Source organism: Coregonus lavaretus, assembly GCF_964263955.1.
Source record: "Coregonus lavaretus genome assembly, chromosome: 31".
In the NCBI taxonomy this organism is placed as follows: domain Eukaryota; kingdom Metazoa; phylum Chordata; class Actinopteri; order Salmoniformes; family Salmonidae; genus Coregonus; species Coregonus lavaretus.
In genome coordinates, this window is record NC_140018.1 from 31,027,774 (window position 1) to 31,099,862 (window position 72,089).

At 43.8% G+C, this 72,089-nt stretch overlaps 2 protein-coding genes across 2 annotated transcripts; both read right to left on the reverse strand.

Annotated features, from left to right (window-relative positions):
• Positions 1-7,133: 7,133 nt before the first annotated feature.
• LOC311107155 (grainyhead-like protein 1 homolog) lies at positions 7,134-24,300 on the reverse strand (the record flags this gene model as incomplete). Its single annotated transcript, XM_084149651.1, has 15 exons — positions 7,134-8,355; positions 8,892-8,956; positions 9,569-9,654; positions 10,969-11,054; positions 11,242-11,270; positions 15,573-15,697; positions 18,917-19,154; positions 19,794-19,888; positions 20,421-20,532; positions 21,021-21,177; positions 21,338-21,420; positions 21,812-22,151; positions 22,296-22,369; positions 22,499-22,691; positions 24,281-24,300. The coding sequence occupies 15 exons, from the start codon at positions 24,298-24,300 to the stop codon at positions 8,241-8,243; spliced, it is 1,818 nt and encodes a 605-aa protein (XP_084005777.1). The 3' UTR covers positions 7,134-8,240.
• A 410-nt stretch (positions 24,301-24,710) lies between these two features.
• Positions 24,711-43,199, reverse strand: taf1b (TATA box binding protein (Tbp)-associated factor, RNA polymerase I, B). Its single transcript, XM_084148815.1, has 15 exons — positions 43,103-43,199; positions 39,724-39,822; positions 39,440-39,530; positions 37,599-37,696; positions 37,294-37,386; positions 36,925-37,048; positions 36,557-36,731; positions 36,211-36,310; positions 35,085-35,232; positions 32,288-32,459; positions 31,023-31,066; positions 27,655-27,745; positions 27,343-27,413; positions 26,800-27,034; positions 24,711-25,220 (listed from the first exon to the last, which is right to left on the reverse strand). Exons 1-15 carry the CDS (start codon positions 43,118-43,120, stop codon positions 24,977-24,979), a joined length of 1,803 nt encoding a protein of 600 aa, XP_084004941.1. The 5' UTR covers positions 43,121-43,199; the 3' UTR covers positions 24,711-24,976.
• Between the last annotated feature and the right edge of the window lie 28,890 nt (positions 43,200-72,089).

Sequence of the window (72,089 nt, forward strand, 5' to 3'; positions counted from 1 at the left end):
GAAGGCCTGATTCACACAGTCCCCTCTGAACAGTTGATGTTGAGATGTGTCTGTGACTTGAACCCTGTGAAGCATTTATTTAAGCTGCAATTTCTGAGGCTGGTAACTCTAATGAACTTATCCTCTGCAGCAGAGGTAACTCTGGGTCTTCCGTTCCTGTGGTGGTCCTCATGAGAGCCAGTTTCATCATAGCGCTTGATGGTTTTTGCGACTGCACTTGAAGAAACTTTCAAAGTTCTTGAAATGTTCCGTATTGACTGACCTTCATGTCTTAAAGTAATGATGGACTATCGTTTTTCATTGCTTATTTGAGCTGTTCTTGCCATAATATGGGCTTGGTATTTTACCAAATAGGGCTATCTTCTGTCTACCCCCCCTACCTTGTCACAACACAACTGATTGGCTGAAATGCATTAAGAAGGAAAGAAATTCCACAAATTAACTTTTAACAAGGCACACCTGTTAAGTGAAATGCATTCCAGGTGACTACCTCATTAAGCTGGTTGAGAGAATGCCAAGAGTGTGCAAAGCTGTCATCAAGGCAAAGGGTGGCTGTTTGAAGAATCTCAAATATAAAATATATTTAGATTTGTTTAACACTTTTTTGGTTATTACATGATTCCATATGTGTTATTTCATAGTTTTGATGTCTTCACCATTATTCTACATTGTAAAATTTTTTACATATAAAGAAACACCCTTGAATTAGAAGGTGTGTCCAAACTTTTGACTGGTAGTGTACATATTGAATTTGAATATTAAATTAAATTAAATTTGAATTTGAAAACTGAATACAATATTAATTCAATTCATTTTCAAATCATGAATACACGTTCAATTTATTAATTCAATGATTCCATTTCCGCATTACAAATTTTAAAAGGTTTAATTCAAATTAAATTAAAAAATATTGAATTTCAATAGTTTCTGTTGGCACTGAATCGTACATTTCTAAACATTTCAACTATATTCAATTATTTTAAAAATTAAATTCCACAAAGTGAACACTCATCATAATAAAGTTATCTTTCTTGTGATGTATGTGTCGAGACAGTGCGTTAAATCCCTGACGAAGCTTTAGCGTTCTTATTGATTCAACAGAAAGACAATGTATTGCATTTAGCCCATTACAGCCGTTACCGGGGTGTGTTTGACAGGTCATTACAAACATTTCCGCGGTCGTAACGTTAACGGGGAAAAATTACAGGCACAAGGAAGCAAGAGTATGAAAGAGTCGCAGGAGTCAAATGAAAGCAATCAATCCAGCAAGATTTAAGTGACAAGTGGATTTTGCACCCCTCTAACACAGGAAATAGATGGCTGAAAAAGACAGATTCTCAAGTGGGCGGGGCATGCGAAGATGTATCTGCAGGGTTTGGACTATGTAGTGCTAAAAAACACACACACACATCTTTCTCTCATTGTACAACTTTCTTCTCACTGTGTTCCAGATGAGGCCAGATCAATCCAGTCTCACCTTGTTCACACAGTGAGTTTGTTCTCCTCGTTCTATAGATTGTGTTGTTTTAAGGCAACGCATAGCACCTGTTGAGGCTGTGGGTGTAGGCATCGTAATGCTGTGTGTAGGACAGGGAGCAGGGAGGCTGTTTGGCTGGGAGTTGCAGGGTGACGCCACACTGCATGCCAAGGGTAGCCCTGGGCCGCTATGCAGGCAGCTGAGAGCCAAGAAACCCAGAGAGAGGGTTGGTGGGAGGGGAGGTAAACTGAATGAACTTCAATACCATTACACACACGGACTCACACACTCACGCACACACCCTCATGCACACACACACAACGCCTTCAGACTCCAGTAGAGGGGCGGTAGTGTAGTGCTAGTGCACATATATAACCTCTTTAGCTGACAGCTGCTCCCTGCTAAAATACACTGAAGGAAAACAGATCTGGCTCCCCAACTACCCTGCTGACCCGGCATATATACACTTCTGGTATTTTCTAACCACAGAATGTTTAAAGCATTGCCTTGCTTTAAAAAAAACTCATTTGGACCTCAATAGGGTCACATGAAATGTAACATTTTCCAAGACATCCTTTGGGGGTCAGGGGACAAAGGTCATGTAATTTCTTACGAACAAAGAAGTCATTGTACAACACAGCCAAATATCAACCCCAGTTTCTGAGTGTGAGCGACCTACATTTAAAATGTTTTACCTTGTATAGTCATGCTTTTACTACAGTGGGGAGAACAAGTATTTGATACACTGCCGATTTTGCAGGTTTTCCTACTTACAAAGCATGTAGAGGTCTGTCATTTTTAACATAGGTACACTTCAACTGTGAGAGACGGAATCTAAAACAAAAATCCAGAAAATCACATTGTATGATTTTTAAGTAATTAATGTGCATTTTATTGCATGACATAAGTATTTGATACATCAGAAAAGCAGAACTTAATATTTGGTACAGAAACATTTGTTTGCAATTACAGAGATCATACGTTTCCTGTAGGTCTTGACCAGGTTTGCACACACTGCAGCAGGGATTTTGGCCCACTCCTCCACACAGACCTTCTCCAGATCCTTCAGGTTTCGGGGCTGTCGCTGGGCAAAACAGACTTTCAGCTCCCTCCAAAGATTTTCTATTGGGTTCAGGTCTGGAGACTGGCTAGGCCACTCCAGGACCTTGAGATGCTTCTTACGGAGCCACTCCTTAGTTGCCCTGGCTGTGTGTTTCGGGTCGTTGTCATGCTGGAAGACCCAGCCATGACCCATCTTCAATGCTCTTACTGAGGGAAGGAGGTTGTTGGCCAAGATCTCGCGATACATGGCCCCATCCATCCTCCCCTCAATACGGTGCAGTCGTCCTGTCCCCTTTGCAGAAAAGCATCCCCAAAGAATGATGTTTCTACCTCCATGCTTCACGGTTGGGATGGTGTTCTTGGGGTTGTACTCATCCTTCTTCTTCCTCCAAACACGGCGAGTGGAGTTTAGACCAAAAAGTTCTATTTTTGTCTCATCAGACCACATGACCTTCTCCCATTCCTCCTCTGGATCATCCAGATGGTCATTGGCAAACTTCAGATGGGCCTGGACATGCGCTGGCTTGAGCAGGGGGACCTTGCGTGCGCTGCAGGATTTTAATCCATGACGGCATAGTGTGTTACTAATGGTTTTCTTTGAGACTGTGGTCCCAGCTCTCTTCAGGTCATTGACCAGGTCCTGCCGTGTAGTTCTGGGCTGATCCCTCACCTTCCTCATGATCATTGATGCCCCACGAGGTGAGATCTTGCATGGAGCCCCAGACCGAGGGTGATTGACCGTCATCTTGAACTTCTTCCATTTTCTAATAATTGCGCCAACAGTTGTTGCCTTCTCACCAAGCTGCTTGCCTATTGTCCTGTAGCCCATCCCAGCCTTGTGCAGGTCTACAATTTTATCCCTGATGTCCTTACACAGCTCTCTGGTCTTGGCCATTGTGGAGAGGTTGGAGTCTGTTTGATTGAGTGTGTGGACAGGTGTCTTTTATACAGGTAACGAGTTCAAACAGGTGCAATTAATACAGGTAATGAGTGGAGAACAGGAGGGCTTCTTAAAGAAAAACTAACAGGTCTGTGAGAGCCGGAATTCTTACTGGTTGGTAGGTGATCAAATACTTATGTCATGCAATAAAATGCAAATTAATTACTTAAAAATCATACAATGTGATTTTCTGGATTTTTGTTTTAGATTCCGTCTCTCACAGTTGAAGTGTACCTATGATAAAAATTACAGACCTCTACATGCTTTGTAAGTAGGAAAACCTGCAAAATCGGCAGTGTATCAAATACTTGTTCTCCCCACTGTATATACGGGTGTGTCATGCTAAGTGGATGGCCTTTTCTGTGAATCAAATGAGAATTCTAGAGCATGGGGAGATATATGAACCAAAATCCCACTATGACATCAACACATGGCTAGGCTACAGGAGATGCTAATTGGGTGGCTGTTGTCTTGGAAATGCTGGAACATGGAGCAAACCAACACTTGCCAAGGCTTGGCTTGCTAGACTCCGCCTAGACTCAATGGAGAGACTGGATCGGTGTTTTGGCATGTGATGGAATAGTAACTTATTATTATGGTGATAAAAACTAAAGGAAGAGGCAAGGGATGGGCTCACCAGCTGCTGTCCACATCAAGGTTGGTTTACTATCTATAATAGACCATTTGCATTAGGTGTTGAGCTGACTTGTTGGGTTACATGCAAATTAGGACTTTAGTGCGTGGAATGCTCGAGGGGTGCCTAAGGTCACGTCCTGTTGTCCTAGCAGTGGTGCACATTACCCAGAGGTCAGAGGTCGCGCTTCATTGAGGTTCTCAGAAAAGGCTCCCCCCGACCCCACATCTGTGCCCTTTAGAGCTTCTAAAGCCCAGGAACTCAGACATTCAATATCCTTCAACGTTGGTACGGTAATGCTACAGTATATGCACTATATTTTCACAGGTGTGGATCCTCATCCTACTGATCACAAAGGCTTGCATCCCAAATGGCACCCTCTTCCCTATATAGTGCATTACTTTTGACCAGAGCCCTACTGATCCCCAAATGATTAAGAGACTCCAGAAAAATAAACTTTTAAGGTTTTCAATAATTTGGTCAGCAGTGATACCTGAAGCCACGCAGGGTGGGTGGGTGTGAGAAGAGAGAAGCTGCTGAGAGCTCTGGGCAACAGTGGTGGGCTCACCAACCAAGGAGGAACTCACACACACACACAAACACACACACACAGGAAAATGAGCACCACTTCAGCGTACCTAACTAACAGAGGGGAGTGTGTTGTGGTCGGTGGGGTTCTGGAATGTTGGCCACCAAAAAAAGGGAGGGCTTGAATCAAGCACTGAGATGTAACATGCTTGCTGTATTGCGTACTGTCCACAGTCCCTCTCACCCCAAACTCCCTTAGTTAGTGGAAGTGTATGTGGGAGAAAAGAATGCTTCTCTGTTGACCCCTGAGGCTAAATATCTCTTTGGTTCAGAGTTTAACCACACCAAACAATTACTCAGCACTCCAAGCATCCCACTGGGCACAGACGTCATTTCAACATCAAGTTTTGATTTACATTTGGTTGAGTTGTCAACTAATGCAAATTCAACAAAAAAATTCACAATTTCATTGGATTTAGGTTCAATGTAAAATACTAGATTTACTTACGTTGATGACTTTTTTTAAATCCAATCAGTTTCCACAGTGATTCAATCATCACATTGATTATTTTCAACCAGTTCTTGCCCAGTGGGATGTCTCTCACACCCTCACATGCTCTTTCGCGTTAGCTGAGGCATGCAGGCAGGCAGCACTCTGACTGCCAGTTAGACCATGCAGCTAACAAGCCACACAGTCAGGAGAGTTGGGCCCGAGCAGAGACCTACAAGGCCTTGCTAAAACACACTGGGATGAATGTAGCCCACGGCCCTGGGGTGGGGTGAAGAGAGGGCAGAGACTGGCTCAGACTACACAAGGAGAAGGGATGTGTCCCATTTGGCACATTATTGCCTATGGACCCTGGTCAAAAGTAGGTACCAGACAAGGCTACCTCGCTCACCTGTAGTTTACCACTCTCAGCACATAGCCTAGGCCTACAGTACATCCTGGTCCTCAGGCTCATCATATGGCGAGCTGTACAATGTACTTCACACAATGGTTGTGACTGATACAACTGATATTTCTGTGATACAATAAACCAGGGGTACTCAACTACTATTTGAGAAGGTCCGGATGGATATTGTTATTTATTGGCGTATTAACAAACCCCCACCTCGCAACGCAGGTAAGCCCAAACTGTTAACACCCCTCTTGTAGGCGGAGAGAAAGTTTTGCAGTTTTAAAGAGTCTTTCCTGCAATTCTACACATTTTGGCATGGGGTGGAGAGAAAATGTTGCAGTTTTAAAGCTAATTTCCTACAATTCTACACATTTTGCCATGTCAACCTTCTCAGTAACAGTTACAGAAACGTTTTACTTACTGTAACTGTGATATGTTGTTGTTTATCTACCTTAGTTGAATGCACTGACTGTAAGTCACTCTGGATAAGAGTGTCTGCTAAATGACGAAAACGTAAATACGAAAATGAACATACCAAAATGAACTGCAAAGCACACTGGGTATTATTATTGGCCTTATGTCAGGCGGAGCTCATTAGAATAATACTCAGCATGCTTTGCAATTGTCAATTTTTACATGTACAATTATATTTCATTAATTTATAAGATGCTCTTATCACACCATAGTGCCATCAGACTTCTGATACCAATGCAGGGTGAGAGGGGGCCACAAAATTGTGAACCGCTATAAAAAATGGTATTGAAAATACAAATTACAGCTCTCGGAAGTATCTTGTTACAAAATACATTGGAGTGTAGTTCAACCCAGTGTAATACAAATTACAGAATACTCAGAAGTAATTGCAATACATATTTCAAATACATGTAACAGAAATACTGCCCATCTCTGCTGACAGGTTATACAAAGCTCTCTAAGAGGAAAACTGCCTTCTACTATTACAACTCTCAACAGCAGTAAGTTAAAAGCAAGACTGATTTCCCAAAAAATATAACAAAAATAAAGTCGGGACCCGTGGTCCATATTGACACTGTTCTGGGTCCGGATCCGGACCGCGGTCCGCCTGTTGAGTATGGTTGCAATAGACTTTGTTTGCGCAAAAATTATTACACAACCATTCCACTGTGCCTCTACAGCACTTTTGTAATTATTTTTATAACAAATATCTCTCCGTTGTATCACAACCGTTGTGCCAAAAGTGTACAACTTAATGTGTACGGGCCTAGGTGTTTCTGAAATAAGTAGCATGGGACAGCCTGACTGGATGATGTTCAGGACAGGACTAAAAGAGCTGTGAGAAAGATGGTTCTCAGACTCTATATTATTTTTCTAACTCAACCTAAAGGGCTATAAAACACACTCTCTGATGTGGTTCTATTTACATAAAACTCAACTTGGCAGAGGGACACTACGGTTGCATCCCAAATGGTACCCTATTTCCTATATAGTGCACTACTTTTGACCAGAGCCTAATCACCAAATCTGCACATTCTCTGCTTCATGCCTCATTGATGCAGTTGAGCTAAGTTCCCCTACAAAAACACAATGTGCAAAGAAATGCTTAGTCTGAAGAATGACTTTAACAAATTTAATAACCACTGTAGGTAAGCATCTGTTTACAGGACTGATTTCAGTTCTTGCATGAAAGACAAGGTTTTGAAACACTAACACACACTTCCTGACCCCCACCCCAATTTCCTGTTGCAAAGAAATATTCACATTCTGTCATCACAAAATATGGTGCTGACGCCTATATATCTAGATTCAGATACACACACCATACTTGGCACAAAATGTAAATATAAATACATATATTATTGAATTCATTATTATATAACTTTTTTCATGATGTAAACATAAAAAATAAAAAAAACATATCACCTCCAAGAATTCTGAAAAAGAATGATAAAAGTAAGTACTCAGACAGAAATAGCCCTAACCGCTCACCGCATCATGTTTTACAAGTCAATTTCTTAAACTGACCACTGCATATCTTAGAAAAGAATACATAATATGAACTTATATGAACACTGACATTCTAAACAACATCTCGTCTGGAAAATCATTCGTTCACAGATACATATACTGTAAAGTAGTAGTACAAAAAGTCTAATTTTAAGGAAGGAAAATATCATTGGCCATTACACAATATTGTTTCCAAATGTTCCTCAACATAATTTCAACTTTTAACATAGATACAGTGAATCAATCAGTCACATTTTACGTGAAAATACAACAACAAAAATCTTGCCAGCCAGCGAGCGAGGTAGCAATGTTGCGCAACCAACCACACCAGAAAATGGCCTCGTAGGCACTGGTGCAGCAGAAAGGCAGAACTCATGAAAATATCTACTTTTACTTGTAGAAATATCTACTTTTACTTGTAGAAGTATGTTACAGTTGTGTAAACAGGTGACTAATCCTACTGTTCTGGGCCCCTCCTCATACCCCTCCAAGTGTTCCACCTCCAAGGGCCTCACCCAGGAGGCCCCTAACAACAAACTCCACTCCCCCTGACCAGGGTCGTATTCATATTCACTAGGCACCAAACAGAAGAAAAAATACTAAAACAGGGAGGTCCAATAACCTGGACTGGTCCAATAAGAAATTCTAATTTTCCGTTGCGAAACGTTTTGAAACGTTGCGTGCCCTAATGTATACACCCCTGTCCAGGCTCGGAGCTCAGATCTCGGTCAGTGTCAGCAGGACCTTCCCCCCCACCTCCTCCATGCGGATGTGGAAGGCATCCTCGTTGGAGTAATGCTTGATGATGTTGTCGTCCATATGAACTAGGATCCTACAGATAAGACAGTAGAAGTGATTTACTTCTTTCAAAGTGGAGTTTACTCTATATTTTTTACATTTTACATTTTAGTCATTTAGCAGACGCTCTTATCCAGAGCGACTTACAGTTAGTGCATACATATATATATATATATTTTTTTTTTTCATACCCCCTGTGGGAAACGAACCCACAACCCAGGCGTTGCAAACGCCATGCTCTATCTACTGAGCTACATCCCTGCCGGCCATTCCCTCCCCTACCCTGGACGAGCCTGGATTCGAACCAGGATCTCTAGTGGCACAGCTAGCACTGCGATGCAGTGCCTTAGACCACTGCGCCACTCGGGAGACAATAACATCTATAAACATGTTATAGATTATCTACTTTTATGCGTCCCAAATGGCACCATATTTCCTATATAGTGCACTACTTCTGACAGAGCCTTATGGCGCTGGTCAAAAGTAGTGCACTATATAGGGAATAGGGTGCCATTTGGGACAAAATTTATTTGCAGTGACCTAGATCATGAGCAGTGACACCGGTCTTACCCTTTTTTGCACCTCTTGTAGACTTTCCCCATTTTTCCAAGTGGCAGCTCATATTTATCACTTACCTAGAGATGTGACGAAAAACATGGGAAACACCCTATGAGAACTGGGTGCAAACAGTCGTTAGACAATACAATACATTCCATTGAATGCCTGTGTGCCTTCTCTGACGAGTGACTGCTTCCTGACAGACACAAACAGGAAACAAACCTATCTGACTGTGTCACTGTGGCTTGCGTCCCAAATGGCACCTTATACACTATATAGTGCACTACTTTTGACCAGAACACTATGGACCCTGGTTAAAAGTAGTTAATTATAAAGGGAATAGGGTGTCATTTAGGACGCATCCAGGGTGGCACACTTTACACAAATAGCTATGTCTGCGCTTGCTATGTATTTAAACCCATGGGGGAAAAATCAAGGTCATTCATTTGGCACACACTCAAAACATACAACACTTATCAGACAAGTATTCACAAGTATTAAAGTCCCACTCCAGCTATTTTTTAACTTTGCCTGTTGAGAAATTATATCCCTAGTATAAATACAGTAATGTCAAAGAAGACATTCTGAGCTAAATATATTTATTTTAGACTCATCTTCGAAAGTCGAGGAGTTCTGAAAATACTTTTGCAAAAACAAAGGTTCTTTGGAACCCAACAACATCTGCTCACAGCCTCCAGTAGTCCTGCCATAGTGGGCGTCCTCAGCATCAGAGCATCAAACACCTCCTCTGTCTCCTTACGGACGTAGAGCAGCACTAGAGGAACACAGAGAGAGACGAAACCAACAGTCAGATACCACACCAAAAGATTGCCTACCACACCAACCCCCATAGTGGGGGGGAGAGGTACAGTCAGATACCACACCAACCCCCACAGTCAGATACCACACCAAAAGATTGCCTACCACACCAACCCCCATAGTGGGGGGGAGAGGTACAGTCAGATACCACACCAACCCCCACAGTCAGATACCACACCAAAAGATTGCCTACCACACCAACCCCCATAGTGCGGGGGAGAGGTACAGTCAGATACCACACCAACCCCCACAGTGTGACGGAGAGGTACATTCAAATTCCACACCAACCCAGTGAGATACTACCACACCAACCCCCAGTGTGAGGGAGAGGTACAGTCAGATACCACACCAACCCCCAGTGTGAGGGAGAGTTGCCATAAGCAAATAGAGGTGGGATTACACACAAGGTATTTTTTTTGACATGGGTGTGAGACAGTTTCACACACAAAAATACTGTGTGGGTTTCTCTCTCAGTCAAGTCACTGAGGTAACTACTACAGTATTGCCCTAATATCCTGCTGGGTGACGTTTCCATGGTTGTGGTGTGTTTTCATGCTGAAACAACTGCCACTCTCACCCCCCATAAAGATAGTGAAACTCAGTTAACATGGACTGTCTCTGAAATGGCACCCTATTCCCTATATAGTGCACTACTTTTGACCATAGCCCAGGATAGGGAGGCATTTTGGACACTCCTTTGTTATACTGAGAGCAGGCTGGACCATTGACTGACTGTAATTGCTCTTTGCTCCTTTCACGCTGGCGTCTTGGGAATTGACTATGAGCCTGGTCAGCAATAGACTAGTCTGAGAGAGACCACACCAAACATCAAACAGACCCTAATCATTCTTAGAACCTTTCCGCCCCACACACGTGACTGGGGAAAAAAACAATCCCGTTTGGTCTACATGTCAGGGAAATGATCACGTTCCACACCGGTTGAGTGTGTTTGTGTGTTGTGTTTTGTGCATCTAGAGTGGGAGGGGGGCTTTGGAAGCCACGTGGCCTGTGTTTACATAAATTCAGTCAGCTGAACTAGGTGGGAGCAGCCTGAACAACAGCAGCCAGAGCAACAAACACAACTACAGTGCAGAAAGCATTTCTCCCTCTCTCTCATGCTATTTTGAATTCTCTCTCCCTCACTCATTCTCTCTCTTTTGCTCCCTCGTTCTATAATTCTCTCTCCGGTTTATGCCTTCTCTTCACTAAACCGTCTCTTTTTCACTCTGTCTGTCTGTCTGTCTGCATATGTCTCTACTATTTGATGTACCTTTCTCTGGCTCCTCCCTCCTGGCTCTCTTGTGAGGGGCTGAGTCAAAGTCCTCATCATAGTCGAGCAGTCTCTTCTGCCCCAAGCTGCAGCAAAACAAACACAACATGTATGACTATCATGAGTCTGGACGAGTATGGAAAATGCAGTTAATCACTTATTATGGGTATACACCATTTTCAATTATTTCATTATTACGTTTATAGCCATTTGTAGCATCTATACATGTTACCAGATTTTACAATTCTTGTCTAAAAGAGGAATTGTACACACCCATCCTCACCGTCATCTGATAGGCATGCCTGATAAAGGACAAAGAGCAAGATTAGATACCCGATATCCATATCTTATACTGACATCTATGCAAATAACGACTGCTAATAAGCAGTGGTGGAAAAAGTACCCAACTGTCATACAAAAAAAATACTTTTTATAGAAAATGACTCAAGTAAAAGTGAAAGTCATCCAGTAAAATACTACTTGAGTAAAAGTCTAAAAGTATTTGGTTTTAAATGTACTTAAGTATCAAAAGTAAATGTAATTGCTAAAATATACTTAGGTATCAAATGTACAAGTAAAAGTATAAATAATTTACAATCCCTAATATTAAGCAAACCAGACAGCACCATTTTCTTGTTTTTTAAATTTATGGATAGCCAGGGGCACACTCCAACACTTAGACATAATTTACAAAAGAAGCATGTGTGTTTAGTGAGTCCGCCAGATCAGAGGCAGTCGGAATGACCAGGGATGTTCTCTTGATAAGTGCGAGAATTGCACCATTTTCCTTTCCTGCTATGCATTCAAAATGTAACGAGTACTTTTGGGTGTCAGGGAAAATGTATGGAGTAAAAAGTACATTATTTTCTTTAGGAATGTAATGAAGTAAAAGTACAAATTTTAATAGTAAAGTAAAGTACAGATACACCCAAAAAACTACTTACAGTGGGGGAAAAAGTATTTAGTCAGCCACCAATTGTGCAAGTTCTACCACTTAAAAAGATGAGAGAGGCCTGTAATTTTCATCATAGGTACACGTCAACTATGACAGACAAAATGAGAAAAAAAAATCCAGAAAATCACATTGTAGGATTTTTTATGAATTTATTTGCAGATTATGGTGGAAAATAAGTATTTGGTCAATAACAAAAGTTTCTCAATACTTTGTTATATTTACATACCCTTTGTTGGCAATGACACAGGTCAAACGTTTTCTGTAAGTCTTCACAAGGTTTTCACACACTGTTGCTGGTATTTTGGCCCATTCCTCCATGCAGATCTCCTCTAGAGCAGTGATGTTTTGGGGCTGTCGCTGGGCAACACGGACTTTCAACTCCATCCAAAGATTTTCTATGGGGTTGAGATCTGGAGACTGGCTAGGCCACTCCAGGACCTTGAAATGCTTCTTACGAAGCCACTCCTTCGTTGCCCGGGCGGTGTGTTTGGGATCATTGTCATGCTGAAAGACCCAGCCACGTTTCATCTTCAATGCCCTTGCTGATGGAAGGAGGTTTTCACTCAAAATCTCACGATACATGGCCCCATTCATTCTTTCCTATACACGGATCAGTCGTCCTGGTCCCTTTGCAGAAAAACAGCCCCAAAGCATGATGTTTCCACCCCCATGCTTCACAGTAGGTATGGTGTTCTTTGGATGCAACTCAGCATTCTTTGTCCTCCAAACACGACGAGTTGAGTTTTGACCAAAAAGTTCTATTTTGGTTTCATCTGACCATATGACATTCTCCCAATCCTCTTCTGGATCATCCAAATGCACTCTAGCAAACTTCAGATGGGCCTGGACATGTACTGGCTTAAGCAGGGGGACACGTCTGGCACTGCAGGATTTGAGTCCCTGGCGGCGTAGTGTGTTACTGATGGTAGGCTTTGTTACTTTGGTCCCAGCTCTCTGCAGGTCATTCACTAGGCCCCCCCGTGTGGTTCTGGGATTTTTGCTCACCGTTCTTGTGATCATTTTGACCCCACGGGGTGAGATCTTGCGTGGAGCCCCAGATCGAGGGAGATTATCAGTGGTCTTGTATGTCTTCCATTTCCTAATAATTGCTCCCACAGTTGATTTCTTCAAACCAAGCTGCTTACCTATTGCAGATTCAGTCTTCCCAGCCTGGTGCAGGTCTACAATTTTGTTTCTGGTGTCGTTTGACAGCTCTTTGGTCTTGGCCATAGTGGAGTTTGGAGTGTGACTGTTTGAGGTTGTGGACAGGTGTATTTTATACTGATAACAAGTTCAAACAGGTGCCATTAATACAGGTAACGAGTGGAGGACAGAGGAGCCTCTTAAAGAAGAAGTTACAGGTCTGTGAGAGCCAGAAATCTTGCTTGTTTGTAGGTGACCAAATACTTATTTTCCACCATAATTTGCAAATAAATTCATTAAAAATCCTACAATGTGATTTTCTGGATTTTTTTCCCTCAATTTGTCTGTCATTGTTGACGTGTAGCTATGATGAAAATTACAGGCCTCTCTCATCTTTTTAAGTGGGAGAACTTGCACAATTGGTGGCTGACTAAATACTTTTTCCCCCCACTGTAAGTTCTTTACCTGGGCTATTTGTTCAGCTACTACTGTCTCAAACCAACTCCACTGAAACTCTCCAGTCAGTGTAGCACAAGCACCCCTATTTGAGGACTGCTGTCTCTTAGTTTGTATACTCCTTTGTGTTCTTTATGTTGCACAACATGTCTCATGAAATTTTCTGAAAATATGTCTCAAAAATGACATTTCCCCCCCTCATGTATTTACATGTGATCTCACACAAATGTAAGTAAGTCTTGTTATAAATGATGAGCTTTACTCCTGTATTTCAGCAGATTTTTGTATTTAAATGAATCAGCAGTATTGTCATGGGTGCCCATGTATGCAACCAGGTGTCTATTTTTTTTAAAACTAATTTGTATTACAAATTATCCATGAAAATGTTGCTCGGTCCTAGCAAAGGCTAAAAACAAAACGTCCCTAGAGACTATGGTCAGTTTGACGATATGTTGCAGTGTAACATGGGCAGTTCCCAGGTTTTTCCAGAAATCCCAGTTAGAGGATTCCCAGTTGGAGGATTCCCTCCCTGCGTATTCCCTCTTGATTCCAGGAATCCTCCAACTGGTATTTCTAAAAAGTCCGGGAACTTTGGAAAAGTTACTAGAATTTTGCAACCCTAAATATGGGTAAGGTAGAATTATTTTATATATTTTTGGGGGTGGGGTAGATCAGCTTTAATATTTCAGATAGATTGTCGGTTCTATTAATTTAATTGTTTGCATAATTTCTAATCCCCTTTATTTATCCCCTCAATACTTCTACTGCTACTTACAGCTATTTCGCTCTCATCTACGGTACCTGTAGTTAAATATATTATAAATATATTCCTAATCTCCTCTTTCTTCAAGTGCTGGATTTTCACCCACAGCGGCCAATCCACCATTCATTCTGATCTTAATGCCAACCCTCCGATGTCCACAGATTAACCCATCTTTCCCAGTATAATGCCATTTAGCTATTTCCTTTTGCAATACATTCCTCCATTTTACTATGATGACTTATGAGGGTCCTGAACCTCCCTATTTATAACATGTCTAAAAATAAATACTTTACCCAAGAGTATAATTATATTTCTCATTGACTGATTGTGGTTTTTCAGATCCCCTAACAATACAGTTTGCAGGTCCATCTGAACCCTGATATTATGACATAACAACCATTCCTGGACCTGACTCCAAAAGCGAGCCACCGATGGACAGTACAAGAAAATATGTTCTATTGATTCTGTTTCCTCGTGGCAGTCTGCACAAGGCTGACTATTCAATGCCCCATATATTGAGCATTCTTTTTGTAGCAAGTATTTTATATAATAGTTTAAACAAACGGATTGAGGTGTCAATTGTTGTTTTATATGTCAGTTCATAGACCCGATGCCAAGGAATTGGGACATCAAAACGCTGTTCCCAACGGACTTGAAATGTATACAGTATTGCTGTCAAACCTTTTGACTTTAAGTGAAATTGATCAAAAAAATGATTTATACTAAGCATTTTAAGCCATTTATGATTTTTAATAGGTGGCAGGTAGACTAATTCTTTAATATCTTCTTTAAGTAATTGTCTCTTCCAATTTTGTGGCAGAGTCGTGATGAGTTGGTTATAATTTTGTATTGAGCATACACCTCCATACACACTTATTAGTTGCTTGTGTGACATAATTTTACAATTTTTGTTTACAATGTCCTTCATAAATATTATACCCTTCTAGTAACTCCCCCCCCCCCCATGTGTTTTTCTTCTCAATCAATATATTGCAGTTTAGCCATATTATTTTCTGTAATATTAGATCTACCTTTTCTGGAGGATGAAATTGAAATTGTTGCCAACTCTGTATGACTTTATTTAAAAATAAGGATACTTTAAAACAGGGATACATTGTCAATCCACTGAAAATGTAAGGTTTTAAACATAGGATGGGCCTCTCTTAGTAGCTTTCTAGAAAACCTATTTGGATTTAGATACAATATCGGTACAATGGAGGCCTTAAGAGAGAGGTTTAATGCCTTATATTTTAATTGTTTTATCCTTCCATGTAATGTAGGTCTTACGTGGTGGCGCTGGGTGCTGGGGAAGTGGACCTCAGGGATAAAGAGGACCGGCTGGGAGTCCATATCACTCATGGCTTTGAACAATGTTATGTCCACATGCTTCAGCTTCAGAGGGTCTTCCACATCTGTGACAGGACAGCAGGGAGAGGTAGAGGGGTTAACATGGGAGCAGGATGGGACACTAGTCTCGCTCACTAGAATAGGGGCCCTCCACTCTGGGCACTCCACCATCGGTTGTGAGAAGAGACAAATGGGACTGTTGCTGTTGCAAAGAACAAGTGCTTTTCCTTTTCTTCAAGGTGTTTTTATTTTATTGAGACATGTCTACTATTGTATATCAACTCTAGAGACTGAGTTTTTTACCCTTGACATGCTGTTTCCCTAGCTTGCTTTTTAGGGGTTAGTTGAGTACAGGATTTTGTGAATCACACAAAGAAAAATATATTTGTTAAAAGCACTATATATTAATCTCAGTTAACACAGAACTAAAGTCTTGCGTAATTGGTCAGATGTTGGATTAAGTTCTGGGTCCATACGTGTTAAGAGAACAGGACTGAAGAACTCCACCCTCTCTCTTTGCAAGTTACAGGCAAGTCTATAGGCCAAATGTCCCCTACCCTTCCGAAAGCCAAAATAAGCTAACACCAGCGAAATCGTGATTTGTCCAAAGCACCGGAACTAAGAGCAGGGACACACACAGGATTGTCTACCGTTCGCCAGCTGAAAGTAATTACACCTCTGAACAGTGTCGGGAGTCAATCTCTTTTGTGTTCACACAGCAAAGACATTGAAGTCGTCAGCCACAAAGCCTTGTTAAAATACTCCAAACCAAAAGGTGGCAGTAGCCTTGTTTGGCAATGCATGTCTGCGTGTGTTGCTTAGGTTATGGTCTAGATGCCAATGTTAGCAAGCTAGCTAGCTGAGCTAATGTTGCTATTTTGTAGAAAGCCCTTGATGATACTAGCCAGATGACAAACAAACAATTTAATTCACTCTCCATAATCCCATACTGCCAGTGCCAGCCCATAGCCAAATGTATAGCTAGCTAACTAACATTAGCATATTCGTTAGCTAGCACAACATAGCTAGCTATCTAAGGACACTGCACTAACTCGGCAGCTAACACAGGCAGCTGTTTCATGGAAACTAATCCATTATGACTTAATTATAATGTCAATAGTAGCTACAGTGGTTAGCAAGCTTGGAGGAAGTATTTAGTGTTGTGTGCATTGCATCTGTGCACTTAGCTAGCTACCATCCCATAGCCTACACTGCATATAAAGTGTGACTGGCTCATGACATTTAACCGTGGATATAAGGAGAAAATGCCCTCTTTTTGCCTTTTTGTTGTCACTTCTGTTGGCTCCCCCACGTGGGGGCTCATGCTTTCGGATTGGCTCAAAGTCAAGTTGTTGGCCACTGACGATAATTGTGATTCTTCAAGTAGATATGGCAGGTTTGTCGCTATACGGGTTGGCACGCAGCAGGTACCGAGCGAGAGAAGGAACGGCCTCGCACTGTTTACCTATCGGCAGTGAGATTCTCGATGTGTTTCATTCTTAATGCTGCTCGTTATCTCACATGTATCATAACAGATCTACAGTACAATTTATGTTTACGTTGTCTGTCCACGAGAGATTAAACTATATATATATATATATATATATATACAGTGCCTTCGGAAAGTATTCAGACCCCTTAACTTTTTCCAAATTTTGTTAAGTTACAGCCTTATTCTAAAATGGATTAAATAAATAAAAATCTCAGCAATCTACACACAATACCCCATAATGACAAAGCGAAAACAGGTTTTTAGAAATCTTTGCTAATTTATAAAATTTTTATAACTGAAATACCTTATTTACATAAGTATTCAGACCCTTTGCTATGAGACTCAAAATTGAGCTCAGGTGCATGCTGTTTCCATTGATCCTCCTTGAGATGTTTCTACAACTTGATTGGAGTACACCTGTGGTAAATTCAATTGATTGGACATGATTTGGAAAGGCACACACCTGTCTATATCAGGTCCCACAGTTGACAGTGCATGTCAGAGCAAAAACCAAGCCATGAGGTCGGAGGAATTGTCCGTAGAGCTCCGAGACAGGATTGTGTCGAGGCACAGATCTGGGGAGGGGTACCATTTATTTATTTTCAGCATTGAAGGTCCCCAAGAAAACAGTGGCCTCCATCATCCTTAAATGGAAGAAGTTTGGAACCAATAAGACTCTTCCTAGAGATGGCCGCCCAGCCAAACTGAGCAATCAGGGGAGAAGGGCCTTGGTCAGGGAGGTGACCAAGATCCCAATGGTCACTCTGACAGAGCTCCAGAGGTCCTCTGTGGAGATGGCAGAACCTTCCAGAAGGACAACCATCTCTGCAGCACTCCACCAATCAGGCCTTCATGGTAGAGTGGCCAGAGGGAAGCCACTCCTCACAAAAGATACCTAAAGCACTCTCAGACCATGAGAAACAAGATTCTCTGGTCTGATGAAACCAAGATTGAACTCTTTGGCCTGAATGCCAAGCGTCACGTCTGGAGGAAACCTGGCACCATCCCTACGGTGAAGCATGGTGGTGGCAGCATCATGCTGTGGGGATGTTTTTCAGCGGCAGGGACTGGGAGACTATTCAGGATCGAGGGAAAGATGAACGGAGCAACGTACTGAGAGATCCTTGATGAAAACCTGCTCCAGCCAGAGCCCAGACTTGAACCCGATCTCTGGAGAGACCTGAAAATAGCTGTGCAGCGACGCTCCCCATCCAACCTGACAGAGCTTGAGAGGATATGCAGAGAAGAATGGGAGAAACTCCCCAAATACAGGTGTGCCAAGCTTGTAGCGTCATACCCAAGAAGTCTCGAGGCTGTAATCGCTGCCAAAGGTGCTTCAACAAAGTACTGAGAAAAGGGTCTGAATACTTATGTAAATATGATATTTCAGTTTTGGATTTTTTATAAATTAGCAAAATAATCTACAAACCTCTTTTTGCTTTGTCATTATGGGGTATTGTGTGTACATTGATGAGGGGGGAAAACGATTTAGTCAATTTTAGAATAAGGCTGTAACGTAACAAAATGTGGAAAAAGTCAAGGGGTCTGAATACTTTCCGAATGCACTGTATGTGTATGTATGTATGTATGTATGTATGTATGTATGTATGTATGTATGTATGTATGTATGTATGTATGTATGTATGTATGTATCTATCTATCTATCTATCTATCTATCTATCTATCTATCTATCTATCTATCTATCTATCTATCTATCTATCTATCTATCTATCTATCTATCTATCTATCTATATGTATGTGTCTGACTTAAATCAGGTGTACTGTACTCACAGGCTGCAGTTGTCTCCTGTCCCCTTCCCTTCCTTTGAGTCTGCTTCCTCTCCTCGTCTCGGATCTTCCTCTCGGCACCTTTGTCACAGAACACCTTGATCTGGCAGTAGGCTCTGTGCACTAGCTTTTCACCATGGTTACCACAGCTGTAGGTGTCAATCTGGAGGTTGAGAGGAAGGCCCCTCACTCCTTTTTGAGGGGAGAAGTCTGTACTCAGACAGTTCACTGACACAAACACCTGAGGGGGCAAAGATCAAGGCACGTGAGGATTCAAATTCTAAACATTTTATTGTTCATCCAATTTACATTGGACAGAAAAGCATGAGGCTCACATGCAACACATTAAAAACATTGCATAAAAGCACCAATAATGACATGAAAACATACCAAAAAATAGCAGGGTAGAGTAGTAATAGACAGAATGTTTTACATTTGAATGAATTAGATAAATATTTTTGAATGAACAGTTCTGATGCACATTTATGGGTTTATTTCCATTGAGTATGACATTTCTTTCATGCAGGTAGAAAACCAAGGTAGAAAATTGTAGTCTCTAGTAACTATAGTCCTGGGTTGTTTCAAAGTGTTGTGTATGATTGATTTACTTGTGTATGTCTCCCCCTGCTGGAGATTGTTTGTAACTACTTTCTTTTTCTGACAAAACATAGACATACATTTTGCTCCTAAATCTGGTGTAGAGTGAAGCTGCCTCTAGACGCTGATCTTGGGTCAGTTTGGCATTTTTTACACCATTGGTTAAGGTTAAGATTGGGGAGGGCAAGCTGATCCTAGATCTGTACCCAGGGGAAACTTCACCCCAGAGCCCAAAATCTTCACACAAAGATTTCTGCTGCCACATGATATTGGCCTCTTTTACCCGTGGCTTGTCCTTAGTGTCCCATGTGAAAGAGATGGCATTGTAGGCGATCTCCTCAATACTGGCGATCGTATTGAAGCTCTCTTTGTAGTCAGCTGGGATGAACAAACAGGGAAGAGATACAACAGGATGTTTTACACACAAACAATAATGTTTACATACTGATTCTGAGAACATAGTGTGACTGTTTTGGTTGTGTGTGTGTGTGTGTGTGTGTGTATTTGTGTGTGGGTAAAGCAGCATCGTTATTGTTTGGAACAATCGGTTGACTGCATTTGACCTAACACAACAGCATGCAAACTTATAGTGAATCTAACAGCGAGGAAGAGGAACTGCACTGCTTGAGTGACAGGGCTCGGGTTGATGTGTGCAGAAAGAGGCCACAAGAGGAGAAAAACGTAGTCAATTATAAAAAGGGACGTTGCACACGGCTGAAATGCCTTTCAAAATATTGCGTGCGATATGGATTTCTTGCGATATGAATATTGCACGTCAATATTTCGATTTCGATGTGAATTCGATTAATTGTGCAGCCCTAGTGTGAGAGAGAGTGTGTGCATGCACACGGTTGTGTGTGCGTATGCGTGCAGTGTGTGTATGCATGAATGTGTGTGTGTAACCCCTCACCAATATCAATGCAGCGCTGCTTGGCTGTGTGCTGTCTGCTGTGCCAGTATCTCCAGTGTTTGAGCTGGTCATCTGTGAACTTTTCCTCTCCAAACACCAGCATCACCACACTCTGAAATATTCCATCAGTAAGTAATTCCCAAAACATTTCCCAAACCTAGAGACACACTAGATACTTGTAGAATAGAAATAGATAAGAAGTCAGGAAAGAGAGATGAAAGAAAGAGAGGGGGGAGAGAAAGAGAGAGAGGGGAGAGAAAGAGAGAGAGGGGAGAGAAAGAGAGAGAGAGAGAGAGAGAGAGAGAGAAAGAGAGAGGGGGGGAGAAAGAGAGAGAGGGGTGAGAATGACAGAGAGAGAGGGGGGAGAGAAAGAGAGAGAGGGGAGAGAAAGAGAGAGAGAGGGGGGGGAGAAAGAGAGAGAGGGGCGAGAAAGACAGAGAGAGGGGGGAGAGAAAGAGAGAGAGGGGCGAGAAAGACAGAGAGAGAGGGGGGAGAGAAAGAGAGAGAGGGGAGAGAAAGAGAGAGAGAGAGGGGGGAGAGAAAGAGAGAGAGCGAGCGATAAGAATAGAAATAGAAGAGATACAATAGAGAAGCTCATACCCGGAATTCTCCATTGAGGTGGGGTGGGACCGGGGGGCCCCCTAGCTCTCTCAGGGTGATAGGGTAGAACTGGCCCTTGTTCAGGTAACTCATCTGGCCACTGCCGCTCTTGGGCCGGATAGACTGGGGAGCCTCCAGCATGTACTCAAAGTGTTGACTGAGATAGAGAGAGAATTCTTCGTCATCATACATCCTGATGTCTGGTGACTATGAAAGCATTTTTGAAAACACACTAAGTTCAGTTCATTTATTTGGCCTTTTACAGGAATTTGTCTCTCAGTGACTGTCTCTATCCCATGTTTGACTGAGTATGTTACCTTGCTGTCGAGCTGTAGTAAGGGTATCCACCGGGAGGAATGGAGGCCATGCGTTGTTGGAGCTCCTCCGACAGAGGGAAGACCTGTGGGTCACAACAAAACATTCCAGGGGAACATTAGCACCATAGACATAGGATGTGACCCAAATGGCACCCTATTCACTTGGCTTTATAGTGCACTATAGGGAATATGGTGCCATTTGGGAGGCACCCATAATAATCTGTATAGGTGACCATTACATATTACACTACAACCCCATAGATCAATGAAAATATGGATGATGCCTCCTTGGCTCCATAAAAGTGAATAGGCTGATTCTCACAAGCCTGCTACTTTTACAGAGCGTGAGACGCTTTCATTCATTTCAATGAAACCTAGGTGTAAGCAGTACAGCTCCAGGAGAGGCTTGCACTGCTCAGTGTAAAATTATGCTCTGGTTCAATCTGGTTCTGGAGTAACAGTTAGAGGACCTACCTCATTGGAGCTGTCCTTGTAGGGCTCTGTGTAGGTGGAATTGGGGGTGAGGCTCTTAGCTCTGGGGCTGTACTGGCTGTGGTTGAGCTGGCGACTGAAGGCCATTCCGTCGGACTGGGAACTGTGGGGTCCAGGGGGGAGGCCCAATGGGGCCAGGGTCCGCCCTGTGCTGATGGAGTAGGAGGGAGGGCTGGAGGTGGTGGACAGGCAGACTATGGAGTCTGAGGCTGGGTAGAGAGCCCGGGTCTTGTCCATCCGGCTGGGTTGGCTGCTGCCCTGGACCACGGTGTTGCGAGGGACGGTCCTCAGGGGAGAGTCTTGGAGTGGCACCATGAATTTTCTGAGGAGATGATCAGAGTAAAGGTCATCTCAGAACACAGCTTTCTTTACTTCAACACACTTTTTCTCGATTTACAGTAAATATAAAGTCAAGTATGATAAGTCATAACTGGATAACAACATCATAACTAAGGAGATTCATTACATTTTGTTTGGATCAGCATCGCCCAGGAGCTCTTCTGTTTTGGGCTGTCCATTCGGTCTCCTATCTCGTGGCACCTAGAAAAGTAATTTAATACATTATTATCACACATCTATGATACATCTATGGCGGTGGAGGTACTTATAGAATCTTTATAGTATAGTGGGTATATAGTAGTAGTAATATAGTAGGAATATATAAGGTACCTTGTAGTAGTCGTAGAGGAGGCCCAGAGCGTTGGCACTGTCCTCATCTCCATTGATGCTCATCATGGCCTTGGAGGCGGCCGTCAGGGGGTTCTCCAGGAAGGTCCTCCATGCCTCGTCATCCTCAGTGAGTGCCTGCCGCTGACCACCGCTGTACGACGGCTCATTCTGGAGCACCAGAACACCCCTCTTTCTGCACAGTGAGACAGTCCAACATTACGTTCAGATTTAGAACCCCCCTATTTCTGCACAGTAGGACAGTCCGAGAGTAAATTCAGATTCAGAACCCCTCCCATTCTGCACAGTGGGACAGTCCAACATTAAGTTCAGAATCCCCCTCTTTCTGCACAGTGGGACAGTCCAACATTTAGTTTAGAACCCCCCCCTCTTTTTGTTCTCCCCAATTTTGTGATATCTAATTGGTAGTTACAGTCTTGTCCCATCGCTGCAACTCCCCTACGGACTCGGGGGAGGCGAAGGTCGAAAGCCATGCGTCCTCTGAAACACAACCATGCCAAGCCGCACTGCTTCTTGACACACTGCTTGCTTAACCCGGAAGCCAGCCGCACCAGTGTGTCGGAGGAAACACCCTCCAGCTGGCAACCGAAGTCAGCTTGCAGGCGCCCGGCCCGCCACAAGGAGTCGCTAGAGCACGATGGGACAAGGAAATCCGAGCCGGCCAAACCCTCCTAACCCATACGACGCTGGGTCAATTGTGCGCCACCTCATGGGTCTCCTGGTCACGGCCGGCTGTGACAGCCTGGGAAGCAACCCAGGTCTGTAGTGACCCCTCAAGCACTGCGATGCAGTGCCTTAGACCGATGGGCCACTCGGGAGGCCAAATCCCCCTCTTTCTGCACAGCGGGACAGTCCAACATTAAGTTCAGAATCCCCCTCTTTTTGCACAGTGGGCCAGTCCAACATTACGTTCAGAATCCACCTCTCTCTGCACAGTGGGACAGATCAACATTTAGTTCAGAATCCCCCTTTCTGCACAGTGGGACAAGTCCAACATTTTAAGTTCAGAATCCCCCTCACTATGCCCAATAATAGCCCTAACCTCTTAAATGTTATGTTTTACACGGACAGAAAGAGTCCCATAGAGTGAGCAGTAGGCTTGATCCTCTGTAGCTCAACTGGTAGAGCACGGCGCTTGAAACGCCAAGGTAGTAGGTTCGAGCCCCGGGACCACCCATACACAAAAATGTATTCATGCATTTTCGCATAAGTCGCTTTGGATAAAAGCGTCTGCTAAATGCCATATTATTATTATTGTAAGTGTTACCTTCAGGCAGTAGCACGCTTGACAGATCTCTTATCCTGCTCTAACAGCAAGACAGGTATTCAATTCGCTGTCTGTGTCATGGCAGTCAGACTAATGTCTATGCTTAGGAGCAAATCAATTTCATCGTTTTGTTTAAATATAAGATGCCAGGTACAGAAATGAGACGATTTAATTGTGTCAGTATTTGTTTGTGTACATTGTCTAAGAAGTTCAATACACAATCAAACTGCCATTAATTGAATAGATTTCCTTCGAATGTTTTCTAAATGCTAAAAATATTATTAAATGAAGCCCAGTTCAAAACATTTACAGGATCAGCATTAAACAAGCTTAAATACATCTGTAAGAATAATACGAAAAATATTTTTTAAATGACAATTGTGATCCAGTAGCTTACACTAGTTTACTTAGGCTACCTGGATAGTTAGGCTATGGAAGATCGTCATTCATACAGTATTGCACACCTGTATACAACTGGACCGTGTAGGCCTACTTACTTGCCAAGCTCCTGTGTCATTTCGCTCCGGCGGACTGGACTTTCAAGTTGGAACGGTAATTCCGATACGTCAACTATTTTAAAAAACACGAGATGCTGGTAGTTAAAATGTATGTCAACCGTGTACTCCAGAACTAGTTTATTCGGCTTTTCTCGATCTATGAGCTGGAGCCGAAGTTTTACCTGCGATAGGCCACGCGATTGGCTTGCTGTGACAATGGGCGGGGTTTCAGGTAAACGCACATAGGCCTAGGAAATAGCTTGATGAGGCTCACAAAAACCGATACATACCAGTTTCGTAGAGAGAAGTGCCTGAGACTCGGAACAAATTATTCCAAAACCACACTAATTGCAGGTAACACCTATTACATGTCCATCACATTAAAAACTGAAGTAACACGCACATTTGGAATAATAACAGTGCTCTCTCACAGCCTGTACTTAGCCTAAAATGTCAGGCATTATTTAATGAACAGAGCTACTTATAACACTAATAACAGAACAGTTTAATATAATTTCAAAAGTAAATTGTAAATCACAGGAACATTGCCATTCATCCATGGCAATGCAATGAGGCAATTTGTACAAAAAGGCACATAATCAATTTGCATTGATACAAGAACCGCAGTAATGCATGGCAATATGGTACATAAATAAACCACAGTAGTTGGTCCCGATGAAGTCACGCTCTCTTTAGTCACCTAGAACATGTTTTTCTGGTTTGTTTGCGTTTGGGCTGTTTTTTGGGCTGTGTCTTTCTGGGCGTAGCTCTTGCCCTGGGCTGGGACTTGCTGCTCCTGAGGAAGCGCCTCTCCACCTTCAGTACCTCTTCGTATACACAGCCAGGTTTCACCCCCAGCAGGAAGGAGAAGAGGCCCAACAACCACACATACATCCTGGGGAGAGTGACCTCTACCTCCGCATAGTGGCTCTTACAAAACCTGAGGGGGAAAACAAAACATGACAGAAAAACTCAACGGTGTTGTTTTAAAGAAGGCACATGACTCTGGCTCTTTGTAGAGTGTGCCTAGTGCAGCGCAATCCCTGTGAGGTGTGCAGTAAAGACCAATCTGAAAGAGTTTAATTGAACTTTTATGGAGCAATGGAAATTCTGCAAGTATAACCAAAATCTGGCAGATTTGCAAATGGAGTTTGTCTCACGTCCCTGTGCATGCAATTATTAACCACTGCTAATAACCAGTGTGTAAACAGTATATGACAGACATCCTGGTCCTCTCATCCAGACTATATTTAAACAGAGCACTTGTCATGGACGTTTTGTTTCTATATGTATATTCACATCTCTACATCGTCTACAACAATTCTGAAACATTTTCTAAAGCATTATTATGCATGCCTACTGCCTATATGCTGGGAAAAACCCACAGCCAGTGCTGTCTCTAGCTGAAACTAGGTTTTAAAAGGGATGGTTTAGATACAGCCTATAGAGAGTGGAACTGAAAGAGCCCTTGTGGGACAGGTTAGAAGGGAATCGGCCTCCACAACAGAATGCAGAGCCCAGGTGTAGATTAATGCTGGGTTCAGTTTTCAATCACTATAGGATTCAGCCTCAGCAAACTGAGGAAGGTGGAAAGGAAAGGGTAGCTTGGTAGATTTGATCAGTGCTGACAGTGAAAACAGCCCCCATCAGAGGAGAGAGAGAATACAGGCCTGCATTCCCACTCTCCTTCACCCAGCATATACAACTGCCGCAAGCTCTCAGCAGTCTGGGAACTGTGCAATGTGTATGTCTATGTGAGGGTGAGGGCTATCATATTATTTAAAAAAGACATCAGTTAGGATGTTTAGGTGAGGTGATTCAGGGTCACCCCAACAAGGGAAATATTAACTTAAAACAGACTCAGATGCAGGACGCTGCGCATGTGCACGGGTGCACTTCCTGCTCCTGCAAGCTGATAGTTGCGGGATCAGCAGAGAAGTTTAGCCTCATGCTTGTTGCAGAGGTCTACGCTGACTCTGGTTTACTTTGTGCATCACTGACTCTACCTTTACGTTTTTGTAATTTCTTACCCTTATTTTTGCAGGTAAGTTGACTGAGAACATATTCTCATTTACAGCAACAACCTCGGGAATACTTACATGGGAGAGGAGGGGGGGATGACTGAGCCAATTGGAAGCTGGGGATGATTAGGTGGCCATGATGGTATGAGGGCCAGATTGGGAATTTAACCAGGACACCGGGGTTTTAACACCCCTACTCTTACGATAAGTGCCACGGGATCTTTAGTGAACACAGAGTCAGGACACCCGTTTAACATCCCATCCAAAAGACGGCACCCTGCACAGGGCAATGTTCCCAATCACTGCCCTGGGGCATTGGAATATTTTATTTTTTTGACCAGAGGAAATAGTGCCTCCTACTGGCCCTCCAACACCACTTCTAACAGCATCTGGTCTCCCATCCAGGGACTGACCAGGACCAACCCTGCTTAGCTTCAGTGGCAAGCCAGCAGTGGGATGCAGGTTGGTATGCTGCTGCAACCGGGCACTGGGCCTTACCTGGGCTTGCAGGCCCTCAGGGCTGGGTGCCAGTATTCTGGGTTGGAGGGCTGGAGGCTTGCCCCTCTCAGCCGGACGCTGCTGTCCAGGGTATGGTGGTGCATGCTGGGCCCGTCCCGGACCCCTTCCCCCTCCTCACCCCAGCAGAAACAGAAGCTGGAGGGAGGGGAAGATGGCGGGGCCACAGGGGAACCAGACAGTTTCTGGAAACTCAACTGGAGCTGCTCTGCAATACCTGGAGAGGGTGAGGGGGAAGAGTGAGGGTGCGGGAAATGGTGAGGAAAAAGGGTGTGTTTAGTGGGTGAGGGAAAGAGAAGGGGGGGGGGGGGGGGATGGTGAGAGAAAGGGACAGGGACAAGGTGTAGTGAGATTGGGGTGGAGAAAAGAGAGAGATTAGCAAAAGCAGAATGACGCTGATATGTTGGCAAGTGAGTGACTGAGTGTAGATACATCAGCATGTTTGTGCCAGCTCTTTTTACAGCCCATTTGCCATACATGTTTTTCTTCTTCATCTGAACAGACTGATATTTGAGTGACACCTACGTCTCCTTTTGAGAACGACCAGCTTGTCTTTCTTCGAGGTGTATAGAGGTTTCTGGGCCTTCCAATGTTTTCTGTGGAAAGAAAATGGGTAAATAAAACCAGTCAAAAATGCTTTTTATTATGCTTTATACAGACATTTGTGAAATAGAGGAGGATATAGATGAAGGGTGGACACAGGAAATGAACCCGTTTCTGGTGGGGAGCAGTATATGTGATTGAGCCGGATGTGTTACCACTAGACCACAGTATCTGCACAGCCAACTTTAGAGAGAGAACAGTGAAAGAGCCAGTTAAAAGTGAGAGGAGTCTCACCTGGCTATGTTGTCCTGCTGTCTCCGTGCGGCTGTGGTCAGGGCAGTCTGCATGGTCCTGTACCACCTTCTCAGGTTAAAGCTGTTCCCATCTGTCGCACATAAAGAGAGGGATGAGTGCCAGACAGAATTTAGGACACTTGGCCTTTGCATTGTCCAACTGAGAAGACTTCCCAAAATAAGGGGCCATTTCCGAACTATATAACAGGCTACCGCTAGGAACTCACTTCATTTAAGTCTTCATAATGGGCTCTACTTCTTAAGAGAAGTCAGAATTCTCCATTTGCTTTTTAATTACCACAGAAAATAGCAAGGGGAAACTCTAGCACCTCAAACCACCCAAATATTTCAGGCCAGCCATGTAATCTACTCTCACAAACCTACTCTCACTTATATTATTTTTCATTTGACATTTTAGTCATTTAGCAGACGCTCTTATCCAGAGCGACTTACAGTTAGTGAGTGCATACATTTTTCATACTGGCCCCCCATGGGAATCGAACCCACAACCCTGGCGTTGCAAGCGCCATGCTCTACCAACTGAGCTACAGGAGGCTGATAAGATATCAAATGGAATGTTACAAGTGAATGAAAAGGAAGTCAGAAATCAAAAGGAATGCAGACAAACAGGCAACATTCCACCGTTCCAAAGACAAAACCACACCTCAATGGCCGCTCTTTACGAAAAAAAGGTTAATTACAATGTGTAGGACAATATAAACTATGATTATCTGTGCCCATCTCATCCAAAAAGTTGACTCAAGTTTGCCAAAAAGCACCTGGATGATCATCAAGACTCTTGGAAGAACGTTCTATGGACAGATGATTCAAAAGTATAACTTTTTGGACGACATGGTTCCAGTAATGCCTGGCGAAAACCAAACTCTGCATTCCACAGTAAGAACATCATACCAAAGGTCAAGCATGGTGGTGGTGGTGGGGTGATGGTTTGGGGATGCTTTGCTGCCTCAGGACCTGGACGACTTGCCTTAATAGAAGGAACCATGAATTCTGATCTGTATCAGAGAATTCTACAGGAGAATGTCAGACCATCCGTCTGTGAGCTGAAGCTGAAGCGCAGCTGGGTCATGCAGCAAGACAATGATCCAAAACACACAATCAAGTCTACATGAAAATTGCTAAAAAGCAACAAATTGGAAGTTTTGGGATGGCCTAGTCAAAGTCCAGACCTAATCCCAATTGAGATGTTGTGGCAGGACTTGAAACGAGCAGTTCATGCTTGAAAACCCACATGTCACTGAGTTAAAGCAGTTCTGCATGGAAGAGTGGGCCATAATTCCTCCACAGCGACGTGAGAGACTGATCAACAACTACAGGAAGCATTTGGTTGGAGTCATTGCAGCTAAAGGTGGCACAACCAGTTATTGAGTGTAAGGTGGCAATTACTTTTCACACAGGGAAATTGGGTGTTGAATAACTTTGTTTACGAAATAAATATGTAATTGCTGTGTTATTTGTTCACTTATGTTCCCTTTATCTAATATTAGGTTTTGGTTGAAGATCTGATAACATTCAGTATCACAAATATGCAAAAGTAGAGAAAATTTGAAAGGGGGCAAATACTTTTTCATAGCACTGTATGTAAATAACTGTTTAGTTTATTCCTCTGTATGTAGTATGCACAGTGAGGGGAAAAAAGTATTTGATCCCCTGCTGATTTTGTACGTTTGCCCACTGACAAAGAAATGATCATAATTTTAATGGTAGGTTTATTTGAACAGTGAGAGACAGAATAACAAAAAAATCCAGAAGAACACATGTCAAAAATGTTATTTATTGATTTGCATTTTAATGAGGGAAATAAGTATTTGACCCCCTCTCAATCAGAAAGATTTCTGGCTCCCAGGTGTCTTTTATACAGATAACGAGCTGAGATTAGGAGCTCACTCTTAAAGGGAGTGCTCCTAATCTCAGCTTGTTACCTGTATAAAAGACATCTGTCCACAGAAGCAATCAATCATTCAGATTCCAAACTCTCCACCATGGCCAAGACCAAAGAGCTCTAAAAGGATGTCAGGGACAAGATTGTAGACCTACACAAGGCTGGAATGGGCTACAAGACCATCGCCAAGCAGCTTGGTGAGAAGGTGACAACAGTTGGTGCAATTATTTGCAAATGGAAGAAACACAAAATAACTGTCAATCTCCCTCGGCCTGGGGCTCCATGCAAGATCTCACCTCGTGGAGTTGCAATGATCATGAGAACGGTGAGGAATCAGCCCAGAACTACACGGGAGGATCTTGTCAATGATCTCAAGGCAGCTGGGAACATAGTCACCAAGAAAACAATTGGTAACACACTACGCCGTGAAGGACTGAAATCCTGCAGCGCCCACAAGGTCCCCCTGCTCAAGAAAGCACATATACAGGCCCGTCTGAAGTTTGCCAATGAACATCTGAATGATTCAGAGGAGAACTGGGTGAAAGTGTTGTGGTCAGATGAGACCAAAATAGAGCCCTTTGGCATCAACTCAACTCGCCGTGTTTGGAGGAGCAGGAATGCTGCCTATGACCCCAAGAACACCACCCCCACCGTCAAACATGGAGGTGGAAACATTATGCTTTGGGGTGTTTTTCTGCTAAGGGGACAGGACAACTTCACCGCATCAAAGGGACGATGGACGGGGCCATGTACCGTCAAATCTTGGGTGAGAACCTCCTTCCCTCAGCCAGGGCATTGAAAATGGGTGGTGGATGGGTATTCCAGCATGACAATGACCCAAAACACACAGCCAAGGCAACAAAGGAGTGGCTCAAGAAGAGGCACATTAAGGTCCTGGAGTGGCCTAGCCAGTCTCCAGACATTAATCCCATAGAAAATCTGTAGAGGGAGCTGAAGGTTCGAGTTGCCAAACGTCAGCCTCGAAACCTTAATGACTTGGAGAAGATCTGCAAAGAGGAGTGGAACAAAATCCCTCCTGAGATGTGTGCAAACCTGGTGGCCAACTACAAGAAACGTCTGACCTCTGTGATTGCCAACAAGGGTTTTGCCACTAAGTACTAAGTCATGTTTTGCAGAGGGGTCAAATACTTATTTCCCTAATTAAAATGCAAATCAATTTATAACATTTTTGATTTGCGTTTTTCTGGATTTTTTTGTTATTCTGTCTCTCACTGTTCAAATAAACCTACCATTAAAAGTATAGACTGATCATGTCTTTGTCAGTGGGCAAACGTACAAAATCAGCAGGGGATCAAATACTTTTTTCCCCTCACTGTATCTCCCGAGAGATTATTCAGATCAATACCTTCTCAATTATGATTTTAATTTTTTCTTCCCACATCTATAGCAGCCATCAGGAAGGGCTGGTTATCAATTTATCACACCAAAGTGAGTCTGAGGTTTACCTGGATTTTCCTTGTTCTTGTCACTTGCATCATTGGACAAATCCCTAAAAACACACAAACAGGAGAACTGCTTTAGATATGAGCAGTAGTAAACAATCACCAAAGTGCAATATCTAGCATAGACATAGTGATCTAAACTTTTCATGACATTTCTGTGTGACTCAGTTTACATGACCAGGGACATGCAGACTTGATGTTTCAGTCTACATGGAGCTTCCTAAAGAGCATTGTGGTTCCTAGACTGTGGCAAAATATTGACTTGTTAACAGACTATATAGTGTACTATAATTGCCTACTATGATTACATACAGTGTCTCAAAACTACCCGAGTGGTCCACAATGTAGTTTTAAAATCTGTATTATGTATTGTCAATGAATGTTATATTGTGGAGTGGCAGACCGTTTTCACATTGACGATAGCAAAGGTACATTTTCTAGAGGTTCTAGAGGACAATACTGTTCTCACGTCTCGAGTGCTTCCTCTGGAGGTCGCACCCGACAGTTGCCACCCTCCGAGCAGGGTAGTGTAAACAGAATTGTCTCACTCAGCTCACCACTCCTACAGTATCAATGGTAATAGCAGAGAAATGTTTTTGAAAAAGCTGAAATGTGTAGGCTAGACATTTTCCTTATATTTGAGACTTGTGTTATTGAGTTTTTACCTGAAATTGCAGTAACAGCCTGTTACATTCTGAAATGGTTGCAGTAGCTGCACTGAGCCACGTCAAACTATGGAAGCCCATTCCCGCCACCTTTTTTTAATGTCGATACTATCTAAAAATGTTGAAATATGTCAGTCAACATTTTTAGATACGCAAGTCAAACTACATAAGTCAACATCTGTGCTTTTGTCTTGAAGCTAACATGTGACTAGTGTTCAGACGAAAATATTAATTGTCTTCACATGCTTGTGAATTGTTGCGTTATTCAAGAGTGTAATATGGTTTTGTTGCAATAATGTAATATGGTAGATGCATGAAGAGTTGCTTGCTTAACGTTAGCTAGTAGCTAGCTAGTTGAATAGTTTGCAATGCTTAACCTCCTGAGTCCAGGTTACTGTGACATTTACGGTACTTTTGAGCTGCGAAGCAAGAACGTCAACCGAACCCCTTGTCGGCTCGTGACATTCCCGTCGCTAATGTGAATTGTAAAGTGTATGTACATATTATGTAAATTGAAATTGTCCCGATAACTATTCGGTGAGAATAAGCCCTTAAATACATTTCTCTCTCTCTTTCGCTCTAGGTAACAGACGGCATAGCTACCACTCAGTGTGGTCGTCTAGTTTGAAGAGCAGCTTCATGGCGATGATGATCAGGGCAGCAGCCTGGACATCGTAGTGTGGGAGAGGGGATCTGGACCTCATGGGTTCAAAGGTCACGGACGACTCCATACCAGCCTTCTCCATGATCCTGCACACCCAGTCATGCAGCTCATCTGAAAGAAAAAAAGATAAATATTGGTTGAATCAAATCAAATCAAATTTTATTGGTCACATGCGCGAATACAACAGGTGCAGACATTACAGTGAAATGCTTACTTACAGCCCTTAACCAACAGTGCATTTATTAAATAAATAAAAAATAAAAAATAAAGTGTTGAGAAAAAAAAAGAGCAGAAGTCAAATAAAGTGACAGTAGGGAGGCTATATAAACAGGGGGGTACCGTTGCAGAGTCAATGTGCGGGGGCACCGGCTAGTTGAGGTAGTTGAGGTAATATGTACATGTGGGTAGAGTTAAAGTGACTATGCATAAATACTTAACAGAGTAGCAGCAGCGTAAAAAGGATGGGGTGGGGGGGCAGTGCAAATAGTCCGGGTAGCCATGATTAGCTGTTCAGGAGTCTTATGGCTTGGGGGTAGAAGCTGTTGAGAAGTCTTTTGGACCTAGACTTGGCACTCCGGTACCGCTTGCCGTGCGGTAGCAGAGAGAACAGTCTATGACTAGGGTGGCTGGAGTCTTTGACAATTTTGAGGGCCTTCCTCTGACACCGCCTGGTATAGAGGTCCTGGATGGCAGGAAGCTTTGCCCCAGTGATGTACTGGGCTGTACGCACTACCCTCTGTAGTGCCTTGCGGTCAGAGGCCAAGCAGTTGCCATACCAGGCGGTGATGCAACCAGTCAGGATGCTCTCGATGGTGCAGCTGTAGAATTTTGAGAGGATCTGAGGACCCATGCCAAATCTTTTTAGTCTCCTGAGGGGGAATAGGCTTTGTCGTGCCCTCTTCATGACTGTCTTGGTGTGTTTGGACCATGATAGTTCGTTGGTGATGTGGACACCAAGGAACTTGAAGCTCTCAACCTGTTCCACTACAGCCCCGTCGATGAGAATGGGGGCGTGCTCAGTCCTCTTTTTTTCCCTGTAGTCCACAATCATCTCCTTTGTCTTGGTCACGTTGAGGGAGAGGTTGTTGTCCTGGCACCACACGGCCAGATCTCTGACCTCCTCCCTATAGGCTGTCTCATTGTTGTCGGTGATCAGGCCTACCACTGTTGTGTCGTCGGCAAACTTAATGATGGTGTTGGAGTCGTGCCTGGCCATGCAGTCATGGGTGAACAGAGAGTACAGGAGGGGACTGAGCACGCACCCCTGAGGGGCCCCCGTGTTGAGGATCAGTGTGGCAGATGTGTTGTTACCTACCCTTACCACCTGGGGGCGGCCCGTCAGGAAGTCCAGGATCCAGTTGCAGAGGGAGGTGTTTAGTCCCAGGATCCTTAGCTTAGTGATGAGCTTAGAGGGCACTATGGTGTTGAATGCTGAGCTGTAGTCAATGAATAGCATTCTCACGTAGGTGTTCCTCTTGTCCAGGTGGGAAATGGCAGTGTGGAGTGCGATAGAGATTGCATCATCTGTGGATCTGTTGGGGCGGTATGCAAATTGAAGTGGGTCTAGGGTTTCTGGGATAATGCTGTTGATGTGAGCCATGACCAGCCTTTCAAAGCACTTCATGGCTACAGACGTCAGTGCTACGGGTCGGTAGTCATTTAGGCAGGTTATCTTAGAGTCCTTGGGCACGGGGACTATGGTGGTCTGCTTGAAACATGTTGGTATTACAGACTCAGTCAGGGACATGTTGAAAATGTCAGTGAAGACACTTGCCAGTTGGTCAGCACATGCTCGGAGTACACGTCCTGGTAATCCGTCTGGCCCTGCGGCCTTGTGAATGTTGACCTGCTTAAAAGTCTTACTCACATCGGCTACGGAGAGCGTGATCACATAGTCATCCGGAACAGCTGGTGCTCTCATGCATGCTTCAGTGTTGCTTGCCTCGAAGCGAGCATAGAAGAGGTTTAGCTCGTCTGGTAGGCTTGTGTCACTGGGCAGCTCGCGGCTGTGCTTCCCTTTGTAGTCTGTAATAGTTTTCAAGCCCTGCCACATCCGACGAGCGTCAGAGCCAGTGTAGTACGATTCAATCTTAGACCTGTATTGACTCTTTGCCTGTTTGATGGTTCGTCGGAGGTCATAGCGGGATTTCTTATAAGCGTCCGGGTTAGAGTCCCGTTCCTTGAAAGCGGCAGCTCTACCCTTTAGCTCAGTGCGGATGTTTCCTGTAATCCATGGCTTCTGGTTGGGGTATGTACGTACGGTCACTGTGGGGACGACATCATCGATGCACTTATTGATGAAGCCAGTGACTGATGTGGTGTACTCCTCAATGCTGTCTGAAGAATCCCGGAACATGTTCCAGTCTGTGCTAGCAAAAAAGTCCTGTAGCTTAGCATCTGCGTCATCTGACCACTTTTTTATTAACCGAGTCACTGGTGCTTCCTGCTTTAGTTTTTGCTTATAAGCAGGAATCAGGAGGATAGAGTTATGGTCAGATTTGCCAAATGGAGGGCGAGGGAGAGCTTTGTATGCGCCTCTGTGTGTGGAGTAAAGGTGGAATAACTTGTGTTAAGAATGAGTTGCACGTTGTGTAAAGTGCCAAAAAATAAATATAAAAGAGGAACACAGGTATAAACAAGTACTGGTGTCTCCTCTTTAAAAAGTGACTGACACAAATAAACCAACAGACAACAACAAAAAGAGTTAAGAGTGTGTTGTTGGCTTGGCAGACCCACCGGGCAGGTTGGCTTCGGTAAGGTAGCGGACAGTGAGCAGGGTGGGGTGCAGCAGGCAGTCCAGGGTGATGGGGGGGAAGAGGGGTAGCTCCAGGAACACAGCCAGGGTCTGGGCCTCCTTGTGCAGGTGGCTATAAGAGGGGATAGACTAGGGAACACACACACATTCACACACAGTTATTTGATCTAGTCTTCTATGCAATTAATTCCTTTGGAGGATCGGGATAAGATTTCAAGACAAGGTATGCAAATGCAGAGCGGGGTAGCAGGTGTATTGGTGTGTGGGGACAAGCAGCAGTTTCTCTTGCACCTGAGCCAACATTCTGATGTCTTCATACATGTTTCAATGAGGGTAGCGTGGTACAGTGGTCTGACAACAAAACTACAGAACAAGATGTAGGTTGTGCAAAACCACATCATTCGCTATCTGCTTAATGTACCCACCAGAACACATGTTGGGAGTACATGAATTCCAAGCAGTGGGTCTGTTTTCTAGATGAAGCTTAACCACATATATAAGACCATTAGCGGTACTGCTCCTGACTACTTAGGCTCACAGATAGCGAATGGTTCATACTCAACATGGCCACAACACAAGACCCAGTGTGCCAAGAGTTAATAGTATGGCATGGAACTCATTCTTCTACATTGGGATTTTGTTGTGGAATGCCTATTAAACTGTCGCAGTCCAGGTTTTTTTAAAAGGACAGGTTAAAGCTCAATGGAGAATGTTGATTAGCTCCTAGTGTCACTGAAAGGCATTTATGCCTCTGCTACATCAGAAATGTGAAGGCAGAGGTCTGGTCCCAAGGCCATCTGAGCGTTATAATTTTATTGATAACGATGTAGATTTATTGATGTATAATGCATTTAGAGTCCAGGAGGACAAATGACGGGATCACGATAGGTTGACTGTACTTTTATTTTCCTGTCTCTTAAATTTTTTGGTAATTAATTTGTTCTATGCTGTGTGATGCAGAGCGATTACAGTTGTTTTCTTTTGTTTAGTCTGTATTCCATCAGGGACCACGTTGGACAAAAGTGGAATCGCTTTAATGTGTTCTCCCCTAGGTTGCACTCAGTGCATCTTTTTCCCAATAAATCAACAACTAATGTACGCTCTCACCTCCACTCTGAAGATGAGTGAGTCTCGGCCGTAGAGCCTCATCTCCTCTGGGAAGCCCTCGTAGGCGTTCACATAGGGGATGTGGCCCTCATTCACAAACCTGCCCAACAGAGAGAGAGAGAGAGACTCAATAGGCAGGGACACAAAGCAGGAAACCTGAGATTTACTTCCCGTTTTTTAAAAACCTTTAACCTACATTTAATCACGGTTAGTCTTAATGAAATAAAATCTCTTCTGCAAGGGAGATCAGGATCACAAATGGTAAAGTTTTTATATATTAAATTCAATCCAACTTTGTTAATCTCCTCTTCCACCCATGTTTCCGCCATCTCCCCATGGCCCTGACCTGAGCAAATCTGCCAGTGTGATGGCCTCTCTGGCCCACAGCAGGGCCAGGTGGCACAGTGCCAGGGTCTTGGGCATGCTCATCAACCCCTGGCTCCTTCTCTGGCGTGGGGTCAGGTACGAGACCGCATCAACAGAACCGGAACACACTGAGGAGACTCCGTCACTGGTGTGACCTGGGGAGCACACACACATATAGGAAAACACACACACACACACACACGTTAGCATACACATACACACACAGGGGAACATACACACAGATGTGTCCGCACACACACAGATGCATGCACACTCACAGATATAATGACTATGTGTGGCTAGTGTGCTGGGATTGGCTGTTCAGCGTGCCTGTGTGGTTTAATGTACCTGAAACAGAGCCTCCTCCACTGGCCCAGTCTCCATCCCCGTCTGTCTCACTGGCAGACATCATAGAGTCACTCATCACTGACAACTCTGGAGCACTTTCTGACTCCCCAGAGCCCTGAGAACGCTAGGGAGGGCCACAAGAAAAAACACACAAAATAAATGATACCGCAACCAAAGGAGGGTGAGGTCTGTGTAGGTGTACTTTTATCATCTGAGAGCTGCAAACATGTAACTAAACGTATCCAATCTAAAGCACACATTGAGTGAATGTCTCATCGACCGTCCGCCACAAGGGGCCGAAAATAGACGGGGAAAGTTTGTCACTTCAACAGAAAGTGCTATTTTGCTTGCAGTGATGAGAATACTGACCAGTCTAAATTTCCCATCATGCACAGGATTCTTGGTGTAGGCCTGTCGGCTCTTCTGTAGGTACATTCTCCAAAACTGACACAGCACGTCATCCTACAAAACACAGACCATACAAGACATTTACAGAACATGTTGAGTGTCTTTACATTGATGTAAAATAGCATTATTTGGTTTTCCTTTCCGGTTTCTCTGAGACGGATTAAACGTTTCAATGGAGATGATCTATTGAGCATGCTTTTTAGTCCAGGACTACTAGGCTTAATCTGTGTCCGGGAAACCGCCCTTCTGTGTTCCCTCTGACAGACCTTGAACTGTGGGCAGACTCCCATGGCCAGAAGAGCCTCAGCCTGATGCTTCAGGATGAACTGAAAGCCCTCACACACCATCCACTCTCGCCCTTGCTCTGAAACGCACACAAAGTCAGGCATATATACAGTTGAAGTCAGAAGTTTACATACACCTTAGCCAAATACATTTAAACTCAGTTTTTCACAATTCCTGACATTTAAAACTAGTAAAAATTCCCTGTCTTAGGTCAGTTAGGATCACCACTTTATTTTAAGAATGTGAAATGTCAGAATAATAGTAGAGAGAATGATTTATTTCAGCTTTTATTTCTTTCATCACATTCCCAGTGGGTCAGAAGTTTACATACACTCAATTAGTATTTGGTAGCATTGCCTTTAAATTGTTTAACTTGGGTCAAACGTTTTGCGTAGCCTTCCACAAGCTTCCCACAATAAGTTGGGTGAATTTTGGCCCATTCCTCCTAACAGAGCTGGTGTAACTGAGTCAGGTTTGTAGGCCTCCTTGCTCGCACACGCTTTTTCAGTTCTGCCCACACATTTTCTATGGGATTGAGGTCAGGGCTTTGTGATGGCCGCTCCAATACCTTGACTTTGTTGTCCTCAAGCCATTTTGCCACAACTCTGGAAGTATGCTTGGGATCATTGTCCATTTGGAATACCCATTTGCGACCAAGCTTTAACTTCCTGACTGATGTCTTGAGATGTTTCTTCAATATATCCACATAATTTTGCTTCCTCATGATGCCATCTATTTTGTGAAGTGCACCAGTCCCTCCTGCAGCAAAGCACCCCCACAGCATGATGCTGCCACCCCGTGCTTCACGGTTGGGATGGTGTTCTTCGGCTTGCAAGCAACCCCCTTTTTCCTCCAAACGTAACGATGGTCATTATGGCCAAACAGTTCTATTTTTGTTTCATCAAACCAGAGGACATTTCTCCAAAAAGTACAATCTGTGTCCCCATGTGCAGTTGCAAACCGTAGTCTGGCTTTTTTATGGCGGTTTTGGAACAGTTGCTTCTTCCTTGCTGAGCGGCCTTTCAGGTTATGTCGATATAGGACTCGTTTTACTGTGGATATAGATTACTTTTGTACCTGTTTCTTCCAGCATCTTCACAAGGTCCTTTGATGTTGTTCTGGGATTGATTTGCACTTTTCGCACCAAAGTACGTTCATCTCTAGGAGACAGAACGCGTCTCCTTCCTGAGCGGAATGACGGCTGCGTGGTCCCATGGTGTTTATACTTGCGTACTATTGTTTGTACAGATGAACGTGGTACCTTCAGTCGTTTGGAAATTGCTCCCAAGGATGAACCAGACTTGTGGAGGTCTACAATTTTTTTTCTGAGGTCTTGGCTGATTTCTTTTGATTTTCCCATGATGTCAAGCAAAGAGGCACTGAGTTTGAAGGTAGGCCTTGAAATACATCCACAGGTACACCTCCAATTGACTCAAATGATGTCAATTAGCCTATCAGAAGCTTCTAAAGCCATGACATCATTTTCTGGAATTTTCCAAGCTGTTTAAAGGCACAGTCAACTTAGTGTATGTAAACTTCTGACCCACTGGAATTGTGATACAGTGAATTATAAGTGAAATAATCTGTCTGTAAACAATTGTTGGAAAAATTACTTGTGTCATGCACAAAGTAGATGTCCTAACCGACTTGCCAAAACTATAGTTTGTTAACAAGAAATTTGTGGAGTGGTTGAAAAACGAGTTTTAATAACTCCAACCTAAGTGTACATAAACTTCCGACTTCAACTGTACAACAACCAACAAAAACACAATCAAAATGATTTGCTTGTAGGAATTAATGACATACGAGAGTGGAGACCAACCTAGTTTTTTCCTTTTGGTTCCCTTGGAGATGGAGGACACTCTGCTGGTACCAATCATAAAGGTATTTGTATCCACCACTTCTTTTGTTCTCTGTGTACAGAAGTTGAGGAAAAATACAATTGTTGTCCATGTGTACATCCCAAATGGCACCCTACTAACTAGTACACTACCTTGACCAGGGCCCATAGGGCTACGGTCAAAGGTAGTGCACCAAATGGGGAATGGGACCATGACTGCTTCAACATGAACCAATCTTGAATATGAGTTAAATATGAGTGCTTACCTCGATGACATTATGACAGGACCTGCAGTAGAACCGACCCTCGTCCGACACCCCCCAGTCCACTTCTCCACACTGGCCACAGATCTCACTGTAGCCCCCCTATATCAAATCCAATTTTATATGGCACATCATGCATCATATTACATACACATTGTATTACATACACAGAGACATATATACAGATATATATATATAGAGTCATGGGTCACTGTCACATGTCTATAGGCACACAGGTGACCAGGAACTGTTAGCAGGGATGCTGCAGTATGACGAGAGCATAGAGTCACAGATAGAACAATGGGACAGATATTTCACCAGTTGGTGGTGAGAGGAAGCCAAGTGGCCGGCAGTGGGAGAAAATGGAGCGAGATGGATTTTGGCCGACATTCTACAAATGTTCTAATCCATGAAACATTTAAATCTCAATACAGTTTTCTGTTTCCCAAACTAGAATCTGTTACGAACAGAGTGATCAATGTTTTGTAGACTTTACCCTTTGCCAAGTTTAACAAAAATTGCATTGTTTAGAAGGAGTGCAATGGCGTATTGAGTAATTGCACTACGCGCACTTCAGAGAGTAGGCGTTCCCTAACGGAAATATGCAAATACATGCTAGAAAGCGCCAATAGGCTCTCGCTAGCTCGTGCTTGGCTCTACCCACCTCCTTCCTTGTTCTGCCCACTATGATTAATTTGCTCCCATTGGAAAAGACAGGCTGTGGTATGCGGTGAAACCGTATGTACAGAAGCCACTGCGGTGTTACAATTGTAAAAAGTTTGGACACGTGGCAAGTGTTTGTCGAAGGAATAAATATGTCGTAGTTGAAGAGTCAGATGAAGTATATTGCTGTAATTGTGATGGGAATCACGTTCCCGGGTTCCTGGAGTGCCCTGTAAGGATGAAGGAGGTCGCAGTAGCTAGGATCTGGGCTATCCAGCAGGTCTCCTATGTGGAGGCAGTGAAAATAGATGAAGGAGTGAGTAGAGATGAGATGGTAGTGGATGTCCCACAGTCTGCAGTGAATGCCATGCAGGGGAAGGATCCCAACACACTAACAATGAAGAAGGTGGACTTTGTTGCGTTTACAGCGCAAGTGCTAAATTGTACTAGTCAAACGATTAAAACATTTTAAGAAGCTAGACATCATTGTGAAGGAGGCAAATAGAGTTCTGGATCTCCAGGACTTTACAACCGAAATGTTACAGGGAATACTGAATGAAGAGGTTCCACCTCCCAGGGGGGTTGTTAGAAATTCAGGGTTAGCTACAGTACCAGTCAAAAGTTTGGACACACCAACTCATTCAAGGGTTTTTCTTTATTTTTTACTATTTTCTACATTGCAGAATAATAAGAAGACATCAAAACTATGAAATAACACATATGGAATCATGTAGTAACCAAAAAAGTGTTAAACAAATATTTTATTTTATTTTAGATTCTTCAAAGTAGCCACCCTTTGCCTTGATGACAGCTTTGCACACTCTTGGCATTCTCTCAACCAGCTTCATGAGGAATGCTTTTTCCAACAGTCTTGAAGGAGTTCCCACATATGCTGAGCACTTGTTGGCTGCTTTTCCTTCACTCTGCGGTCCAACTCATTCCAAACCATCTCAATTGGGTTGAGGTCGGGTGATTGTGGAGGCCAGGTCAACTGATGCAGCACTCCATCACTCTCCTTGGTCAAATAGCCCTCATACAGCCTGGAGGTGTGTTTTTGGGTCATTGTCCTGTTGAAAAACAAATGATAGTCCCACTAAGGACAAACCAGATGGGATGGCGTATCACTGCAGAATGCTGTGATAGCCATGCTGGTTAAGTGTGCCTTGAATTCTAAATAAATCACTGACAGTGTCACCAGCAAAGCACCCCCACACCATCACACCTCCTCCTCCATGCTTCACGGTGGGAACCACACATGCGGAGATCATCCGTTCACCTACTCTGCGTCTCACAAAGACACAGCGGTTGGAACCAAAAATCTCACATTTGGACTCATCAGACCAAAGGACAGATTTCCACCGGTCTAATGTCCATTGCTCGTGTTTCTTGGCCCAAGCAAGTCTCTTCTTATTATTGGTGTCCTTTAGTAGTGGTTTCTTTGCAGAAATTCTACCATGAAGGCCTGATTCACGCAGTCTCCTCTGAACAGTTGATTATGAGATGTGTCTGTCACTTGAACTCTGAAGCATTTACTTGGGCTGCAATTTCTGAGGCTGGTAACTCTAATGAACTTATCCTCTGCAGCAGAGGTAACTCTGGGTCTTCCTTTCCTGTGGCAGTCCTCATGAGAGCCAGTTTCATCATAGCGCTTGATGGTTTTTGTGACTGCACTTGAAGAAACGTTCAAAGTTTTTGAAGTTTTCCAGATTGACTGACCTTCATGTCTTAAAGTAATGATGGACTGTCGTTTCTCTTTGCTTATTTGAGCTGTTCTTGCCATAATATGGGCTTGGTATTTTACCAAATAGGGCTATCTTCTGTCTACCACCCTTACCTTGTCACAACACAACTGATTGGCTTAAACACATTAAGAAGGAAAGAAATTCCACAAATTAACTTTTAACAAGGCACACCTGTTAATTGAAATGTATTCCAGGTGACTACCTCATGAAGCTGGCTAAGAGAATGCCAAGAGTGCGCAACGCTGTCATCAAGGCAAAGGGTGGCTACTTTGAAGAATATTAAATATATTTTGATTTGTTTATCACATTTTTAGTTACTACATGATTCCATATGTGTTATTTCATAGTTTTGATGTCTTCACTATTATTATACAATGTAGAAAATAGTAAAAATAAAGAAAACACCTGGAATGCGTAGGTGTGTCCAAACCTTTGACTGGTACTGTAGTTAAGAGAAAATAGTTTGTGGTATAGACAGGTCGTGACCGGCCTCACATTCCAGTACAGTTGGTGGCAGTCTATGCACCTGTCAGTTGTTTGCGATCCGCGAATACAAACTCGAAGAAGAAGACAGACCGCGGTCTATCTTTGGTTAGTTATAAAAATCGTTGATACAGTTCTTACCGTCAACATATTTTGAACTATTATAACTGCTATGCGCCTATGGTAAAATCTTCCATTAAGGAGTTCTTAAATGTTTTACCTTACCTGCTAATACATGGGCAAAAGACAGATCGAAAGATCTTGCACGCTCTAATGAACATTTTCAATCCCAACTGAGCTAGTGGCTAAAAAAGTTACCTTTGTCCAGGTTAGATAGCCACTAACGTTCCAACAAGATAATGGTTTTCAGATAAATCTGACTAGGTTAGATAGCCACTAACGTCACAACAAGTTAATGTTTTTCAGATAAATCTGGCAGGTATAAAAATTAAAATTAGCGAAAAACTATAATAAGTTATACTTGTACAACCTACCGTTTGTTCTTCGTCCATTTTCACACACTATAGCTTGTTTCACATCAGAGAACTCTCACATGTTGGTTTATTGTGGTGGAATAGGAACTTCCTGTGTGTTACCAATACATCCATCCGACAGGAATCAACATTATTTTACTGTGCAACACAAGCACATGTACAAAAACGTGTTGCCAAGGGGTATATATAAAAAATAATAATAAAGAAATGGTTTTATACTATATCTGAACTACAGAGAATAAAACAATTACAGATATTCAATATCAAAAAAGTGTTTTAGCCTGCTCATTCAGGTGGGTTGCAAGTCCAATGTCTGATGTCTCCCTATAGAGGGCGACATTGACTGCAAGAGAATGAGAGCGTACTGTTTGTTGTAGCTTGTAGTTATCACCTGAGTCATCCATTACAGTAATTGTTGTGCTTGTCCATAGCTGAGGGCTCTGCTTTATTATCGCCCTGCTTTACTTGATTATGCTCTCATAAACTACTTCTGGTCATGAGTTGGTGTATGTGTGTGGGTGGCGTTGGTGCTGATTGTACTGTGTGGTGTGACAGGATTGGAGCTAGCACCATGGAAACCACAAGAAAGAAGAAGAGGGTGTGTAGATGGATTCATTGTTTGGTAAATCCATTTGTACGTATAAGTATAGCTTGAGTCAAACATTCAGACATCAGAATTATTCTTATATTACTCCAGTTAATCATGCCAAAGTCTATAAACTTGGGCTCCCGAGTGGCGCAGTGGTCTAAGGCACTGCATCTCAGTGCTTGAGGCGTCACTACAGACCCCCTGGTTCGATTCCAGGCTGTATAACAACCGGCCGTGATTGGGAGTCCCATAGGGCGGCGCACAATTGGCCCAGTGTCTTCCGGGTTTGGCCGGTGTAGGCCGTCATTGTAAATAAGAATTTGTTCTTAACTGACTTGCCTAGTTAAATAAAGGTAAAATAAAAAATACATACGGCCATCTGACCCTGAATACTCATCAGTGGAGGCTGCTGAAGGGAGGATGTGGTTGATACCATTCCATTGACTCCATTCCAGCCATTATTATGAGCCGTTCTCCCCTCAGAAGCCTCCACTGATACTCATTCACTACTTCCCACAAATCTGAAAGCATTGGATTGGTGGAGGCATGAGCTAGAGAGAGTTTCCACCATATTTCTTATACCAGCCATTTCCATTCAAATAAGTTAAGGGAAGTGAACAAGTGCACACTTTGGGAGAAAGGAGAGATAACCGGGACATAGCCACAGACGTCCGCGATGGCTCTGTTGTTTCTGTTGACAAAACAACAGAGCCATCTGGAGAGTGTTTATGTGGGCTTTGTTATGTTTTTGCAGATACAGAAACTACGTCCCAAATGGCACCCTATTCCCTATATCCCTCAAACTCAACTCTTCAACTCTGGACCTCGAAGCCAGTTCCACTGCATGTTTTCATTGTTCCCCTCTAATCTGATTTAGACCTGGGAAACCAGATGTGTGCAATGAATTATCAGCTAGAACAGAAAGCCAGCAGGCTCCGGACCTCGTAGGGTAAGAGTTGAATACCCCTGCCCTATATAGTGCACTACTTTTAGTTAGCGCCCTATGGGCCCTGGATAAAAGTATTGTACTTAATAGGGAATACGGTACCATTTGGGAATGCAGACCAAGTGGGCTATGCTTCTCTTCCACAGGATCATTTTTTATCAGGTTTGAGTCAGAGCTCACTGTTGCCGGCTGGCTGAATGTAATCCTCCATCCCTAAGAGCAACATTAATTATTAACACCACTTTCCCTTGTAATGACACAGGAGTCACTTTTGACCGGGACCCATAGGGCAACCTATTACCTATATAGTGCCTGTTGTTAGAACAAGGGTGTGATGGCTGGCGGTGGTGTGTTTTAAGTTAAACCAAGCCTACTTTTTGTGAGCTCCCCTAGTCTTTCCTGTCGATTCCCACAGCAGAGCTGCCTGAATGTGAGATGCCTGCCTGCCTTAGCCTCCAAAGGAACCAATTTTATGGTTTGCTGCACCTCAGGCTGACTACAGCATTATTTATGCAAAGCAAAACCCAGTTGTCTATGGAAATCAGTAACAGTCAGTAACTGCCTGTCTGTGTCCCTGCCTGTCTTCCTGCCTACCACCATGCCTGCCTGTCTCCCTGCCCGCCTACATACCACGAACACAGGACAGTTTGAAATGCACTGCTGATGCTCTCACTGTGGTCCAGCAGATTTTCGATTCCTTTTGTGTTTCACAGATGGTGGAGGAGGAGGAGGAGATGGGCGTAGGTTGTCAGGTGATGTAGGCTTTGTGATAAGTCTGTTGGAAAATCCCACAGAAATGAGGCATCCGGAGTCTGCTAGCCTAGCATGCCACAGTCATAAACATGTCAGTCTTTTTCATTCCCTCTCTCTCTCTATCACCACCCACTCCCACTCTGCACAATGATAATGGCTCTACAGCTGCAGCATGGGGCTTTTTATTTTTTACTCTCTTCACCTCGGGCTGTGGGAATGTGTGTCCTCCTAGTCTCTCAATTGAACATTTACTAAAATTAAAAAAACAACAGCAACATTCTCTGAATCCTTTACATATGTGAACAATACATTCTTTACACACACACAGAGTTGTGGTAGGGTGATTTGAGTCACACATTCCAGGGCCCTGAGGTTAAGGTCTGTGGCATGTTTCCGGGGTGAGGTCATGTGGGAACACAACACAACACGGACATCTGTGGCTATGTCCCAGTTATCCCTCCCTTCTCCCAAAGTGTGCACTTGTTCACTTAACTGATTTGAAAGGAAATGGCTGGGATAAGAAATATGGTGGAAACTCCCTCCAGCAATCCAATGCTTTCAGATTTGTGGGAAGTAGTGAACGACTGCTGGAACAGGAAGGGAACCATCCCCAGGGAGTCTGTACTGTCTGTAAGAGTAACTCTACTGGAGACTAAAATAGACGTTCAGACTTAGAGACTAACAACCCAAAGCAGAATTATTGTTCCATCTCTTTCATTTACAGTAAATCACCTTGGAGCAGCGCCAAAACCCACAACATGTACTGTTATTGTTATAATAGCGTTATTATAATAACCCACCTAATTAATCGTATTAGTGTTCTTATGTTACAGGGCCTTGATGTCGGGTCGTGTAATATATTCACTGACAAGCACCCTCAGATGTGGTAATAAAAGAGGAAGATCGGCTGGCTGATGAAAGAGGGCGAGGTGTTTTCATGTATCTGTTTCCCAATTCAGCACTGGGTATGGCTCCAGCCTGCAGCCCACCACTCTGCTGCTGGGTCGGGCTGGTCGCCATAGCAACCAGGGATGGGGAGCTCAGCCTCAGCAGCAGAGGGTCTCAAAACTGATCAGATTCAGAATGATAAAAACGTACTGTATGTAGTGACTTTATCTATTAGGATCCATTTTGTCACAAGTTAGAATTGTTTATTGTAGCTTATTGCAGTAATTGTATCCAAAACATCAGTGTTTGTAACATGTGTGTGGCAGTGAGAACAACATGAACAAAAAGAGCCCGTAGTGTCCATCCATACTGATTACGTATGGTAGATTTTATAGTTATGGAAACCTAGCTGTTGGATTGCAGGATCACTACAATGGTTTCAGGTCATATTTTGAGTGGTAGTTATTTGTGGCACTGTCCTCTACTCTACTGCATAGAAAGTGAATGAGAGTTCACCATATTTAGAGATCAACAATTTCAGACATGTCAGAGGTATTTCAGACATTTCAGAGGTAGCTAGGTAGTAATGCCAGTTACTGTCTGAAGAGGGAGTTGTCTCTCAGGGATACCACCAATCACGCTCACAATCCTTCTGTTCTCTCTCCACCCCCCCCCCCCCCCCCCCCACACCTCTCTCTCTCACTCTCTCGCTCTCAATACCTCTCTTCTCTCTCCAACCCCCCTCCATTTACCCCCTCCACCTCTCTCTCAGTCTCTCTCTCTCTCTTCCCCTGCCAGACCTGTTCCTCAAAGACAAGACAGGCACATTCCCGTTCTGGAGTTCCGGAACAACACAGGAGAAGAAAGTTCCAGAACATTCCCGGAGTCAGGTCTGGACAGGATTCAACCCCCCCTTTAGTGGAAACATTAGCACTGTGCTAGTGTCATCACCAGTAAGTAACACCTCCTCCTGTGACTCTTCAGATGACCTACAGAAACCTGTATTTTTGGTACTATAACTCAACTGTATATACAAACACAAACACCCACAGCTAATGGAATTGGATACAAAAAGCCAAGTAGCCATGTTATGTTGACACCATATCATCCTCCCCCCTAAATCTCTCTGCCCCCCCCCCCCCCCTTTCTCTCTCTCACCTCATTTTCATTCATGACACCCACTCTCACCCATTTTTAGGAAATTGTTTGTGTTATGACATTGTGAATCATACAAAGTGCTGATATTCTCTGTTATGTCCCTGCCCCACCCCACATTGTCATAGTCTACATTAAATGTCAACTGGAGGAATGAGTGGGGGAATTTCCCTGCATGGCTGCACTCAACAGCTCCTCCACACATCTGGCCCCTGGGCTAAAGGCTCTCCTCAGCAGGCACAGCTTGATGGACTGGTAGAGTAGACCTGAACCCTTCCCTATGGAGTAGACCTGAACTCCATGGGGCTCTGGTAAAAAGTAGGCCTGATAGTAGAAATTCCCTCACAGCCTTGTTACCTCGCCCCCTCTTTTATTTACATTTCATCCTACTTGAGAACCTATAGAAGGGATAGGTCTGAGTGGACGTGTAGTGGCACAGTGCAGTGACCCCACCCCTGTCACTCTGGAATAAATGACCTCACCTCAGCGTGGCCATTAGTCACTCTGGCTGTCAGGCTATTTGCCCAGGCCTCTATGTACAGTATCTATCGCCACCACCATAAGAGACAAACCGATCCAAATATGAACAGGATCAGACTGACTGCAAGTATTTTCCTCTCTCTCTTTCCCCGGTATTTCTCCGGTCTCTCCCCAGTCTCTCTCTCTCTGTCTTCCTCTGTCTCTCTGGCTCTGGCGCTCTCTCTTTCATTCATACACCGGGGAAGACCACAATTATGGTCAATATCAATATCAGTCATTAATATATTGAGCGAGATATTTTAGAGGGCTTTATTGATCAATTGCACAACAATGTCCACAGTCACCACACAGAAAAGCCATACATAATGAAAAGTGCCATACTCAGTCCAAACATCCCCTCAGTCTGCACACTAAAAAGATTTTGCCTAATGCCTCAGCTAATGAAAGGCTGAATCAGGAAGGGACCCAATATTTTGGAGAGAGTGGCCGCTGAGCGATATGGGGTAATTCAATGACAACAGGACTAGCCAGCACCATTACCATAAATTGTGGTCAGCACAATGGAGTGAACGGGCCTTTCCTTCTCTGTCCCGGTCTGACCTCTGAGGCTCTGTCAGAGGCAGGGTGGCCATTTACAGATGTGGAAAAACTCACTCTACTTATTTAGACTTGTACTGTGTTTAGCTTGACTTTCATTTGAGTGGATGGCCTTTTGTGGCATTACATGTTGGTGTTTGGAGAGTGCCTTTTAATGTAGTTGATAACTTAGGTTCAATCAACAAGTCTGGTCTGAATGGATAGCTCACTTTACTTCATTCAACTCTCCACCTCCCTATCGCCACCAGCTGAAGGCCCGTCTTCAGAACCTCATCGGGCTACCTGCATCACAGCATCTGGCTCCGAGGATCTTCCCTTGGAGACAAGGCCATTCCCCAAAATATTAGCATTTTGTCTCTGTTGTTCATTCATTTAAGCCTGCCCTCGATTGAATTTGATTTGAAAAACCTTCCAGTTAAATTGCCTAAATGAAAACAATGTCTGCATATGCAACCTGAGTGCATATAGTCTGCACATAATTGTTAGCATTCAAATAGATCAACTATAGATAATAATACAGATAATAATACAAAATAGATACTCTCAGTACTAATGATTATTGACCCCAAACAGACTCAAGATAGAGGCCCATTGTTTTGAGTGAGTCCTTTACTTGGACAGATGAAGGTAGACTGTTTGATGCAGGAAGTGAATACACCGGGCTTGTGGACCATAGTCTCATTTGAGGGGCTTAGGGATGAGCCGGGCTGTGGACATGAAGCTAGGGTTAGGGTTATGGCTAGTATTAGGGTTGAACCGGGCTGTGGACATAAAGCTAGGGTTATGGCTAGTGTTAGGGTTGAACCGGGCTGTGGACATAAAGCTAGGGTTATGGCTAGTGTTCGGGTTGAACCGGGCTGTGGACATGAAGCTAGGGTTAGGGTTATGGCTAGTGTTAGGGTTGAACCGGGCTGTGGACGAAGCTAGGGTTAGGGTTATGACTAGTGTTCGGGTTGAACCGGGCTGTGGACGAAGCTAGGGTTAGGGTTATGGCTAGTGTTAGGGTTGAACCGGGCTGTGGACATGAAGCTAGGGTTAGGGTTATGGCTAGTGTTAGGGTTGAACCGGGCTGTGGACGAAGCTAGGGTTAGGGTTATGGCTAGTGTTTGGGTTGAACCGGGCTGTGGACGAAGCTAGGGTTAGGGTTATGGCTAGTGTTAGGGTTGAACCAGGGTGTGGACATGAAGCTAGGGTTAAGGTTATGGCTAGTGTTAGGGTTGAACCGGGCTGTGGACATGAAGCTAGGGTTAAGGTTATGGCTAGTGTTCGGGTTGAACCGGGGTGTGGACATGAAGCTAGGGTTAAGGTTATGGCTAGTGTTAGGGTTGAACCAGGGTGTGGACATGAAGCTAGGGTTAGGGTCACACTCCTTCACAAGGAACTGTGAGCTTCATTTTTACGTTCGTTTTTATGCCAAGCAGCTAACAATGCATATTCTCAGTACAATTATCTTTAAAACACAATTAAGTAATTCACTTGAATTGAAAACGAAAGAGGTGTTATAGCATTTAACATGTAGCTACTGCACCCACCCACCTACTATTACCATATCTGATCCGCATTCATCCCTACACCTGACTACGGTGGAGGTCGTGGTGGTGGTGCAACAAAGGGAGGCGTGGGCAATCTGATGGTGAAGGGTCTCCATGGTAACCAAACACTACTGCATGCTGCACAGAGGAGTGGAGTGGCCAGCCTGCAAGAGAGGGGGATTTTGAATTGAAGCAATTCATTCAAAGCAATTCAACCTAATTCAACTGAGACATGAAACATGAAAGTCTCATTAATTTGACAAATATTTTATCAAAAGGATCTGCTACTTATTAATGCAAAGAATACATATACCACTTCAAATATTAGTTTGATTATAACACAAAAATATCAAACAGTATTTTGAGTTCAGTTGTTAGATCAGGGATGGGCAACTCCCGTCATCGGGGGCCTGATTGGTGTCACACTTTCCCCCAGCCCTTTAGCTATCACACCTGATTAGACTAATTGCATTCTAAATTGAAGACCAAGGGTGCGTTCAAGCGGATCACTTTTGTCAGATGGTCACCGCCTTTCAAAATGTGTTGCATTATGGGGATAAAAATGGTCCGACTTGCGCCACATGTCAACTGCATGAACTTTACAAAAATCATGTAATCAAAGCCCATGAAGTTTTGACTATAGTCGACTGCAAGTTTCTGCAGTTGCTCTTCACCAACTTCATCCTACAGCCATTGCCTGCATTGTGGTAGGCTGTATTGTCAACCAATCATTAGGGTGTTTTTGTTTGACGTGACCAAAGACATGACTGAAAAAGGAAATAACTTTGCCACAATTCATGTACTGTATATAGTGGATATGTACAAATTAATGTGATATTTGAGTCTCTCTCTCTCTCACCAATTGATTGTACAATGCACACACATATTTTTAGTTTATGAGTGTGTGATATGGGGGTTGGAGACCATTACAAAGAACAACTTTTACAGACAATGGCAACACTGCCATGTTGCACTGAGCCTTGCTGTTGGAAAACCACATCAGTTTCCAACTTTTGGCTATCGCAGATGCACCTTCCACAACTTCCCTCTAATTTCGTTGACAGTCAATTGCTTTTGCCTTACCATGCAAACGAGCCCCATGTTTAGTTGATTATTGGAGTCAGGTACGTCAGCTGGGGCTGGGGCAAAAGTGTGTCACCAATCAAGCCACGAGGACCGGAGTTGCCCGTATATGATTTAAAAAGATATGTTTGTATAGTGAGTTCATTTATAGAATAAATAGCCATTGGAATTTCATTTAATTGACTTCCTTTAATTCAAATTCAATTCAAATTCTGCTTCCTGTGGGATGTGGCCAATTCAAATGAAATTCAAATTCGCAACTAAATTCAGAATTGAGCCAACCCTGCTGCAGAGCCAGAATGGCTGGTCTCTCTGAAGATGGGATATAGCAAAAGAGAGAGAGAGAGACAGAGAGAGAGAGAGAAACAACACGTTTGATGTGTTTGACACCATTCCATTCATTCCATTCCAGCCATTGCAATGAGCCCGCCCTCCAATTTAAAGTGACACCACTCACCACTGTGGCAGATTGCCATCTTTTTAGTACCATTACCACCATCTACAGAGTGGGATCATTGGCTGAGGACCAAACCATGAGCTATGCTGCTGGTCAGATGAAACACTATGACAGAGAATTTATGACGAATATTCAGAGTAAATATATGTTTTTCCCGTTCACCCTGATAAACCACTCACACATATAAAAAATTTGTATAAAAAATATATATATATTCAGTAATGACTGTAATTGCTGGATGATTGCTCTACACAGAATGAGAACAATTTTGTGTGGGTGGAATTAAGAGCTCTCTGAACCCATTCAATAGCCATAATACTGCCTAGGAACATTTGAACAGAATCCAAATGGGTGAGAAGATCCTAAATGGTTTCCCTGTGGCAATGTGCATTCAGACATTCATGTAAAATGCCTGTTCATTCTGAGGGCAGACTGATACTTGTAAGACGCCAGGGATATTTGTGCTCTGTTGGACAGCAGGGATGCGTCCCAAATACCACCTTATTCCCTTTATTGAGCACTACTTATAACCAGGGCTCTGGTCAAAAGTAGTGCACTATAAAGGGAATAGGGTGCCATTTGGGACACAACCCAGAAGTGAGGTCCTCCGGTCACTCCTGCAATGCTTCCTACCCCTGACCATCTGTCTGATCATACATGTAATCACTGAAGGTTTTGGTAATCTAGCATAACTGATACAAATCCTCTGATCCAAAACTGTTATCTCAAAACTGTCACCTTCATTTTTTTTATATAAACTGTACCAGTCAAATTTTGGACACACCTACTCATTCCAGGGTTTTTCTTTATTTTTACTATTTTCTACATTGTAGCATAATAGTGAAGACATCAAAACTATGAAATAACACATATGGAATCATGTAGTAACCCAAAAAGTGTTAAACAAATCAAAATATATTTTATATTTGAGATTCTTCAAATAGCCACCCTTTGCCTTTGCACACTCTTGGCATTCTCTCAACCAGCTTCATGAGGCAGTCACCTGGAATGCATTTCAATTAACAGGTGTGCCTTGTTAAAAGTTAATTTGTCGAATTTCTTTCCTTCTTAATGCGTTTCAGCCAATCAGTTGTGTTGTGACAAGGTAGGGGTGATATACAGAAGATAGCCCTATTTGGTAAAATACCACGTCCATATTATGGCAAGATCAGCTCAAATAAGCAAAGAGAAACAACAGTCCATTTTTTTCCATTTTAGTAATTTTAGCAGACGCTCTTATCCAGAGCGACTTACAGTTAGTGAGTGCATACATTTTCATACTGGCCCCGTGGGAAATGAACCCACAACCCTGGCATTGCAAGCGCCATGCTCTACCAACTGAGCTACAGGGGTCCATCATTACTTTAAGACATGAAGGTCAGTCAATCCGGAAAATTTCAAGAACAGTCACAAAAACCATCAAGCGCTATGATGAAACTGGCTCTCATGAGGACCGCCACAGGAAAGGAAAACCCAGATTTACCTCTGCTGCAGAGGATAAGTTCATTAGTGTTAACTGAACCTCAGATTGCAGCCCAAATAAATACTTCACAGAGTTCAAGTGACAGACACATCTCAACTGTTCAGATGAGACTGCGTGAATCAGGCCTTCATGGTCGAATTGCTGCAAAGAAACCACTACTAAAGGACACCAATAAGAAGAAGAGACTTGCTTGGGCCAAGAAACACGGCAATGGACATTAGACCCGTGGAAATCTGTCCTTTGGTCAGATGAGTCCAAATTTGAGATTTTTGGTTCCAACCGCTGTGTCTTTGTGAGACACAGAGAAGGTGAACGGATGATCTCCGCATGTGTGGTTCCCACCGTGAAGCATGGAGGAGGAGGTGTAATGGTGTGGGGGTGCTTTGCTGGTGACACTGTCAGTGATTTATTTAGAATTCAAGGCACCACAGCATTCTGCAGCAATACACCATCCCATCTGGTTTGCGCTTAGTGGAACTATCATTTGTTTTTCAACAGGACAATGACCCAAAACACGCCTCCAGACTGTGTAAGGGCTATTTGACCAAGAAGGAGAATGATGGAGGGCTGCATCAGATGACCTGGCCTCCACAATCACCCGACCTTAACCCAATTGAGATGGTTTGGGATTAGTTGGACCGCAGAGTGAAGGAAAAGCAGCCAACAAGTGCTCAGCATATGTGGGAACTCCTTCAATACTGTTGGAAAAGCATTCCTCATGAAGCTGGTTGAGAGAATGCCAAGAGTGTGCAAAGCTGTCGTCAAGCAAAGGGTGACTACTTTGAAGAATCTGAAATATAAAATATATTTTGATTTATTTAACACTTTTTTGGTTACTACATGATTTCATATATGTTATTTCATAGTTTTGATTTCTTCACTATTATTCTACAATGTAGAAATTTACTAAAAAAGTAAGAAAAACCCTTGAATGAGTAGGTGTATCCAAACTTTTGACTGGTACTGTATATACAGTGGGGAAAAAAAGTATTTAGTCAGCCACCAATTGTGCAAGTTCTCCCACTTAAAAAGATGAGAGAGGCCTGTAATTTTCATCATAGGTACACGTCAACTATGACAGACAAAATGAGAAAAAAAATCCAGAAAATCACATTGTAGGATTTTTTATGAATTTATTAGCAAATTATGGTGGAAAATAAGTATTTGGTCAATAACAAAAGTTTCGCAATACTTTGTTATATACCCTTTGTTGGCAATGACACAGGTCAAACGTTTTCTGTAAGTCTTCACAAGGTTTTCACACACTGTTGCTGGTATTTTGGCCCATTCCTCCATGCAGATCAGTCGTCCTGGTCCCTTTGCAGAAAAACTGCCCCAAAGCATGATGTTTCCACCCCCATGCTTCACAGTAGGTATGGTGTTCTTTGGATGCAACTCAGCATTCTTTGTCCTCCAAACACGACGAGTTGAGTTATTACCAAAAAGTTCTATTTTGGTTTCATCTGATCATATGACATTCTCCCAATCCTCTTCTGGATCATCCAAATGCACTCTAGCAAACTTCAGACGGGCCTGGCATGTACTGGCTTAAGCAGGGGGACACGTCTGGCACTGCAGGATTTGAGTCCCTGGCGGCGTAGTGTGTTACTGATGGTAGGCTTTGTTACTTTGGTCCCAGCTCTCTGCAGGTCATTCACTAGGTCCCCCCGTGTGGTTCTGGGATTTTTGCTCACCGTTCTTGTGATCATTTTGACCCCACGGGGTGAGATCTTGCGTGGAGCCCCAGATCGAGGGAGATTATCAGTGGTCTTGTATGTCTTCCATTTCCTAATAACTGCTCCCACAGTTGATTTATTCAAACCAAGCTGCTTACCTATTGCAGATTCAGTCTTCCCAGCCTAGTGCAGGTCTACAATTTTGTTTCTGGTGTCCTTTGACAGCTATTTGGTCTTGGCCATAGTGGAGTTTGGAGTGTGACTGTTTGAGGTTGTGGACAGGTGTCTTTTATACTAATAACAAGTTCAAACAGGTGCCATTAATACAGGTAACGAGTAGAGGAGCCTCTTAAAGAAGAAGTTACAGGTCTGTGAGAGCCAGAAATCTTGCTTGTTTGTAGGTGACCAAATACTTATTTTCCACCATCATTTGCAAATAAATTCATAAAAAATCCTACAATGTGATTTTCTGGATTTCTTTTTCTCAATTTGTCTGTCATAGTTGACGTGTACCTATGATGAAAATTACAGGCCTCTCTCATCTTTTTAAGTGGGAGAACTTGCACAATTGGTGGCTGACTAAATACTTTTTTCCCCCACTGTACACTACCGTTCAAAGGCTTGGGGTCACTTATAAATGTCCTTGTTTTCGAAAGAAAAGCAATTTTTTTGTCCATTAAAATAACATCAAATTTATCAGAAATACAGTGTAGACATTGTTGATGTTGTAAATGGCTATTGTAGCTGGAAACGGCTGATTTTTTAATGGAATATCTACGTAGGCGTACAGAGGCCCATTATCAGCAACCATCAGTCCTGTGTTCCAATGGCACGTAGTGTTTGCTAATCCAAGTTTATCATTTTAAAAGGCTAATTGATCATTAGAAAACCTTTTTGCAATCATGTTAGCACAGCTGAAAACGGTTGTGCTGATTAAAGAAGCAATAAAACTGGCCTTCTTGAGTCTAGTTGAGTATCTGGAGCATCAGCAATTGTGCGTTCGATTACAGGCTCAAAATGGCCAGAAACAAATAACTTTCTTCTGAAACGTGTCAGTCTATTCTTGTTCTGAGAAATGAAGGCTATTCTATGCGAGAAATTGCCAAGAAACTGAAGATCTCATACAACGCTGTGTACTACTCCCTTCACAGAACAGCGCAAACTGGCTCTAACCAGAATAGAAAGAGGAGTTGGAGGCCCCGGTGCACAACTGAGCAAGAGAACAAATACATTAGTGTCTAGTTTGAGAAACAGGTGCCTCACAGGTCCTCAACTGGCAGCTTCATTAAATAGTACCCGCAAAACACCAGTCTCAACATCAACAGTGAAGAGGCGACTCCGGGATGCTGACCTTCTAGGCAGAGTTGTAAAGAAAAAGCCATATCTCAGACTGGCCAATACAAATAAAAGATTAAGATGGACAGTCTGAGATATGGCTTTTTCTTTCCATGAATTCCATAAAAATCTGCCGTTTCCAGCTACAATAACCATTTACAACATTAACAATGTCTACACTATATTTCTGAGATCAATTTGATGTTATTCTTTCGAAAACAAGGACACTTCTAAGTAACCCCAAACTTTTGAACGGTAGTGTGTATATGTTGCTCAATATCAATCTACCATTCCATAATATGGTGTGTGTGGGCAGCTAGTCACCTAACCGTTGTGTAATGGTAGCTAGCCTTTCCTCCTCCGCGCTAGGCTGTAGTGTACTGTGGGCGGACGACTACTAACTGGGGGGCTTTATCCTTTCACATTGCTGCTGCTCTCAATGTTTCTACTGTATATCACACTTTGTTTTCTTCCCCTTGTAAATAAATGTTGTCTTCGTTTGTTGTGATCTTTCTGCATCTGTATCTGACTTACTAGAGTGATCCTTGGACCATTTCTAAACCAATTTACCAGAGCAAAAATTATCTAAGGTACTTGAGGTTTCTAAAAGCAATTTACAAGGGTTGCCATCCATTGCTGAGAAAATAATAATGTAAAGTTCCTTATCACATCATCCATAATGAGGAATTAAAGATGTGCTGTGAGCAGTGAGCACAAGTCAATGGAGAGCTCATATTACAGGAGGCCATGTATGTACATGGCAGGTGAAGCAGATCTACTATCTGTGTCTGTGTCTGTGTGTGCGTGTATGTGTGTGTGTGTAACCACCCATAACTGATGGATACAGAGCACCTGAGCAGACTGCTAATGAGAGATGTGTGATTGTCTATAAGGTAGGGGACTGGTTAACTTGATTAGATCCAGTCCCAGGCTAGCCGCTTCGCACTGATAAACATGCATGTTCTGCCTCCTCTGTGGTCTGTAAGACAACTGATTACTGAAGCTAATGACAGTGTGTAACTCCCTCTATAGCTCTTTCTAGCTCACTGGGAGCACATTGACAATCAGGCGGAAGAGTTCCACTGGAGCACTCTATCATAAACAGCTCTGGGGTATTTAGAGTGGCAAATAGCATATGCAATGGTGTGGAATAAAGCATGGCAGCAAATCAACAAGGAGAGGAGAAGTGTGTGTGTGTGTGTGTGTGTGTGTGTTCATGTCGACAGAATGTGAAAGCAAAGAGAAGAAATCCATATATATGGCAGGTCAGCCATTCGTACACCACACTATTCATCGTTCTATTCATCCCCCATTCACATCCACCTTTCCTTTTCACTGGTGACTTTATGAATCAATCACGTAATGCACCCTTGTTGTTATCTGTCTCCTGGCCTCCACCCATTCGTGTCATGCTGCCTGCCCCTCTGCCTGCAGGTTGGTTTAATCCACTGCTTGTGCATCTCCATAGCAACATACTGTTGGCAAGCTGTCAGAGTTCATATCACCTGCATGGTTGCTATGAACCCACCTTTGATTGACAGCTATGGGACTTAACCTAGGTGAGTGTCAGGATGTGGATGGATGTAGTATATATGCTTGGACACACAGGTCCAGAGAGATGGATGAATCAGGTCAAGAGAAAAGTTCAGTTCACTTTACAGCTGGAAGGTGTCCCAGGCGGCTGGTGGCACGTTAATTGGGGAGGACGGTACCATTCCATTCACTCCAATCCATCCTTTGTTATGAGCCATCCTCCCCTCAGCCTCCTGTGGAAGGGTTAGTATGGCTTTGATAGCTGATGAAATGACAAACCGTGGTATGAAACGTTATTAGAATGTGATTAGATAAGCTGATTGACAGACAGGGTATTACAGTAATGGCAGTCGGCAGGCTGATCAGCATGGGACCTACTATTGCGTGAGAATCTCAAGTTCTGGTGAGGCCTGCAGGTTTGTATCTCATAATCAAATATGGCCTACTGTGTGTCATTCTCAAAGAGTGCCATTGAGCTCTGAGATGGAGAGAGATAAAAAGAGAGAGATATAGAAGGAGAGACAGAGAAGAGACCATGTTGAAGGTCTCTCTCGGTCTCTCTCTGTCTCTGTCTCTGTCTCTGTGTCTGTCTCAGTCTTCTCTCTCTCTCTCTCTCTCTCTCTCTCTCTCTCTCTCTCTCTCTCTCTCTCTCTCTCTCTCTCTCTCTCTCTCTCTCTCTCTCTCTCTCTCTCTCTCTCTCTCTCTCTCTCTCTCTCCTCTATGGGTGGGGCTGTAGTGAGTGACTCATGGGATCTGCATTCTGCTCTGAGTAGAATCCCTAACAATCTGCACTTAGTGAGCCCACACAGTGCATTATTCATACTGTACAGTGACTACAGTCCCACTCCTACCCACCACACTATACTAGCAACCACACTCCTCAAATGCTCATTGAGCTAGGAGGAAGGCTTGACAAAGACTTACAGTAGTATATATACTGTACATTCACATACACACACACGCACTCGCAAAACATAGAGTGGCAGTACACAGAATAAATGCAACTAACACTCATGCATATATACACAGACCTAGGAAATCACAGAGAAAAGCTCCTCACACACTCTACACTCACATATTATTTGAGTAGTGGATCCCTTAACCAATTTATACACTAATTACAAACACACACACACACACACACACACCACAAAAGTGGAAAACAGGGTGTCAGTTCCTTCATTTGAAGGCTGATTATTTCTGGCCTTCCATAAGGGCAGAGGAGCCCAGATGAAATAAATTAAACAGGAGTTAATTGACTGTAATTATAGACGATGATGGGTCAAGAAGCCTAATTGCATCTTACCTTTCTGATTAAAAACACATACACACACACTTTTGTCTTCTATACATCTGCCTCTTCCTCTCCATAACTCATAATAACCATCCTCCTCCTTTCTTCTATCTTCTATCCCTGCTATATCATCTGATACACCCCCACACCTTCTCTCTCTCTCTCTCTCTCTTTATTTCTCTCTCTCTCTTTCCCTCTTGCTCTCTCTCTCTCCCTCTCTCTCTCCCTCTCTCTCTCTTTCTCTCTCTCTCTCACCTCTCTCTCCCTCTCTCTCTCTTTCTCTCTCTCTCACCTCTCTCTCTCTCTTTCTCTCTTGCTCTCTCTCTCTCTCTCCCTCTCTCTCTCCCTCTCTCTCTCTTTCTCTCTCTCTCACCTCTCTCTCTCTCTCTCTCTTTCCCTCTTGCTCTCTCTCTCTCTCTCTCTCTCTCTCTCTCTCTCTCTCTCTCTCTCTCTCTCTCTCTCTCTCTCTCTCTCTCTCTCTCTCTCTCTCTCAGTAGGAGAGGGAGAGTCCACTCAGCTTAATGGAATAGAGCAGTAAGAGCTACAGAAGATGTGGGAGTCATGCTACTGTATCTGAAAGCACAGATATAGTATTACTGCAGTATTACAAACGGTGTAATAACTGCTGTTACTGGTATTGTTTTTGCAAACATTTATGATAGATACAGTTGAAGTTGGAAGTTTACATACACTTAGGTTGGAGTCATTAAAACTTGTTTTTCAACCACTCCACAAATTTCTTGTTAACAAACTATAGTTTTGGCAAGTCGGTTAGGACATCTACTTTGTGCATGACACAAGTAATTTTTCCAACAATTGTTTACAGACAGATTATTTCACTTATAATTCACTGTATTACAATTCCAGTGGGTCAGAAGTTTACGTACACTAAGTTGACTGTGCCTTTAAACAGCTTGGAAAATTCCAGAAAATGATGTCATGGCTTTAGAAGCTTCTGATAGGCTAATTGACATAATTTGAGGCAATTGGAGGTGTACCTGTGGATGTATTTAAAGGCCTACCTTCAAACTCAGTGCCTCTTTGCTTGACATCATGGGAAAATCAAAAAAAATCAGCCAAGATCTCAGAAAAATAATTGTAGACCTCCACAAGTCTGGTTCATCCTTGGGAGCAATTTCCAAACACCTGAAGGTACCACGTTCATCTGTACAAACAATAGTACACAAGTATAAACACCATGGGACCACGCAGCCGTCATACCGCTCAGGAAGGAGACGCGTTCTGTCTCCTAGAGATGAACATACTTTGGTGCGAAAAGTGCAAATCAATCCCAGAACAACATCAAAGGACCTTGTGAAGATGCTGGAGGAAACAGGTACAAAAGTATATATCCACAGTAAAAACTAGTCCTATATCGACATAACCTGAAAGGCCATAAAAAAGACAGACTATGGTTTGCGACTGCACATGGGGACAAAGTGCTTTTTGGTCTGATGAAACAAAAATAGAACTGTTTGGCCATAATGACCCTCGTTATGTTTGGAGGAAAAAAGGGGTTGCTTGCACCATCCCAACCGTGAAGCACTGGGGTGGCAGCATCATGCTGTGGGGGTGCTTTGCTGCAGGAGGGACTGGTGCACTTCACAAAATAGATGGCATCATGAGGAAGGAAAATTATGTGGATATATTGAAGCAACATCTGAAGACATCAGTCAGGAAGTTAAAGCTTGGTCGCGAATGGGTCTTCCAAATGGACAATGACCCCAAGCATACTTCCAAAGTTGTGGCAAAATGGCTTAAGAACAACAAAGTCAAGGTATTGGAGTGGCCATCACAAAGCCCTGACCTCAATCCCATAGAAAATATGTGGGCAGAACTGAAAAAGCATGTGCGAGCAAGGAGGCCTACAAACCTGACTCAGTTACACCAGCTCTGACAGGAGGAATGGGCCAAAATTCACCCAACTTACTGTGGGAAGCTTGTGGAAGGCTACCGAAACGTTTGACCCAAGTTAAACAATTTAAAGGCAATGCTACCAAATACTAATTGAGTGTATGTAAACTTCTGACCCACTGGGAATGTGATGAAAGAAATAAAAGCTGAAAGAAATAATTCTCTCTACTATTATTTTTGGGATCATTTGTGAGAAGGAGGCAGTGAGACTTTAAAGAAAGTATCACTGCCTCCTTCTCACAAATGATCCAAAAAATATACAAATTAAATAAAGTTGGTTCAACACAGTGGCGGGTCATTTTGACCCTAGGACAACGGGAGGGTTAAAATAAAGTGGTGATCCTAACTGACCTAAAACAGGGAATTTTTACTAGGATTAAATGTCAGGAATTGTGAAAAACTGAGTTTAAACGTATTTGGCGAAGGTGTATGTAAACTTCCGACTTCAACTGTACATGAGCAGGGCATTTAAAAACTGTTGTGAAAGGTACATCCATCCCTTTATGTATTGAGAGATTTAAAAAAGCAGAGTGAGGAATTTAACTTTGTGTTTACTCTTGCTGAAAAGTTCATTGGTCAGCTTGTCGGAGCAAAAAATGATCTGGCTACACAAGACGAGAGAGAGAGAGAGAGATAGAGAGTGAGTTACTGGGTTATTATGAGGTAATGTGGGTGGAGAGATAAATAGAGAGAGTCATGACGTGTGACATTTTGATGGATTTTCCTTTCGCTAAAAGCCGCCTCATTGAAGAAGAAATTTAATGGCATAGATTAATGATGCTGTCCTTTCAAGCTCTTTCTGTAGGAGCCAATCTCCAGAATCAATGTTTGCGTCCCTAATGGCACCCTATTCGCTATTTTAGAGTACTACTTATGACCAGGGCCCATAGGGCAGTGGTCAAAAGTAGTGTCCTATATAGAGAATAGGGTGCCAGTTGGGACACAACCAATGTCACCTCTTTCTTTTTCTTCTGAGAGTGGTTCCTCATTGCTGCTGATGGCTGCAGTACAGAGCCAGGCATGTGACACACACAAGATGGCAACACATCCTTCCTCTTAAGTGACCTCTTTCATATACTCTCATAGAAGAAAACAATGACAACCCACATGAACACATGCACTCACTCACACACACAATCAATCACACACATATTTCATATCTCTTGAAAGTGGGAGGCCAGATTTGGAGTACCGTTGGATCTAATGTGATGGAAAGAGGTGGTTGAAGTGTTGGCCAGACCAGTCGGGGAGAGTGGGGTAAATTGAGCCAAAGGGGTAAGTTGAGCCACTGTTTAATCTAGGAAACCATACACAAAATTTATAATTTGACCAAATATTTAGGAAAAGGCAGTGCTTAATTTGAGCCGGATCCTGACAGAACAGGATCCGGCACCTCTCAGATTTGACTTTGTTCGTTCCAGCACCTATTTGCCCAGATCCGGTACCTCTTGCGGCATTATTTATTAATTGTTTCACTGTTCGCACTGTAGACTTTCTAATAAAATGAATCAGCGTTAAATCAAGTTGCCTCCTCGTTATTTCTCCCGCCCCCCAGAAAGACCATCATGTAACAGCATGGTGATCCTTCTGTGTAATCATTCTATACTGCCACACTGATTCCAGATCTGCTCTCTTATTTGTACATTGAGGCCGGTGGGGTAAGTAACTGACTGTGCATCCACCGACGAGGTGCTCGGAGCAGGTGCAATTTGCAGTTCAAAAACAAGCAAACGTATAACCCCTGGCTTGTCATGCAGAATTCAAAGCTTGGCTGTACAATACAGTGGCTTGTGAAAGTATTCACCCCCCTTGGCATTTTTCCTATTTTGTTGCCTTACAACCTGGAATTAAAATTGATTTTTGGGGGGTTTGTATCATTTGATTTACACAACATGCCTACCACTTTGAAGATGCAAAATATTTTGTAATCTTTAACAAACAAGAAATAAGACAAAAAAAAACTGAAAAGTCAATACTTTGTAGAGCCACCTTTTGCAGCAATTACAGCTGCAAGTTTCTTGGGGTATGTCTCTATAAGCTTGGCACATTTAGCCACTGGGATTTTTGCCCATTCTTCAAGGCAAAACTAGGCAAAACTGCTTCAGCTCCTTCAAGTTGGATGGGTTCTGCTGGTGTACAGCAATCTTTAAGTCATACCACAGATTATCAATTGGATTGAGGTCTGGGCTTTGACTAGGCCATTCCAAGATGTTAAATGTTTCCCCTTAAACCACTCAAGTGTTGCTTTAGCAGTATGCTTAGGGTCATTGTCCTGCTGAAAGGTGAACCTCCGTCCCAGTCTCAAATCTCTGGAAGACTGAAACAAGTTTCCTTCAAGAATTTCCCTGTATTTAGCATGATGCTGCCACCACCAAGATTCACTGTGGGGATGGTGTTCTCAGGGTGATGAGAGGTGTTGGGTTTGCGCCAGACATAGCGTTTTCCTTGATGGCCAAAAAGCTCAATTTTAGTCTCCCACATGCCTTTTGGCGAACACCAAACGTGTTTGCTTATTTTATTCTTTAAGCAATGGCTTTTTTCTGGCCACTCTTCCATAAAGCCCAGCTCTGTGGAGTGTACGGCTTAAAGTGGTCCTATGGACAGATACTCCAATCTCTGCTGTGGAGCTTTGCAGCTCCATCAGGATTATCTTTGGTCTCTTTGTTGCCTCTCTGATTAATGCCCTCCTTGCCTGGTCCATGAGTTTTGATGGGCAGCCCTCTATTGGCAGGTTTGTTGAGGCTCCGTTGGATTTTCAAAGTTTCTGATATTTTTTTATAACCCAACCCTGATCTGTACTTCTCCACAACTTTGTCCCTGACCTGTTTGGAGAGCTCCTTGGTCTTCATGGTGCCGCTTGCTTGATGGTGCCCCTTGCTTAGTGGTGTTGCAGACTCTGGGGCCTTTCAGAACAGGTGTATATATACGAGATCATGTGGCAGATCATGTGACACTTAGATTGCACACAGGTGGACTTTATTTAACTAATTATGTGACTTCCTTATTTAGGGGCTTCATAGCAAAGGGGGTGAATACATACCACTTTTCCGTTATTTATTTTTTAGAATTCTTTGAAACAAGTTATTTTTTAAATTTCACTTCACCAATTTGGACTATTTTGTGTATGTCCATTACAAGAAATCCAAATAAAAATCCATTTAAATTACAGGTTGTAATGCAACAAAATAGGAGAAACGCCAAGGGGGATGAATACTTTTGCAAGGAACTGTGTGTAAAAAGGTAGGGAAGCTTGGGTCTAGAAACGACTGGAGGGATTAAACTAGCAAAAGAGTGGGTGGAATGTACAGTAACATCCTCTGCCTCAGAAAAAAGGTTTTTTAACATGCCCGAACCAAGGCGCATTTGGTGGCAGCAAGCATTGTAGAGAAGGCTAAAGAGGACACCCTGGTTATAGTTAACACTCAAAATGACTCTACAGCCAGAGTCTTCCGAACAGCCTTAGAAGGAGGCTAAATGTCACAGCCACAGGCCCGCTCATGGCTTTGAGCAAGAAATTGTCTGTCAGGAGTTAAATGGACTTGACATGGGGAGAGTCATTCTGGGAGGTTTTGAAAACTAAGGTAGGAAAAAAAAATCCCTTTACAAACTTGTTATGTACAGTGAAGTTAATCTGAATATGTGCTTCATATTATCACATAGGCAGGAGGTCTATATATTCTCATGTGTGTTCTGCTGTAGCCTACATTGATTTATGTTATTTGAAATAAATATTGTGATATTTTTTCTACTGCTACATTGTGATGTCTTCAAAATTACATTAAAATCGAGTTTTGTAAGCCCCACAGCCGGGTACGTGACTTCTAAAAATGTTGCTGTACATTAATGTCTAGAAAATTAGGCTATAAGAAATTCAGACTTGTGTAAGCCCGGAGCTATACTCAAGTATGTGGGCATAATGCAGTAGACGTCTAAAATGCTTTGAATTAATCAGCACCTTGTAGAGCGCTGTCCATTTCACCACCATAGATAGTAGGCTACTAGGCTGTTTACTCTGTCTGCTATGCTGCTACGTTGTGTTAGTCACTTTGTTTCTCAATGCGTTCCGGTACCTCAGAGCTCTACAGACGATCAGTAACATTTCAAGTAACTATCTCCTAACCCGAACCCTAACCCTAGCCCTAACTCTAACCCTTATTCTAAACCTAACCCTAACCGTAACCTTAGTAAGCAGTTGCTTATCAACAGATCGTTTGTTGATAGTATGACCATCTGTAGAGCATCTACAGATGGACTTTCTGGACTATCCAAATAAAGTGTGACCTAAGATTGTTCTATACTATCAGTTGGGGTATCTCTCTATACGCTTCAATATGAGGTCTTAAACCAAACATGAAAGTGCATCCTTGTAGCTGTGTGGGCTAATATAGTCAAAATGTGTGCCTTGGGGTAAGTTGAGCCAATGGCCATGGGGTAAGTTGAGCCAATGGCAAGTTGAGCAAATTGAAGTGTGTTCTTCATGCAAGGTATTATCACTGGGATATGAAAGAACGACAGGGCCTAGCCTATGTAAAAACCAATGCCCAGTGGGTATGTTGTCTGCATGACAGACACAGGTTTGGACATTATGTGGTTGGACTGCTCAATACTGAAGAAAACTAACCATAACCACTGTATGATGACAAGGATGACAATGACATAAATATACAGGACATAGTTTGATGGATTCTCTGTCTGTATTATTAAACCTTGGTGTTTTCTGTTGTAAACTGTGAATACAGTGGTGAATACAGTTCAGCATTTGACATAAGAACAAAACACTACCTGCTTCCTCAGATCTACCATATACTGTGGATATGCTGGGTTCTTTTACAGCTAAGATGGTATTTGGTATTTTATTAGGATCCCCCTTAGCTGTTGCGAAAGCAGCAGCTACTCTTCTTGGGGTCCACACAATACATGAAACATGGCATAATACAGAACATTAATAGACAAGAACGGCTCAAGGACAGAACTACTAACACGACTCAGGATATGACCCAGATGCAGACACAGGAGACGGAAGGTTCAATACACAGAGTAGTTTATTAAACCACAGCAGGCAGGCAAAGGGCAGGTCGAGGACAGGCAGAGGTTCGTAAACCAGGTCAGAGTTAGATAGGTACAGGACGGCAGGCAGGCTTGCGGTCAGGGCAGGCAGAAATGGTCGGAACCGGGAGGAAAGGAAAACATGGACTAGAGAAAAAGGAGTACGGAAAAACACGCTAGTAGGTTTGACGAGCCAAGCACAGGACGGGTGAAACAGATCAGGGTGTGACAACTACATACATTTAAAAAAGGCACATGTAGCCTACATATCAATACATACACACAAACTATCTAGGTCAAATAGGGGAGAGGCGTTGTGCTGTGAGGTGTTGCTTTATCATTTTTTTTTAAACCAGGTTTGCTGTTTATTTGAGCAATATGAGATGGAAGGGAGTTCCATGCGATAATGGCTCTATATAATACTGTACGCATTCTTGAATTTGTTCTGGATTTGGGGACTGTGAAAAGACCACTGGTGATGTCTAGTGGAGTAAGTGTGTGTGTCAGAGCTGTGTGTAAGTTGACTATGCAAACAATTTGGAACTTTCAACACATTAGTTTCTTATAAAAAGAAGTGATGCAGTCAGTCTCTCCTCAACTCTTAGCCAAGAGAGACTGGCATGCATAGTATTTATATTAGCCCTCTGATTACAATGAAGAGCAAGACGTACCACTCTGTTCTGGGCCAGCTGCAGCTTAACTAGATCTTTCCCTGCAGCACTCGACCACATGACTGGACAATAATCAAAATAATACAAAACTAGAGCCTGCAGGACTTGCTTTTGGAGTGTTGTGTCAAAAATGTAGCTCAGGGATGTAGCTCAGTTGGTAGAGCATGGCGTTTGCTACGCCAGGGTTGTGGGTTCGATTCCCACGGGGGGTATGGGGAAAAAAAATGTATGCACTAACTGTAAGTCGCTCTGGATAAGAGCGTCTGCTAAATGACAAAAAATCTAAAAAATCTAAAAAAGCAGAGCATCTCTTAATTACAGGCAGACCTCTCCTGATCTTTACAACCATTTAATCTATATGTTTTGACCATCATGACAGTTTACAATCTAAGGTAACACCAAGTAATTTAGTCTCCTCAACTTGTTCAATAGCCACACTGTTCATTACCAGATTCAGCTGAGGTCTAGAACTTACGGAATGATTTGTACCAAATGCAATGCCCTTAGTTTTAGAGATGTTCAGGACCAGTTTAATACTGGCCACCAATTCCAAAATAGACTGCAACTCTTTAAGGGTTTCAGTGACTTAATTAGTTGTGGTTGCTGATACATATATGGTTGAATCATCAGCATACATGGACACACATGCTTTGGTTAATGCCAGTGGTAGGTCATTGGTAAAAATAGAAAAGAGTAGAGGGCCTGAGAGAGCTGCCCTCCAGTACACCACACTTTACATTTTTGACATTAGAGAAGCTTCCATTAAAGATAACCCTCTGAGTTCAATTAGATAGATAGCTCTGAATCCAAGATATGGCAGATGTTGAAAAGCCATAACACATATGTTTTCTCAACAATAGGTTATGGTAAATAATGTCAAAGGCTGCACTGAAATATAACAGTACAGCTCCCACAATCTTCTTATCAATTTCTTTCAACCAATCATCAGTCATTTGTTTCAGTGCAGTACATGTTGAGTGCCCTTCTCTATAAGCATGCTGAAAGTCTGTTGTTAATTTGTTTACAGAGAAATAGCATTGTATTTGGTCAAACACAATGTTTTCCAACAGTTTGCTAAGAGCTGGCAGCAAGCTGATAGGTCTGCTGTTAGAACCAGTAAAGGCCACTTTACCACTCTTGGGTAGCGGATTGACTTTGGCTTCCCTCCAGGCCTGAAGGCAAAAACTTAGCTCTATCACGTTTCAGGAGAAGACCCAGATGCAGACAGTGTTGAAGCAACAAAAGTTTATTACAAAAACAGGGGGCAGGCAAACGACAGGTCAAGGGCAGGCAGAGGTCAGTAATCCAGATCAGAGTCCAAAAGGTACAGAACGGCTGTGACACTCTGGCTCTATGGACGTTTATATTGAGCCAGGGTTGTTCATTTTCATGTGTTTGGGTGTATTTCATTTGGTGGTGTTGGGGATGGGTGAGTTTCATTTTGTTTGTGTCATGTGGTGATTGGTCGATGACTCCCAATCGGAGGTAACGAGTGTCAGCTGTCGGCTCGTTATCTCTGATTGGGAGCCATATATATTCTGTATGTTTTCTCCTTTGTGTTGTGGGTTATTGTTTCTTTGTTGCTGTTAGTCGTATTTCAGTTTAGAACTTCACGTATCGTCATTTGTTGTTTTCTTCGTGGTTGCTTTAAGTTAATAAAGTCATCATGTTCACTCGCAACGCTGCGCATTGGTCTCCTCCTTCAGATGATCGTGACAGAATAACCCACCACAAGAGGACCAAGCGGCGTAACAAGCGGCAACAGGACCTACCTATGCAGGATTTATGGAAGCCTCCTAAGGACTTTTGGACATGGGAGGAGATTCGGGCTGGAAAGGGTCCTTGGGCACAACCGGAGGAATATCACCGCCCTCGTGAAGAGCTGGAGGCAGCTGCAGCCGAGAGGAGGTGGTATGAGGAGGAATATCACCGCCCTCGTGAAGAGCTGGAGGCAGCTGCAGCCGAGAGGAGGTGGTATGAAGAGGAAGCGCGGAGTCGAGGCTGGAAGCCCGTGGTGACTCCCCAAATTTTTTTTGGGGGGGGGCACATGGCTTGGGCGCCTGGGCAGCAGGAGGCTGCCACAGGTAGAGCTGGAGAGAAGGCTATCGGATTACGGGAGCCATTGGCGAGTAGAGGGAGGGAAGTTGTTGTGGCACGGCATGAGAGACTGAAGTGTGTTCCCAGTCTGGTCCGGTCCGTTCTTGATCCCCAGTTAAGGCCAGTGGTGGGTGTTCCCGGTACGGACCGGTCTGTTCCTACTCCACGCACCAGGTCCACGATGTGCGTCGCCAGCCCGGCCCGGCCTGTTCCGGCCACTCGCACCAGGGATAAGGTGCGCGTCGCCAGCCCAGCCCGGCCTGTTCCTGCTCCACGCACGAATCCTACGGGGTGCGTCACCAGTCGGCCAGAGTCTGCCGTCTGCCCAACGGCGCCTGAACTGGCCGTCTGCCCAACGGCGCCTGAACTGCCTGTCGGCCCTATGGCGTCTGAACTGCCCGTCTGTCAAGCGCTGCATAAGCCGCCCGTCTGTACTGAGCCTGCAAAGCCGCCCGTCTGCCATGAGCCTTCAGAGCCGTCCGCCAGATCGGAGCCGCTAGTGCCTTCCGCCAGACAGGAGCCGCTAGAGCCTTCCGCCAGACAGAATCATACACCTGCTATGGAATCAGCAGGAGCCGACGCAGCCCATATCAGACTGGAAGCTCAGGTTCGGAACCAGAAAGAGCAGCTCCTGCAGATGGGAGCCGCCCTGCTGGAGGTGATGACTGCAATCCGAGGCTGGGGTCCGCCTCCACCGCCAGCCTCCCAGCCAGCACCATCAGCCAGCCATGAGCAGCCAGATCTGTCAACCAGCCATGAGCAGCCAGACCCGTCAGCCAGCCATGAGCAGCCAGACCCGTCAGCCAGCCATGAGCAGCCAGATCCGTCAGCCAGCCATGAGCAGCCAGACCCGTCAGCCAGCCATGAGCAGCCAGATCCGTCAGCCAGCCATGAGCAGCCAGATCCGTCAGCCAGCCATGAGCAGCCAGATCCGTCAGCCAGCCATGAGCAGCCAGATCCGTCAGCCAGCCATGAGCAGCCAGACCCGTCAGCCAGCCATGAGCAGCCAGATCCGTCAGCCAGCCATGAGCAGCCAGATCCGTCAGCCAGCCATGAGCAGCCAGACCCGTCAGCCAGCCATGAGCAGCCAGACCCGTCAGCCAGCCATGAGCAGCCAGATCCGTCAGCCAGCCATGAGCAGCCAGATCCGTCAGCCAGCCATGAGCAGCCAGATCCGTCAGCCAGCCATGAGCAGCCAGATCCGTCAGCCCGCCAGGATCCGCCAGATCCGTCAGCCCGCCAGGATCCGCCAGATCCGTCAGCCAGCCAGGATCCGCCAGAGCCGTCCAGCCAGGATCCGCCAGAGCCGTCCAGCCAGGATCCGCCAGAGCTGTCCAGCCAGGATCCGCCAGAACCGTCTAGCCAGGATCCACCAGAGCCGTCCAGCCAGGATCCGCCAGAGCCGTCCAGCCAGGATCCGCCAGAGCCGTCCAGCCAGGATCTGCCAGAGCCGTCCAGCCAGGATCTGCCAGAGCCGTCCAGCCAGGATCCGCCAGAGCCGTCCAGCCAGGATCCGCCAGAGCCGTCCAGCCAGGATCCGCCAGAGCCGTCCAGCCAGGATCCGCCAGAGCCGTCCAGCCAGGATCCGCCAGAGCCGTCCAGCCAGGATCCGCCAGAGCCGTCCAGCCTGGATCCGCCAGAGCCGTCCCGCCAGGATCCGCCAGAGCTGTCTCGCCAGGATCCGCCAGAGCCGTCCCGCCAGGATCCGCCAGAGCCAGCCAGCCAGGATCCGCCATCTAGTCAGGTACTGCCCCTTAGCCCGGTGCTGCCCCTTAGTCCGGTGCTGCCCTTTAGCCCGGTGCTGCCCCTTAGTCCGGTGCTGCCCCTGAGTCCGGTACTGCCCCTTAGCCCGGTGCTGCCCCTTAGTCCTGTACTGCCCTTTAGTCCGGTACTGCCCCGTAGTCCGGTGCTGCCCCGTAGTCCGGTGCTGTCCCTTAGCCCGGTGCTGCCCCTTATCCCGGTGCTGCCCCTTATCCCGGTGCTGCCCCTTAGGCCGATGCTGCCCCTTAGTCCGGGGTTGCCCCTTAGTCCAGGTGGGGTTAGGTGGAGGGTGGTCATTAGGAGGAGGCTACCGAAGCAGGTTGTGACTGTGGTGGGGTGGGGATCACGACCGGGGCCAGAGCCGCCACCATGGACAGACGCCCACCCAGACCCTCCCCTAGTCCTGATGTTGGTGCGCCCGGAGTTCGCACCTTTAGGGGGGGGTACTGTGACACTCTGGCTCTATGGACGTTTATATTGAGCCAGGGTTGTTCATTTTCATGTGTTTGGGTGTATTTCATTTGGTGGTGTTGGGGATGGGTGAGTTTCATTTTGTTTGTGTCATGTGGTGATTGGTCGATGACTCCCAATCGGAGGTAACGAGTGTCAGCTGTCGGCTCGTTATCTCTGATTGGGAGCCATATATATTCTGTATGTTTTCTCCTTTGTGTTGTGGGTTATTGTTTCTTTGTTGCTGTTAGTCGTATTTCAGTTTAGAACTTCACGTATCGTCATTTGTTGTTTTCTTCGTGGTTGCTTTAAGTTAATAAAGTCATCATGTTCACTCGCAACGCTGCGCATTGGTCTCCTCCTTCAGACGATCGTGACAACGGCAGGCAGGGTCAGGGCAGGCAGAGGTCAATAATCCAGGGTGGTGTGACAAGGTACAGAATGGCAGGCAGGCTCAGGGCAGGCAGAATGGTCAAAACTGGGAAAACAGGAACTTGAGCAAGGAGAAAACCGCTGGTAGGTTTGACAAAACAAAACGAATTGGCAACAGACAAACAGAGAACACCGGTATAAATACACTGGGGATACTGGGGAAGATGGGCAACACCTGGAAGGGGGGTGGAGACAATCACAAAGACAGGTGAAACAGATCAGGTTGTGACAAGCGCTAGACTTAGATTAAAGATATGACAGATAGGAGTGGCTATAGAGTCAGCTACCATCCTCAGTAGCTTTCCATCTAAGTTGTCAATGCCAGGAGGTTTGTCATTATTGATCGATAAAAATCATTTTTCCAACTCTCCCTCACTAACTTTACAAAATTCAAACTTGCAATGCTTTTCTTTCATTATTAGTTTTTTATGCAAGAGTACAATGGCTCACTGTTCATTGTTGGCATTTCCTGCCTAAGTTTGGCCACTTTGCCAATCATTAAAATAATTGGCAACATCAAATGGTTTTGTGATGTATAAGCCATCTGATTCGATGAAAGATGGAGTTGAATTGGTCTTTCTGCCCAAAATATCATTTAAAGTAATCCAATGTTTCTTTCCATCATTCTTTATATCATTGATCTTGGCTTCACAATACAGTTTCTTCTTCTTTTTGTTGAGTTTAGTCACATATTCTTTTTTAAAATTTGCAGTAAGTCAGCCAGTCAGATGTGCAGCCAGACTTATTAGCTGCTCTTTCTGCCTCATCTCTTTCAACCATACAGTTTTTCAATTCCTCATCAATCCATGGAGCCT

What these genes read in the sequence shown, in the direction of transcription:
- taf1b (XM_084148815.1), bottom strand. An exon ending in GAGTCTGCCCACAGTTCAAG is followed by an intron (nt 37,387 to 37,598) that starts GTCTGTCAGAGG and finishes TGTGTTTTGTAG; the next exon opens with GATGACGTGCTGTGTCAGTT. An exon ending in ACACTGGCAGATTTGCTCAG is followed by an intron (nt 36,311 to 36,556) that starts GTCAGGGCCATG and finishes TCTGTTGGGCAG; the next exon opens with GTTTGTGAATGAGGGCCACA.